The sequence below is a fragment of the Phaenicophaeus curvirostris genome, chromosome 7 (assembly GCF_032191515.1).
Source record: "Phaenicophaeus curvirostris isolate KB17595 chromosome 7, BPBGC_Pcur_1.0, whole genome shotgun sequence".
Taxonomy (NCBI): Eukaryota; Metazoa; Chordata; class Aves; order Cuculiformes; family Cuculidae; genus Phaenicophaeus; species Phaenicophaeus curvirostris.
The window spans coordinates 14,062,851-14,128,951 of NC_091398.1; the positions used below are offsets into that span (position 1 = coordinate 14,062,851).

Here is a 66,101-nt window from a genome sequence, read left to right on the forward strand (position 1 = left end):
GGGTGCATTGTACCCATGCAGAAGGCAGAGAGAGGAACAAAGAGAAGAGCCAACCTACAAGCAAGAAGAGAAGAGAAGACTCCATTGTACAAATGCAGAATAAGCATTTTTAAGACAAAGATTCAACAATGTCCCTTAACACTGCAGAATATACAGCTGTCTTGTAGGCAAAAATATCAGGACTGCACACATACCATTATCCCATTCCTCCTCCAGATTTAAGTAATTTAGACCTTCTCTTATACAAGCTTGACACAAGTACCAAATTTCTACAGCAGAATTAAGTCCTTTAGAACTCCATTCTCCCGCAATGAGAACAAAATACATCATGCAAAATTGTACATTACTGTGACAGCTTCTGCATTTCCTTTGATCCTTTGCTAACGCCCAGAATCAGTTACTTCCTGTCATAAAAACCTACTTGGAAGGGTAAGGAAAGCTGAACGCCTTGGAAGCCTGACAGTGAGTTTCTGCTACACGGTTCCCTAGCTCTCCTTCTCCCAAAAAGCAGTTACACAGAAGTAATTTTTTTAAACAAGATTAATTTAATCACCTGAAGTGTGGATATGATGATCCTTTTTATTCAGTTTATCTTTCAGCAGCTGAATTAACTGCCATAACATACTATTGAGATGCACACTTTAAAGACTTAAGAGCACAACTGAACGTTTAATCGGATGCACCAATAGTTGGAATTTTAAAACCATAATGTAGCAATTTTTGGAAGGGATTTCAGTCATACTTCAAAATCCGTCTCCGATACAAGTATCGAAGGTAGGTAGCAGGATGAGTCTGCTCTAAACTGGCACAGCAATTTTAGTCTATTTCAGTGAGCACAGATAACAAGTTAGTTATCTACATAGCTTCTGGACGGAATACATATAAATAGAACTAGCCTTATAGAAAAAATACACAGTCAAAAAAGGCACCTTTGAATATTTGAGCCAGCATGAACATCTGTTGCTGTTATTGGGAGCACTTCCTTTCTGTCTGAATCCATTCTGATTTCAAAATCTGAAAACAAAACATTTAACACAGCAAGAGGTTACAATTAATGTTCTCATTTGAACATTAATTGTTCAAATTGTTTTCAAATGAACAACTCATTTGAAACAGCTAATACACACCGTCACTGCTGTTTCTAATTGCTGTTCTCTAATAATTTAAATATAGTTATGGCTTTTCCCTCTCTGCAACCAACATATACAGCAGTAGTTTGCACACCTACAAAAAACTCATTTGCTTACAGAAGCTGTAGATGTAACTTTAGGGGAGTGAAACCATAGTTTAAAGAAACTATTCTTGACCACAGTTTGTCATAACTATTCAGATTTTCCAGTAATCTGATTCCCCATTAAAAATATTTCCAACAAAAATTATTACAAATACGGAAAAATTGGTAAACTGGGTGGTTGGCAAAGAAATAAGTAATACCAAAATGTAAAAGACACCAAACATTATGAAGCGATCACCTGTCAAAGGTCATATGCCACTTCATAAACCAAAGTAGAACGCAAACCTTAGCCAGAGCTTCCAAGGAGAAACAGGCTGGAGAACAAAAGGCAGCTGCTGTTCAGCTTTGTTTCTCATGTGATTTAGTAGTAACATGTCAACTCTCTAAAACAGTTGGTCATACTGGATATATGCACAACTAACATCTGCTCACTGATGCTTAACAAGAAGTCCAAAGCAGTTTTGTACAGGAGAGCAATCATAAAATTTTAGTAAATTGACTTAAAATACTTCAACAGAAGTATCCTAGAAAGTAGATTCACCAATCAAGAACATAATTTGTTAAAAGATGTGTCTTCAAAGTGTTACACTTTTAATGACTTGCACCTTATGCAAATTTGTTACCACTTTATTATTTGGGAGATTATAAATCTACATTAAAAAGAATATGACAGTAATTTGGATTCATACCAATATGATATTTATATGGCAGCTGTACATTTTGCAGAAACATGTTCTCATGTCCCAGAAGTTCTATCAGTGCCTCCTGAGCCTTTCTGAGATTCAGAGATACTAATGAGGAGAAATTCTCAGTCAGCACAAATGCGGGCTTCGTGAAGGAAGGGCTATCAAGTTCCATACATGTTTTCACACGGTGAAGCATCATTCCCTTCTTTTCTTTGTAAAGATCACCTGAAAAAGGATAAAAAAAAATATTACATCCCACGTAGCATGTGACAGAATTTTTCATTTTATTATCATTTATAGTCTGTTCCCGCAGGGCAAATGGATTTCAATACAGGAATTAAAACCCAACTGTTTTTTTCACTGAATATTATTGAGTGTCTTCAATATACTGTTAAATATCACTAATTACAATATTAAAGGCTATGCCTGGGACCTGCCAATTTGTCCGATCTTTCCCCTCAACAGTACACAGCTCTGTGCACACTTTCAGTTATGACAGGAGATTTAAGGAGAACACAGAATGAGAGAGTATACATAAAAAACATTCCCAAAATCCAGACAACTAGAAGGCTATTTATAAAACAAAGCAGGGATATCAGACTTAGCCATAAAGTTGAAACTGTATGTTGCAGTCTGAGGTAAATTAGAGTCAATTTTGTGACTAAGTCACTTGCTGTAAGTAACTTCATTCTCTGCAAGCTGACTGCATGGTTTTTGAGACAGTGTTCTTCACTAGTGATAACACAGCACATTGGTATGCAAAAAGGCCAAAAAGGCCTTATACTTAACCAAGGCCATCCTCAAGTTGGCAGAAAAGGAGCTGCATCTGTGAGGAGGGGGGAATAGGGCAGGTGACCCTAAACTGATCAGCAGAGTACTCCATTCCATATACATCACACGGTATAATTATTATATTTCCGTGTTATCATTATTGTTAGCATTGCATTAAAGCTGTAGTTCTAGTTTCCAACCTCTACGTCTTTTCCCTCTCATTTCCCTCTCTCCTTTTGCTACAGGGAGGGGTTTTGGAGGCTTTAGCTGCTGAATTTGACTGGGTGGGGCTAAACAGTTACACTGTACTTTAAGAGTACTAAGCTGCATAAACTTAAGAGAAGCTACAGCTTAAGAGCTTTCACATTCAGTCACAGCAGGCTCAGCAGTAAGACACTATTTTACTCTACCTGAATTTCTACTCTGCTGAACTACTCTACTGTCTGTAGAGAATTGTAACGTGGAAATTCTACTACAAACCATTCCAAGTTCCTCATTTTAACTCGGAGCACTGAAAAAAAATGTATGCATGATTCCAGGTGCTAAAGCTGGTTTACAAAAGTTAGGAATTCCTGTGTTTTTCAAAATGCCTGAACATCTGTCAAAGATAGAACCCCTGGCTCTTACACTTTTCTACAAAATCTCTTCCACATTTCTTACACAAATCTCATATTCACCTCCTTCCATGGGCACACCTGCTATTAAACTGCTGCCACCATAAGGCCTATCTCTTTTAAAACAAGAGCATGACAAAGTAAGGGCTGACCTGACAGTAGAAGTTCATCCCTGCTGTCCTTTTCCAGCAGCTCATCAAGTGCACGATGAGGAAGATATCCTAAGATGCAAAGTGAATACACTGCCTTCAGCAGTTCTGTGTTGGAAATCTGAGGGAGGTGCTTATTCAAGCAGCTTTGCAGAGTCTCAAAAAACCTTTTCCAAAAGCAGAAGAAAAAGTATCTAAATACACAAATAAGGCTATATAAAATAGAGATTTCAAACAAAAATACAAGTTAGAAATCTTTATTTATAATCATATGTTGTGTAATCCACCATTAGCTTTTAAGTCCTCTTTGAGGATACAGCTACCTATCAATGGATTTAGTAGCCTGGTCAGACTAGAAACAAGGTCGTCTTCTCAATTACAGAGAAAATTTCCTATGTAGAAAAAATGCGAAAAGACACAGCAAATTTACCTTACAGACTAATAAAATAGGACTACTGACTCTTTCACAACTGAAATAAAACACTAGTGTCATACTTTATAATGACCACATAACATATTATTAGGCATGCTAAATGACAACCTACAGATGCTTTTGGTCTCTGGGAACGTAGTTGAGACGTGAATACACTCGGAGAACAATCAAAAGCTCTTTCAAGTTGAGGAATTCAGGGTCTTTTGTCACCTTCTCAGCAAAAATATCCATCAGCTCACTAGGCTGAAAACCAAGCATCTCGAAGGCAGAAAGAAAATGAATAATCTAAAAGAAAAGAGAGTTTTATAAGGACAGGAAAACCAGCAAAGTGGATCCTACCTATTGATTTCACAACAGGCATTTTTAATGAAAGACATTTTTCAAACCATAACACCCTTTTTATTTCTTATTTCTTTATTCATCAACAAATAGAAGAGCATTTTAAAAATTTAAATGTGTCAACTTCATCAGATTGGTATTTCTAAAAAATCTGTTCTCCAAAGATCAAACACAAACATCAAGGAAGGTAAAATGGAAAGCACCAGAAGCTGCTTATTCTACTAGTACCACTATTAATTACTTGGTCTCAAACCTACCTGTTTTTTGTCCCAAAGGTAGACAGTAGAATGTACATAGTCTGCTAACACTGAAAATAGTTTTACATTACGGTATTGGAGACTGTTACAAGCTTCCAGAATGAGAATTAACTGCCGAAATGGAAGATCATGGACATTTTCTGTAGCAGAAGAGCAAAAAAGGACAAATGATACAAAGCAATGGAAGCTGTAGGCTAGAGATGTGGGAACAGTTTGGCTAAGTGCAGCACATAAATCCTGAGAACACGGACTAAAAAGATGCAGCAAGAAGTACCAAGCAGCTGCTCGCTGTGTCTCAAACACTCCTGGCTCAATCATGAACGCTATTTCACTTTCTTAATGGGTTTTTTAAGACATAAATGCATAAGTATTATAAGTGTGAATCAATACATACTAACCACATACACTTAAGAACTGTATTGTAAATATATGGAGGAGGTGAAAGCATTACTTTTCATTTTATTTTTTTTTCTGGGCTGAAGCATGGGGTCAATTATTAAGCAGCATTTGATAATTAAATTCAGTTAATCAGGGAAACAGTATGTTCCCTTTAGTTTATCAACTAATCACACTAAGCCACCAATCCATCCTGCAAGATGTCCACTTTCATAGAATCATAGAATCATAGAATAACCAGGTTGGAAGAGACCCACCGGATCATCGAGTCCAACCATTTCAATTCAGATTTGGTTAAAAGTTTATCTGAAATCTGTTTTTTCTTGTTAGAATTCAATTATTTTTCCTAAGTTGCAGAAAAATGCAAAGAAAAACATGTAATTCAGGTAAATGTTAAGAAGGGCACAGACGACAAGAACTATTTGCTTTCCTTATCAGTGGGTAATTTTCTGTCTTGCCACTTGTCAAATGGCTCCATATTACTATAATATCCTATAAACCAAAGATGTTTCCTGAGTTTCAAAGGAAATCAGAAAAGAGAGATGAGACAACAATTAGGAAGAATTTTGTATGAGGAAGGGAAATTTAATAAACATATTTTTTTTCTTACCCTGGATCTTTTTACTGCAGGCATTCAGGATTGGAACGGAACAATAATTCATTGCAACAAGAGCCAAAAACACACGTACAGCATTCAGGAAAGTCAGATGGTCTATCTCTTTCAAAACCGCCATCTAAAGTGAATTAGACTTGATTAAATCCTTTGTTCTTCGCATGTATTATCACTGCTTTCTGGTGAATACATTTCACCAAAACCTTCCCAAATGCCTTAGCCTGTTCAAATTTATACAAAAGAAAAAGAAGCGACAAACAGCAAAAGCATAAAGCAAGTACTCTTAGTTTCTTAACACAATTATCGCAGATGAAGTGTTCAAGAGCTGTGTCACTACGCAAGTTCCCAGCAATCTGTCTTTATATAGATTTTTTTTACAAGAAAGAAGTCTCAGTAAAGCTTATTTCCGGATATCATGAATATGTATCCTCTACCACCTCTTAAAAAAGTGGCAGAAACATAATTGGCATAGTTGACTTATTCAACAGTCCTCCAAATTACTGTTCTCCAACTAGTGCTAGTGCTCCAATTACGCGTGCAAACGCTGATCCAATAGAACACTGAGTGGTGTATCTTTAACACAAACACCCAGCTACAAATGTGGACTAAGGCACAGAAGGTCAGCTCTGATGCCACAAAAGAGATTTAATTTATCAAAGCAGTAACTAGATTGATATAAATGACAGTAAAATTGACACTACAAAGTATATCGACTATTTAAATACTGGTATCTTCCCTCACTTCCTCAAGAAAGCTATTACAATCTCTGACTTCAGAGCCCTTCAGCTCTGTGATGAAAACACTAGCAGGCCCTGTCTGACAGAAGGTATCAAAAAGCATTCTTAAATTTGGGCATGAAACCCAATACTCCCTACCATAAAACCTACAGGTTGCTCCCAACCACTGTATTTCCAGGGGTCTTTTCTGTATCTTTCAGAGAAAGTCAAGGCCATGAGCTAGATGGGTTCTCCTGGCATCTCACTCCCATCCATCCTTTAACCTGGTACCATTATTTGACAAAGCCCCATCACAGGCTAGTTTTCTGTCTTCTGGTCTTCCAGCAAAAAGATGGGCAAGGGAATCAGGGAACAGCCTGTAAGTGCTTCTGTGAAACACCACGTGGCCAATACAAACAAGAGGCAAGGGCACTGCTATTTTACTGCCTCAATTTCTTTTGCACTATCTCCATTGCTTTCTGCCTCCTTTTATGGTGGGATATTCCCAGCCTGCAAATCTAAGTTCCTCCTGCAGATATAGCTGGACTATGACTCATTTAGCAAATGCTGTTAACCTTTCTGCTATATTTTCTCTTTGAGTGCCTGGAAAGACATACACAATTTATATGCAAGAACACAGGATTTTTGGAAGCAGAAATGAAACTCCAAATAACTATACCTCTAATTTCTTTTTCAGAAAGACTGGAGCATCGTTTCCCATGCATTTCATCAGGTTTTGCAGTATAAAGATGTCTTTGATACTTGGAACGCGCTGCTCCACTAGTAACCTGATGAAGAAACACAGAAAAGTTCTTCAGCTAGAGTGGGTAAATGTTTAACAGAGCTTTCGTAATTTCAGCAGAAACAGGTAGGTACCCCATTCTCCCTGATGTACTCCTAAGTTAAAGCTGTGATTCCCTGCTCCTCTCCCCGTTGGCATAACTCAAATGATGTAGCTGCAGCACAGATATTTTCCCACATGGAAACAATGATATGTGCTCTCTCAGTGTTATCCCGATAGATGAGTGTTGTTGCTGGTACATTAACAGCAGAGGCACCTGCCCAGACTGCACACGTGACTATGCAGACACAAATGTTGTTAAGCCTCAAGGCATTCACACTCTTCTGCAGAAATATATATAAAAAAATAATAAAAATATCACATTTTTATCACAGAATCATCTATGCGCAGGCAGGTTCTGAAACAGCCATGAAATTCGGGGACAGACACTGACAACAACTTGGCGCAAGTAAGAAAAAAAACCCAAGAAGCAGTGCTGTGGGCTGCAGGAACAGGAGATATTGTAACAGAGGGATCACAAGCACAGGATGAAGGACCTCTGCTTTCCCAGTGCTTCCTTTTCTGGCTCAGAGGGAGGTATTGCAATTGCTATGTCTGAATCGCCCTTAGATATACCTGCACAAATATAAAAATATCAAGCGTCACTTTCCAAGGCAATGCACTGCTCTGAAATTCATGCCTGCAGATATGACTCCCTGCAAATGAGCATGAGCTCCAGGCATCAAGACGGAGGAAAAGCTGTAGGTGGATCTCCTGCTTTCCACCAGCTTACAAGAACTGTGTGCCTGAGATTCCAGGAGAACATGGGTTTTGCCTATCACTGACAAATCCACCTTCTCAAAACAGGATGTGACACAGGACCCAAAGTACTAATTCATGGCAAGTTCTGTGACAGTCTCAGTAAAAACAACCTCATGGGAGTAAGCAGATCAGTTACCCACAGGCATCCCATTGGCCCAGAAAAAAAATCACTACAGCAAAAGACATTACTCTGACAAAGCACTACACAGAAGGCTTTGCTGGATGCACAGATGAAGTCTTCTAAATTAAAAAAAAAAATAAGAATGCCCTGGCTGTTAAAAAGCATTTTTCATCATGACAGACCAAAATACTTCACAAAGTAGGCTAGTCTCATTACCTCCTTTCTACACATGGGTAAAACTGAGGCATAGATATGCGTAGTGACTTGATCAACATCACAAAAAACCCACAGTGGTGGAGCTGCAGTCAGAATATGAATCCCGTGCAGAGCAGTCTAGCACCCTATGCCACCGGAAGCCTTTCTGCTTGGAACTGCAAAGACAATGCCAAAAATCACTGTCTTGTACAGCTGTTATCTCATGCCATCATCCAAGTCCTAAAACCACAGTTAAGTCTTTTATGCCCAGATACACTCTCAGTGATTTCTAAAAGACTTAATTTCAAACATTTAAATAACAAAACCATAATTTTCTCACTGTAATCCAGCTTGAAGAGCGCTCACATTCTTGTCTTTGTCCAGCCCTGCTAAAGTAGTTGCCAAAACTGAGATGCATCGGTTATCAAGTTGATTGAGCTTCTCCTGTTGGAAGAGTTCACAATGCTGGATTACTTCAGACCAGCAAAAATTTCAGAGACCAGTCTTAATCTCTATCTGCCCTTCTCTCCTTCCCCCACAAAAGTCAAGTCACAAGCTTTAATTTTGCAGTGACCTACAAGGTCACTTGAAAAAGGTAATGATTTTTGTGACTTCTCCTGTCTGTTAAATCTGTCTGACACCAGGCAGTCATTTCCAAAACGAAGGACATTATAAGTACACACAAATTAAACTATGGGAGCCCTGTTTCCATGGACCATCAGACTAAAGCAGGGACGTAACCCAGCTCTCTCTGATGTTGCACTGCCTCCTCAGAATTAGCACAGAAGTTTCAACCCAAACTTAAGAGGGATTCTGATACTTACTTGGCACACCCTCACCAAAGTCTGGACCAGGAGAGTGTTCTGAGGAACGCCGAGGCTCACTACAGCATGCAGGCTGAACACCAGGTCACCCCGCGTCATCCTGCGGCAGTCTCGCAGCAGGTGCTGACAAAGCTTGACAAAAGCTGGATGCTCAAAGATCAGCTGCTTCTCGTAACGCTGCTGGTCTTCGGAGAGGTTTTTGAAAAGCCTCCATACCATAGTTAAACAGTTTGTGAAGTGCTTAATGGAAACGGCAGACTCTGAAGCCAAGTCCAGTACATCAGAAGGGCAGCTACATTTCTGGAGACTATTAAAAAATGGTTCACTACGATCCCCCACATGCCTCTCTCTTGAGCTCCCAGAATCGTCCCACTTTTCAAGTTCCAAGGAGCTTTGGGGATCATGCTCACTCAACAAAGTCTCTGTACTCTTCTCTGGTTGTATTTCAGCACTTGTGCTAGAAACATCTGTCCTTTGCGATAGAAACCGAACAGACGATCCATACAGAGATGGCAAAATATTTAAAAATGATTTCCTGAGGTTCACATTTTTATGGATGGGTAGGGATCCCCTTGAAAAGTGTTTTCTTGTTACAGTTGAAGATTGGGAAATGAACACAGAACTGCACCTATGCACACACCTGACAGTACTTAACAAATAATTCATTTTGTTATTCATTTTGGCTAATGTCTCACACATAGATTTGAAATGCCAACTCAACGGAAGCAGTCTGATGAAATCTTACTGGTGGAAACAGTCCTGGAGACACTGTGCAAGACTGCTTACCTGTAAAGACAATAGAAAATCACAGATTAGTTACTACACTTCAAGCTGCTAAAACAAAATGTCGAATCTATGCACACCGTTTATACGAAAAAAGATGCCTGCAAAGCAGTTTGCAGAAGGACTTTTATTTGGTTTCCTACACTTTATTCAACTGCCTCAACATAAGGCTGACCCATCCTGGGTGCCCACACTTTCCCCCTCAGCTGTTTGCGCCAGGCCCCTCACCAGACAGAGGGCCCTTTCCACGTGCTGCCTCTCCCGAGCAGACCCCTCTCCTGGCACAGCTCAGAGGTCAGTGCTTACCTCCAGCCCTGGGCACAGCAGCACATCCTCACTGCTGCCACCCTAGGGCCAGGGGCACCAGGCTGGGCAAAGCTTCCCAGTTTCAGGATTGTTTCCTGCAGGCACTGGGGACGCTGCCCAGGGTGGTACTGATACCGAAACTGCCAACAAATAAAATCTCCAAGGCTTGGAGTTTTAGAAAGCAAGCATCCTTTATCGGGCATGATCAACGTGAGGGAGTGATCAACATAAATTGGGTGCAACAAGACAAGAGCTGGGGAGAGACTGTATTTACCACTCATAGTTATGTGGATAAATTTTCCCAGTAATCTTATGCATGTTCTATTACTTTCCAAGGACTCATTTTAGTGTTATCATGAACCCCACGACAGTCAAAACTCTTGTTAATTTGGAGCTTTGGAGCCAGCTCTGACTTTGCATTTGAAACAGAGAGAGACTGCAAACAGAGATGATCACAGAAGAAGACACATCTGTTCAGCACAGACCATACTGAACACAAGATGTTACCACCTCCAAAAGAACAGAGTGCAAGTGTCTGGAAAAACACTATGTGAAAACAACATGCTGTAAACTAACATGCTGTCAGAGGAACATAAAATCATAGAATGTTTTGGGTTGGAAGGGACCTTAAAGTCCATCTAGCTCAAATCCCCTGCCGTGGGCAGGGACACCTCCCACCAGCCCAGGCTGCCCAAGGCTCCACCCAACCCGGCCTTAAACACCTTCAGGGGTGGGGCAGCCACAGCTTCCCTGGGCAACCTGGGACAGTGCCTCACCACCTGCACCGTGAAGAATTTCTTCCTAACATCCAGTCTAAATCTTCCGCCTTCCAACTTAAAGCCATTCCCCCTTGTCCTATCACGACAAACTCTTCTATAAAGTCCCTCTTCAGCTTTCTTGTAGCCCCTTCATGTACTGGAGGCTGCTCTACGGTCTCTGCAGAGCCTTCTCTTCTCCAGGCTGAAGGAGCCCAACTCCCTCAGCCCGTCCTCACAGCAGAGGCTCTCCAGCCCTCGTATTATCCCCGTGGCGTCCTCTGGACCCGTTCCCGCAGCTCCATATCCTCGTGCTGGGGCTTCCAGCACTGGACACGGCGCTGCCGGTGGGGTCTCAGGGCAGAGGGGCGGGATCCCCTCCCTCGCCGCAGGACACGGTCGGGCCTCGGTGCTGCGAGCGCACCCCGCCCAACTTTCAGCCACCGCCGCTGCTTGGACAAGCCTCACCCCGCCTGAGCTCACATGGCAGCGCTGCCCTCGCCGGGGCCGCTCCGGGGGCACCGAGCCCTCTCGGAGGGGGAGCTCGGCCCGGGCCCCGCCGCCCGCTACCTCGCACGAGCCGCCGCCATGACCCCCGGCGCCGACTTCCGGCTGGCCCCGCGCGCTCCCGTCGCGCCTCGCGAGGGGGACGGCGCGGGCCGAGGGACAAACCTCCCCGCGTTGCTGCGCGACGGCTCCGCGGCTGCCCGGGGCGCGATGGCGCGGGTGGTGGTGGCGGGTGAGAGCGGGGGCTGCGGCTCCTCACGAGGAAAAAATTCTTCACAGAAAGGGTCATTGGGCACTGGAACAGGCTGCCCAGGGAGGTGGTTGAGTCACCTTCCCTGGAGGTGTTTAAGGCACGGGTGGACGAGGTGCTGAGGGGCATGGTTTAGTGTTTGATAGAAATGGTTGGACTCGATGATCTGGTGGGTCTCTTCCAACCTGGTAATTCTATGATTCTATGATTCTACGAGGGAGGAGAGGAGGTGTAGGAGGAGCAAGGGGTGCAGGTGGAGCAGGGGGTACAGGTGCTGAACTCTTCTCTCTGGGGACCAGGGATGGGACCCAAAGGAATGGCAGGAAGATGTGCCAGGGGAGGGTTAGGTTGGATCAGGTAAAGGTTCTTTACACAGAAGGTGGTGGAGCACTGGGACAGGGAGCCTAGGGAAGCAGACCTGGTGCCAAGCTTGACAATATTTCAGAAGCGTTTGGACAATGTCCTCAAACACATGGTGGGAGTGTTGGTGTTGTCCTGTGCAGGGACAGGAACATAGGAGGGACATGGACCTGTTGGAACTGGTCCAGAGGATGCCAGGGAGGTGATCCGAGGGCTGGAGCGTATGTGCCATGAGGACAGGCTGAGAGAGTTGGGCTTGTTCAGCCTGGAGAAGAGAAAGCTCTGGGAAGATCTCATAGCAGCCTTCCAGTACCTGAAGGGGCTCCAAGAAAGCTGCAGAGGGACTGTTTACAAAGGCTCGTAGTGTTAGGATGAGGGGGAATGGCTTTAAATTGGAGAGGGGAATGAATATTTAGACTAGACATTAAGAAGAAATTCTTCACAATGAAGGTGGTGAGGCACTGGCCCAGGTTGCCCAGGGAAGCTGTGGCTGACCATGTGGCAATGAAGGAGACACAGACCTTGTAAACTTCTCTAAGCATATTCTTTTAATCAGTATGATGTACAGGAGTCAAATTAAGAAAGTACTGCTGGCTTTTCTCTTTCAGGCAGATCTTTATACAGCTCTTCAGTTTTCCAAACTTCAGACAAACAGGATGTTTTTTGTTTTGTCTATTCTAAACCCACGTGACTGTTTTCAGTCGTATCTCCAATTCACTTATTCACAGGCAGTTTTTTTCTAGCCTGGCCTTCTCACACATTTATGATTCGTTATGTGTGTCTAGTTCACACACCTGGTCTTCTTTAATAATGTTTATTCTAATATGCTTGGTACCAGTTTCATGCTTTATCTTAGTCCCAATTAATCTTCAATATACTTGATGTTGCTCCCACATGCCCCATCCCTGGAGGTGTTCAAGGCCAGGTTGGATGGGGCTTTGAGCAGCCTGATCTGGTGGGAGGTGTCCCTGCCCATGGCAAGGGAGTGTGGAGCTGGATAATCTTTAAGGTCTCTTCCAACCGAAACCATTCTATGGTTCGATGATCCTTGTGGGTCCCTTCCAACTCAGGACATTCTATGATTCTATTCTATGCTTCTATGATTCAGTCCATGTCACAAAACCTTCCCTCTGTGGTGGTGTCACTGTGTTCACAGGTAGGGCAGACTGCCCTTGCTATGCCAAAGCTGAGCTCCTGGCTGACTATCTCCAGGCTAACTTGCCACACTTCAGGGTTCACAAGATCACTCAGCACCCTGACAAATGGGAGGTAAGGGATTGCAAGTCAGAGCATTGGTAGATGCCCCAGTGCTCAACAAACCAAGGAATGTGCTTATCTGTAGGATGTCTTTTCTTGTCCTGTATTAGCATTTTGATATGTGGGTAGAGAGGTGCTGCAGGAGCAGCTTTGTGAGAGCCAGCCAAAGTAAAGGTTTGAATGTTGTGAAATACTAGCATTCATGCAAATCTTGCCATGGAAGATGAGCAGAAAACGAGAGGTAGCCAAAAGCTGTGATTTGTCAGTAAGAAGTTTAAGTTTATTGGGTTTTTTTACTGTGTGTAAGTGGCTGCTGAGCCTGTAACTCTTTTGCACGTTGTGATTGCGTATCGCTTCAGAGTCGTTCCTTGTCAAGAACACTGCTGGCAATTAACTTCTACAGCTTACTTACCTTCTGCAGCTAAATAGAATGCAGATTCCTCACTGCTTCACAGCATTGCTGTCTTTAATATTGCTGAGACAACTGAGGAAAATTACAGCAGTAAAATCAGGCAGTAGGAAGACCTTTTGCTCTATTGCTGAGGTATCACAATGTGTCACTGTGCCTTGCTTTGTGTTTTTCCCTCCTCTTGCGCACACTGGAACTTGAGTAAACTGTGAAGCACCTTGTAATTTTGTATTGAGAGGAAATAATAAGAACGTTTATAGCTGTAACGTTTAGGTGTTATCAAATCTGAAAAAAAAGTAGTAAATCTTTTGGTGGGATGTTTACATTAGCAGTGGCTTCATGATACTTGTGAAAAGAATGGATGGGAACACACAGAGTCTCCTATCATTTGGAGAGAATTGTTGGACCGTGGAGGGAAAGGCCTGCTTCTGGGAGGAGTTGATGATTTTCTGGAATATGCTCAGGTAATGAGCTGCCTGTAATACTGTCAATTCATATTTTACGTTTTCTCATAAAGCTATTCTTTATTCTTCCTTCACAAAAAATAAAGCCATCCTTTCTAACGTGACCTTGCTGCGTTTGAGTTATCATTTGATTAGAGAACATCTTTTTTGTTCTTAGCGGTATTATGGCATCATCCCAATGATGTTGAGTGAGGAAATGTTAGACATTGCTGAGGAAAACCTGCAGGCACATATTGAAATTGAAAAAGAGGAGGAGGAGACTAAAAGTCTTATCAAGCCTTTGCAAGTCTGGATCACCAGGTGAGAGTAAAACCAATATCTATGAAGTCTCAGCTTCAGAAGAATGCATTTTTTCCTGTCACGTGTAACCATCTGGAGTTATACAGGAATCCCTGTAATTTGCTGAGTTGAATGACATTCTGCATCCCTCACTATGGGCATCAGCATATAACTTAGAAATTGTTTCTATTTTTGTTACATTTAAGAGAGATATGTGAACAGGCAACATTGAGACCTCAGGTCACTCTAGGGAAAAGCAAGTATTTACAAAATAAGCTAGAAATGTTGTAGTGCAACTATCTTGCATTAAGTGTTTTCAGAAATATTTAAGTAAAGAGTCTCTTGCAGTTCTAGCTTTAGAAATTTCTGTATTTCTGGTAGTCCTAACAGAACATCTTATTTAAAGAACCGCAATTTTTTTTAAGGTGGTCTGTTGGTTCTTATAAGACACTGACTTTTAAGTGACACTGTTGACTGAAAGATGTAGGATAGAAAAAACTTCAAACGAAAGGAGAACCCAAATGTTCTAATTCTTCATCCATTAAAATGACAGAAAGAGCAATAAAGGATCCAAGCTAACAGTCTGTTTAAACGTAATCAAATGCAAAGAAAGATCTTTGGGTTTATTTACATAACATTTCCAAACAAGCAGTAGTTAGTTATTAACTATAATTTTTCTATATCCTTCTCTTACCAGTGCATCAGCTCCAGCTTGTTACCAGCTGATCCCTCTGTTGGCAAATGGAGAAGTCTTTGGGATGACCACAGAAATCAGTATCCATTTGCTTGACACAGAGCAGTGTAAGGAAGTCCTTTGTGGTATTGTAATGGAAGCTGAAGACATGGCATTCCCACTCCTCCGCAGTATTTCAGAGCACATTGAAAGAGATGAGGCTTTTATTCAAGCTGATATTATCATTGTTCTTGATGATGTCCTCTTAAATTGTGAAGCCCAGTCTTTGGAGAACTACATCAGAGAAGTGAGCGAGATCTGTGAAGCGTATGCTTCCCTGATTGAGAAGAATGCCAAGAGTGGAGTCAGAGTAATTTCATCAGGACAAACCTTTGTAAACCTTAAGGCGATGATGATTATGACATACAGCCCATCCATTAAGCCTGAAAATGTCATTGCCGTTGCAACATCCTGGGAGACTGCAGCGAAAGCCACGCTGTCCAGGAAGCTCCATATGAATGCAGGAGGTATATATTGGTGTGTTATGGTAGCGTTTGGGGAATTAAGTGGATGGACGCCTTGTGCATAAGTTGCTGCAGAACTTGATTTGTGTTCAGTAACATGAGTGCTGCAGTGCACGCACTGAATTGCATGGCTGTACAGAATGCCAAGGTGTGACTAGTAGGTGCTACCATTCTCTGTGCTCACTGTAATCTGGGTCTGTGCCTGATCCCATGAATGTCAATTCTTTTGCTAACTCTTGGATGCAGTCCTGCCATCCTGCTATGTATTTCATGCTGGAAGAAGACTAGGAAGGCCTGAGCTGTGTTGCAGAGCAGGAACCAGGACTTCAAGATTGCATTTGCACTCTGCAGGGCATTGGTATTTTGGAAACATGCAAACAGGCTGTGAATAAGCATCACGCTGTACTGCTGTGCAGATAATGAGAGTATAGTAGAACTGTGTGGTAATATTATTTCTGTGTTAATTAGCTTTCTTTCTCAGGTCGGTTTTTACAGCTTATGTTCTGCGTTGCATAGCAAAGGTGTGCTCTAACACCCTGCTCAGCACTAGGATTCTTTCAATGTTGCAGGGCCAGGAACTGGTCGTCAATGACGAGTCTAGGTATTTTGGAACCTAATAAAATAGAAAAGTAAGTTAATAACCTGCTGACAGGTTATTCAGCCTATTTGAGAAATTCCTTTTGCGCCGAAGGAGATAGATGAATTTTTTTAAATGATTTTTTTACTTCTAGGCATTCCATATTTGTGTGTACAGGATTTTAAAGGGAGCATTGTTGTTTGTTTGCAGTATGATTTATTTTGGTTCTTAACAGCTAAGCATTGCCTAGATTTTGTCTATTATGTAAAATCACATCATATACATTACAGTTCGTTTTTCAGCTTGCGATGAGGCCTCATAAGTTATGGAGAACTTTGTTGCAATTTTCCAATCAAATAATTTCTGCTGTCAAGGCAGGACACCGAATTGAAGAATAATTCATCTTGAAATGGACTTCTGAAGGTCATCTAGTCCTGCCTGCATTGTGAAAGTATTTGTCTGTCTCTTCATTAATCTGTGTATTTTCCTCTGTCGCAGGAGTTAAAGACGTGATTGTTTGGGGCAATATTACTGGCTCTAACTACATTGATTTGTCCCATGCAAAACTTTATGGATATGATGGTGCTCTTTGGGGTCCACCTAATTTTCCACGTCCTTTGTTGAATATGATTTATGATAGGTACAGTACAGATTTCTTTTTTAGAGTGAAACTAAATAACTGCTTTTAATCCATATTATCTGAACTGTGTAATAGACATCAAAAAGGGGGTTTGTTTTCAAGATCTGTGTTAACTGAGTAGCACTGCACATAAAGGAAGATTAAGTACTTGGTCTGCAAAAGAACCTGAGTAGTTCCTAGTGCTGTATGTAGTTCTGACTCTCCTGCCAACCTTGTTTTTTCTTACATATTAAGTGTGTTTCTTTTCTATAGTATCATGAGCAGCCCATAAGAAGTAATGAAAGTCCAGATAGTGACTTAGGTGTCTGATATGCATGAAGGAACTTTGAAATAATAATAAACTTGCATCTGCATCTTGAAGTACCTGAATTCCCTTGAACATACCACCTGATTGCAGTAAAGTTGCCAGTTTCCCAAAAAAGACAATTTACTTGTTAACATATGTGAAAAGACTGGCAACTAGGTAGCTTCCTGTGGAAAGGCAGGTATCAAAGAAAGGGTGGGTGGAATGAGAGAGCCACATGCCCAGGCCTGGCAATAAGGAGCTGCCGTTCTGGTCTAAATCTGGTATTTACTGAGCAGCAGACACTCCTTGCGCTATGTGTTCATGTGCTGGTACTGTGCTCAGCACAAAGTAGTTGTGGTTCACGGCTGCATTCTTACATAATATGGTAATTATTTTAACAACAACAACAATAATAAAAATATAAGTTATGGCTTGAGTAAATTATCTAACGTTCATGGATAAGTAGTGCTTGTTGTTACCTCTCGAACCATTTGCCATTTTTTGTTAGGCTCTTTTTTTCCCCCTGTCTTTAAGTGCTGTGATTTCAGCAGTGAACTTTAAGTGAGTTTCAACTTACTCAGTTTTCTTCCCACAGTTTTAGGTTTTTTGTTCTGTAGAAAACTACTCTTCCTGCAGTCATCTTAGTTTTTTCTTCTTCTTCCCCTCCCCACACTCTTTTTTTGTTGGTAGCGAATGGATCCATTCAGAATTTCAATCTGCACAAAGTTCACTGAGTTCCCGGGGCCGTCACTGGGTAGGACTGTTACCTGCTCATGCCGTAGCCACTGTACTGAGATACTGGTATCATGGCTCTCCTCCCGGGGAGATCATTTCTGTGGGTGTGCTTAGTAAAGGTAAATCTACTTTTGCTTCACATATTCTCTTGTAGCTTTCCCTTAGTAGGTATAATGTTATTTTTTAGTAAAGATTTTAAATTTAATAAAAGCTCATAAAACAATTCATGATATAATGGGAGGCTCAAAGGTTTTTTTCAGCGTAAGAACCTCCAGATCTAAGAGATTTTGCTCTCCGAGCTTGTGATTTGATACTCGGTTCTTACAAAACTCTCTTAAGTTAATATTATCTTGTTACAGATTGTCTTTTGGTCTTTCAGTTTAAATGCTTTTCTGGTGTATCTGTTTTGTGCAAGAACTCTTTATAGTTGTGCGGACCAATAAATGGAACATTTTACAACAACCATTTAACCATTAGGGGAATATTTTTTAAAAATTTCGTATGTTTAAGATGTAAAATTGTTACATGTACATCTAAGTACAATACAGAATTACAGTAAAATCTTTGAACTGTACACTGAAAAAGTCAGTCTATTTTTTTACTAAAATCTTACAGTTGCAGACTTTACAAGTCTGTAGAACTTAATCTTGACACTGGTGACGATAGGTTTTTTTAAACAGAAATAATATCTTGGGTCATTTTTTCCCCTCTTCTTCAGGTCAGTTTTGTATTCCTGAAGGGATTGTCTTCTCTATGCCAGTGAGGTTCCAGAATGGTAACTGGAAAGTCATGACAGAATTACAAATTAATGAAACAATCCAAGAAGTTCTGGGACGCTTAGCCCATGAGCTGCTTCAGGTGGTGATTTCTTATATCTAATAGCATGCCCTTTCTGCCACCTATGGGTATGTAGTGATATAACTTTGAATACTGATACCTTTACTCCAAATGTTTGATGTACAAACTACACGCATGCACTCATGTGCGATAAATAGCAGGTATTTATAAGTGTAAGGTAGTATTTATGTATTGAAATAAACATACGACTGTTCTATTGCCCCAAAAAGGAGCCAATAAAATAATTTTACCTATGAAAGTGTAGAATTTGCATCCGCAGTTCTGCAGGTTGTGTGCAAACCAGAAGTTTTAGCTTTTAATTCCATGTTTCTACATTCTGTGCTGCTGATGGTGATTTTGCTTGTGTGGTATGCAGAGTACTTCTGTGCCAGGAGGCATAACCTTTTGGGATCCTTATGGCTGTGACTCTGCATGAATAAAGGCTGGATTTTACTAGAATTCAGGATTTTTCAGAGAATACAAGATCAGTGAGCAGTAATTGCATCATGAACTACTTGTCACTTTAGTGAGACAAAAATAATTTAATTTGACTACATATTAAAATGCTACAAAGACTGGTCCCAAACTCTGCATTCTGGCTTCAATCAGATTTTGTGGTCTTCAGTCATACTAGTGATATGCAAGGATTATTATTTTCATTTAACATATTTTAGGGTTTTAGGTTTATGCTAGAAATTACAGTGGATGAAAAGACTGGGTGATATTAAAACTGCTTTTTTTCTTTTTTTCTCCCCCCATTCAGGAAAAGCTTGTTGCACTAAAGGAAATAAAAGAAATGCAACCATATGGAGCTGATAAAATCACTAGCGAAGAACATTTGCCTCAAGGTATGTTTTTCTCCCCATAAAAGACGAGATCAAGTTTTAGGTGAGAGTTTGAGTAATGGATTCTTATTTTATATCTTTTCTATTTAAAATGGATATAAAATCCTTCAGGAAGAAACATAAATAGCAAGAGCTTATCTGATGTACCCGGACCACACTTGGGGCATAGTGGCAGGAAGGGCAAGCTTGAATGATAGCAACCTTGTGTTGATGAGCGTCTGTTGTGTCATTCACAGATCATGAATATAAAAGTCGAGCATAAATAATACATTTAGTGTGACACATCTTATCTTAGGTTATTACTAAATATAAAATCTTATTGACCTTACTATTATGACAAAAGCACTTTCACCATATGTCCTACTATGTGTTTTTAGATCTATTCTTTGCTATACTTTACTATTCTTTACTATCTGGAACTAATTATTTTAATTTCTAACAAAGAAAAGAATAGTGTAACTTGGAACTCAAACCTCTCATTTTTCTGTTTGTTATGGTACCAAATAGTTCATTCAGTATCTTTAGTGTATAAGCCAGTCAGAAGAAGAAAAGGTTGAGACACCCAAAGATAGGCTAAAAAAAGAGATATTCCTACTTAATATACACAAGGTAATCTTGGTAAGTGGCAGGCACATCTGATACTTCTTCCATTTACGGTAAATGAAAGACCTTCTGGAGATCCCTCCACCATAAATTATTAAGCCATTTCACTTAGTTTGTTAATGACAAGCCAAGTTTATCATGACTGAATTTTTTTCAATGCACAATATCCCTCTACTCCACTCTGATGAGATCCCACCTTGAGTACTGTGACCAGCTCTGGAGCCCTCAGCACAGGCAAGACTGCTCCTGTGGGAGTAGGTCCAGAGGAGGCCACAAAAAATGATCAGATGGGTGGAACACCTCTCCTATAAAGACAGGCTGAGAGAGTTGGAGTTGTTCAGCCTGGCGAAGAGAAGGCTCGGAGACCTTATTGTGGCCTTTCAGTATTTAAAAGGGGCTTATAAGAGAGACGGGGAAAAACTTTTTAGAAGGGCCTGTAGCAATAAGAAAAGGGGTAATGGTTTTAAACTAAATGAGGAGAGGTTTAGACTAGATATTAGGGAGATTTTTTTCATGCTGAAGGTAGTGAAAGACTGGAATAGGTTGCCCAAAGAAGTGGCAGGTGGCCCATCCCTGGAACCATTCAGCATCAGGTTGGACGGGGCTCTAAGCAGCCTGATCTGGGTGAAGATGTCCCTGTTCACTACAGGGGTTTGAACTAGATGGTCTTCAGTGGTCCTTTCAAAGACGGACCATTCTATGATTCTATGAAACCTTATAGGAGCCTTCAAGTACCTAAAAGGGGCCTGTGAGAGCAATGGGGACAAACTTTTTAGACAGGACAAAGGATAATGTTTTTAAACTAAGACAGGGTAGATAAGGAAGACATTTTAGACAACGGGGGTGGTAAAACACTGAACAGGTTGCCCAGAGAGGTGCCTCATCCCTGGAAACATTCAAGGCCAGGCTGGATGGGGCTCTGAGCAACCCGATGTGGTTGAAGATGCCCCTGCTTACTGCAGGGGGAGTGGACTAGATGGCCTTCAGTGGTCTCTTCCAACTCAAACCATTCTATGATTCTATGAAATTTTGACTAAAAATCTATAGAACAACTCCAGTATCTCTTCCTAATATTTAGGAGCACGTGGGAATGCTGTCAGCTACATGATAATGACATGACAAAACTTATCTGAATCCACAATCTATTTTTCCCATGCAGAATAAAAACCCCACATCTTCTACCAAGTCTTTCTGTGCTGCTTTTCCTCCTTGTGCTGTCTTTAAAGTTCTCTGTCCTCCTAAGAGTAAAGAAGAAGGAAGAATCATTCATCAAAATAAGAACAGATGAACTTCAAAGGGTGTTTAATGTTGTTTTCTCACTTTTTCCCTTTTCTCAGGTTGCCAAATCCCTGCACTTACCTGATACTCTAGCTATTTCTTTCTACTCTTAGGTCCTATGGTCTTTTTCCCTAGTTAGTTTTCTTTCTCCCTTCCTTCAGATTCTTTCCAGTACTTTTATATCAGCCCTTACTATACAATAGTGTTAAAAGGGAAGGCTGAAGAATGGGAAACTGTTTGGAGCTTGATGCCCAGGGCCTTTAAGTGAGCACGTAAGCCTTTTGGTTATCCATGCTTGTTTCTCAGGAACGGTCTATCGGCACAATAAGATTTTCTTGATAAATGTAGAATTTGATTATTCCACTAATCATGACCTTGATTAACCCAGGCAGGAGACTCTAATTAGACCGGAGTGTCCTTCCCTGTTTGTTCTCTGCTTTTCTGTAGACCTATCTCCTTCTTCTTGTGGCTGCTTTAATCACCAAGCAGAGGGCCTTTTCACTGCTACGAGCTAACTGCTTAGTATGGCTTACTCTTCTGATGTTAGTATCAAGTGCTGTGCTATTCAAGGATTACCTGAGCGCCCTGCTTATCTCCTTGCACATATAAATATCTTAGCAGGTTGGCAAAAATGTGTACTCTTTTTGGTTTTTTACAGAGACGGAAACCTTGCCTACCAGCTCAATTTAGCCAGTGTCGTCTGGAGGAGAAAATGCTGAAAATTTCCATACTAAAACAATATTTCCCTTGCTCAAAAGATAAAATGACAAAGAAAGGCTAAATATTGTCATAGCTTTTACAGGATCTTCCTCATCAAAACCCTGGAAATCTGTAAGCAGAAAAATGTTTCAAAACAGCATGAATATATCATTCCTAATCTGGAGACCAAAGAAAAATTCCTAATGGTTTTAATGACTCTAAGATTTCATTTACATCCTATGACTTATTTCTTCAGACCAATAAACTGTTTCAAAAACATCTTTAAATGTCTAAATCTTTCATATTGCGATGATTTAGAGCAAGAATGTCACACGTAGGGTAACAGTTTTATAACTCCATATTCTTGTTTCAGATGCAATGAAATACAGCAGTTCTCTAAAAATGTACATTCTCAGGCAAAATTGGTTTCTTTAAACACAAAAATTGGACTGCGTGAGTCTTTTTACTGACAAGACCATTTTGTCTCCATGCTTTTTATTTATTTCGTTAATTTCATAGGGACTACTCATATGTTTTAAGTCAAACAATTAATTTTGTCTTTGAACAGAGTTGTTGAGGAACACTTTCGCGTTCAAGTCTTTAGTGTCTTAATAAGATAGAGACTGTGTTAAATGAAGTATTATTGTACTTGTCAATTTTGTCAGATTTGTTTAAAACAAAATAAAAAGTTTCTTGATCTATGATTTAAATACATACTGTTGGAATAAATTCATTATTTCTGTTCAAGTGGATGCTCAAACTCTGAACGTGAGTAGACTTCTTACAAGTGGAGTTTATGTGCTGTTAATCAGCTGATGCAGACAGAATGAGGAGGCAGGTATTAGAGGAGCTCAGGAAGCTGGGGTATCAGGGGAGTTAGAAGAATGTGGTTTCTTCTGCGAAATGTATATGGGAGAAATGTTTACAGGAACTGAGATATCACCATTACAAGTATCTTCATGGAGGAGTTCATGTGGAAGTTGTAGACGTAGGTGTTGTAAAAAATCATGAAGAAAGTGGTTAGTAGTTGTTCATTTCATGAGTCAATGGCCTCCAGGGAATTAGTTTCTAGAAGTGTATGCACAGAAAATTGGCTGAGTCTTGAAGGAGCGCCAGGAGACAGGTGCCTCAGGAGAGCATAGCGGGGAAGGATGCTACCAGCAGTCTTTACAAACCACCTGGTTTGTAACATACCTCTTCCAACACAGGAGGGGAAAAGTTCACTTCTCTAATATGTGTTTACATTTGTTTTTTCTATATGGAATATGATTTGGCAGTGTTTTACTCTTTGAATTTTTTTTATTTTGTCACTGAAAATTGTGGTTCCAGCAGCCTGCAATTCAAGCACCAGCACTGCACAGATTTTGATGAGAAGGAAATTAACTGTTTCTGCAGGCTGACCAGGCTTCTGAGTCACTACCTGAAAACAACAGGCAATTAATTTCTTCTCAGAGGCTGGGAGGAGAAAGACAAAACAAATGTCTTGGATGTCTCTTGTATCCTAAATTATTCTAATTAGATTTGCTTAGTGGCCTGCAGGGAAATTCATGTCTTTCCTCAAGGCAGCATAATAGAATGTGGGCTGCAGGTTCTTTGCCTAGATTTGCTTAGGAGAGAAAGAAAGAATAAAAATTGTAGGAAAGCTAAAATGTAATGTATTCAATGCTGGTTACAGCCGTAACATGGTGATAGACTTAGTCCTCACTAAGTTTGGGTTTTCTATAAGTAATAAGTAATTCCTAGTACACATTTTCTCACAAGTTACCGAATAATGCCATGTACGTGGGATATTCATAGCACTGAGGAATCCTACTGCCTGCATATTATAGTAACTGTGGAAAACATATGAAAAAGTTCTTTAAGATAAATGCACGTGTCTTACAAATGTTGTATATATTCTGTATACACCCTAGTATTTTGGTGTACTGAAGCGCATGCAAGCTTTCTGGTGCATCTGAACAAGTCTTGTTCTAGGACGTTACCACTAGGGCTTACTATTTTTCCTCTGTGTAGTTGCACCAACTGTTCATTACAACACGCTGTGCCTTCTTCATGATTGTGTCAGCTTCCACCTCATTTTCAGTCTCTATAGCAACACTGTTTCTCAGCAGCTGGGAGATGCTTACTAAAGGCCCCTCAATTTAGAAATACTGCACTCCAACCATAAGAAAAAAATTGCTTTGAAACAAAGATCAAAGAAGTTTTATCTTTAATAATTCAGTATATTTATTACTAATTAATTAGTGTTCTCTGTTTTGACTGCTTAGACAATTACCTGATACTTTGATCTGGGCCTTTGCCAGGCATTTGTTGTGAACTGCATTCATTTAAAAGCCAGACCTTTAGAACTGTGTCTTGAAGTCAACTATTAAGTGCTATAAAACTACTGCACTTCTCTGGTGATGTCTGACTTCTGGGCCTTAAGTAAGTAGGGGAGAGAAAGGTAAGCACCATTATTGTCTTTAAGAGGAGAAAATAGTTTTGGTCTTTGAACACAACATAGGATGTTTTCACCCTTCTTGAGAAATGAAAATGGTAGTAGTTTATTTTATGTATATTTAAAATGTTGATCGTATGTTGTCTGATTTCAAAAGAAAGAAGTCACCTGTGATCAAGTCAATTGATCTGTCAAGAAATTTCTGCCTCACTTGGTCTGGTTTGCCTCTCTCTCTACTTTAGCTTAATTGGGTGTAACATGTCTAAAAATGCATTTTATTTGCTGAAGTACATATTCTGGGAACCTAGAAAGGCAAACAAATGTAATCAAACGTCTTACTTGTCTCGCACATTCCAACAGGATTCAAGAATGAGATTGGAGTTTATAAAAATTTCTTTTACATTTGTAATTAATTTTAGAGTTCTTTTTGTTTTGTGGAAGTGTTTTTAATTATTAAAAAAGGGGCACATGTAGCTGAAATACAACACACTGATGTAGTTTATCGATGGCAAAGTTTGTTCAGATTTGATATTTTGGCAGGCAAATGCTGCTTCTACTTTCATGTGATTTATAAAGTAGATGTGCTAACACTGAAGTGTATGCTCTTCATTTCACGCAAGCACTCCTACTGCCTTCAAGATCTGGACTCTCTAGAGTTTTGGATGTAAAAATGTAGACTGTACATATAAGAATAATGCCTTTCATAACTTTTTGGTGGGGGGTTCATGGGTATGGTGTTAGGATGTTGCACAATGACAGCCAGTTTGGTAAAACATGTAAATACATACTTAAATTTGGGACCACGAATACCCTAGTACAAGAGTATAGTGTGCTTATCCCTATGGGTAATTTAAAGGTTAGACATTACACTGTACTGGATAGCCTGTCATCTCATGGTAAGTATCAGGTGCTAATAGATTATGCATGCTGGATCTTTCTTATTTGAGTGAGCAAATTCTAACAAGTGAGTTATAGTTTCAGTGAGTTTAGCCTGTGTATTTTCACATTCATCCGCTTGCTTTATTTTATGTACCTGTGGTGGAGAGAAAAAAACGGGGAAGACATGAGACAAGCCATGTATTTGTATATCTGTCTTTTAGATTGCTACACGTAGCTTTCACTAAGCACATATCTTTAATTCATTTTCTTAGAATCTTATGATTTCATTGATTTCCCTACATGGACTTTTCTGTCAAGCTATGCAGAGGTATATATATATATACTGCTGCATCCATCTCAGGAGTAACTGTGTAAGCAAATTCACATGCCTCTGTGAATGTTCAGCTGAACTGCTGTCTTGCAGAACCCAAGGTTGAGTCCAAGCTCTAAACCTTAGTAAGGAAGAAAATAGAACAGTGAAAAAGAAACAGTATTTTTTTTTTCAAGGACTTCAATAAAAGCTGTGGCATTGTAGTCTTTGATGAAGGAGTTGTTAAAGCAAACCTATATCCCATCATTTCAAATATTTCTAGGTTATTTAGACACTGAAACATGAAGTTAGAGCTTTCACCAGTCAAAATGATGAGCAGCGCATTTACAGTAGACTCAATAACTATAGATCATTGAATATTTATGCTTCAGAATTTGCCAGTATTCTGTCATGTTTATGACCAACAATGACTTTCACTGGAAAAATGTAATAAAGTGAAAGTTTGGGTTAGCTTAGATTTAATAATTAATTTATTGTTTAAGTTTTAGATTTCCAATAGATTTTCCAACAGTTTCCAACTATTTAATTTTTATTTCTTCTAGCAAATTTCCTTTTTTTTCCCCACTAAAACCTATATGTGTAGCCTTTGGAGTCTTGTGTCACTTAGATCTGTTATACCTAGTGTTTCTTGACTGTAATATTAACTGAAAAGTATTTACTATACTGAATTAATAATTATACATTTATGTTTAAAAATATAATGTAGTATAGAGTGTTAATGAAATAAATCCTGAGGGGGACATTCAGTTTCTATTGTTATCAGGCACATGATTACTTTTGCTTTCAGGACTGTATAAAGAAGCAGATTCATGATTATGCTTCCTTTTTTTCTTCCTTCTGAGTTCAAAAAGAAATAATGTCAGCTCAGCTGAAAACTTTAGTTCAGTTCGAAGATTTTAGAAAATACACTTGTGAGCAATTGCAATCAATGAATCTTGGGAAGAGTTTAGTGTAAACATCTGCTCTCTCTGACCCGAGGTTAGGCACTATGGAATGTGTAGTAATCCTGTCTGTAAACACTGGACTCTTCAGCAGCGAAGGATCCCGTACTTAAAATGGCAATAGGGGCTGTTTACACCCTGTTACAATTTTGCATTTACTGGAGTTACTCCTGCTTTATCTTGAGCAGAGAGCTTGCTGTTTTCTGGAGTTTCTCTGTACTTGGCACCAAAGCTGTTATGTTGTTTTATGCAATTCTGTTTAGTTTCACCTCTGAAATGCACCCAGTAGTTTGTTCCAGTTAAAAGGCTTAATTTGAATGGTTCGATAAGCCTTTGTCTAGAAATTGTGGGTTTACACTTTGGTTTGTTTCATTATAGGATGCCAAATGCCATCTGTTCAGTTCAAATGGATCCAGACTGGCAGGGTAAGGATTTTTCTAGTTTTTCTCTAGCTTTTCTCAGGAGACATTTCTGTGTATTTGGACAGAAACTAACAAACTGCAGTGAAGTCGTACCATTTTCTGAATCTCTCTGCTGCTACACCTAAGTGACAAATTACACACTTGTGCTACCCTATCTTTAATTTTTTTTATCTGTTCTGGCACCTTCCCTGCCATTACCACCTTGGCTTATGGAATGACCAGGTGAAGAGGTGCATGTTCCCTAATTTATAACATAGGATAAGGTTTTTTTCACATATTCTAGAGCAGGCATGAAGGATGGTCATACACTTCTTTTTGAGTGCAAAATAGCAGATGCTTCATCTGCTGCATAACAAGTAGTGCAAAATTCAACCAAGCAAGTAACCAGCTGGAGATGTCAGGAAACAATTCATTCTTTCCTGTATGTGTAGGAATTGCTTTGTCAGCTTCTTAACAAAGGGTGTTTATGAGCCTGGAGGTGAAATTTAACCCACTGCAGAATGACTACATGCTGATTTTCTGCCCAAAGGAGAAGCTCCATTCCTATGAGAAATGACACAATTTGGCGCCCCTAAGTAGCCTCTCATAAATAATAATCTTAAATTATTTTTTTATTTTATTTGGACTTTTTTTCTTTGTCTGCTGTTTTACTTGTGTATTGCTTGGTAGACGCTGAGTGCCCTGCTTTGTGGCCACATTTTGTCTGTAAGGATGGGCTGAATGGCAGCTGGCTACTAAAACACATTCCCTCCACTTAGAAAGTCATCTTGCACAGGGAAGGTATTTGAGTTGGATTGTGTGCATGTTTCTAGCATTTCTATTTGGAAACAAGCATTTGGAAGTTTACCCATAGCCTACTGAAAGCTGTAGTAATCTTTCTGTTACTTTCAAAAGAGCTTTGGATCCATTTACTGAAGAAAGAGTACTGCTGATGCCTAGAAGTCAAAACTAATTTTTTACATTGTATGACGTGCTACAGTACATCTCCAAATAATATCTCAAAACATAATATGACAAGAGCAGGACTAAACAGATGGTGTAGCAGATACTGGCTTATTTCTATATCTTAGGCAGCATCTGGCAACCAGCAGAGCATGTAATTTGCTGACTATTACCATTAGTCTGGTACATTTGTTGGAAACCATTGCACACAGATTGGCGTATTTCCAGATTAAACAGGTAGAGAGTTTTGTGAGTTATTTCTACTCAATTATGCATATTTGTTGCTTATCTTTGACCTTAATCAACTGTGAGTAACTCTTCCTCTCTGAAATACAGGGAGAAAGAGTCTCTGAGGACAGGAGAAAAACTAATAAATCCCTTTCTAGATTCTAAAGCTATCGCAAACAAGCTTTTTTTGTCTTGAAGTTCAGGTATGTGTGTAAAGCACTGGATGTAGGTCATGTTCGGAAGCCCTTACTTCTCACTCAGGAAAATGAATTTTAGTGATGTGAAAGGAATCAGCTGAAACCATGTAACGGTACGGGATCTAGTCAAGCAGCTTGTGTGGGATTAATAAACAGAGATGTCAAAAGCCAGTTGCTCTGGTAAATTGCTTGTCTTCTTCTGAGAGAGTCCCAGATGTTATCTTGACAGAAATTTTGTTTAATGCTTGAAACAATGTGCATCCAAAACAATAACCCTACTGTGCAGACTGACAAACTATTCCTCTAGAAGAACATCTCTGATCAGGAAACTGTTTTACTTGAAGAAATATTATTTATTATGACCTTGGCTAAAAGTATGCACAGTGCATATCCTTTTTTCCTGGTCTATGAATAGGCTTGATTCCCAAAGGAGCAGATGAGTTCTCTATATTAAATACTGTTTATACAATTTGTTGTATCATTGGTCATAATACAGCTATTTTCCTCATAAAGTTTTGGAAAAAAAAGAAAATATTTTTTCAGTTTTTCAAAAATTTCCTTCAAAGTATGTGGGTTTTGTTCAAGTCCAAATTTGTTTGGTTTTCTTTCCTTTTTAAAAAAAAACAAACATGAACAACTCTATTGTAATTTGTGTTTATTTTCTTTCACAGAGGCTTTCAATGATGTTCAGAGCTCCGTCTACAGAACAGCCCTAAAACTACGCTCAATACAAAGTCTGTGCCAGTGTTAGTAGATTAAGAGAATCCTGTGCTTTGGCAGGGAGAATGTAAAAACTTTGTGTTGCTGTCATCATGAGTTATTATGCTACTTTGGTCTCTTATTTTCCACCTGAGAATCTCAAAATCCATCATGAATAGTAAGAGCTACACAGTAGTTCATATATAGATTGATTTCTTTCCCCCTTTTGAATGTCAGTGGAAACGCATTAGTAAAATTCTAAAGGCATCAGAGAGTCAAATTATTATTACAATCTGCAACAGTGCTATGTAGGCATCACTGGCAATTATGAATCCTTATCTATATAGATATTAAATGTCATATAATGATATTAATGATATTAAATGTCAAATTCTCTAGTATTTCTTAGGATATTATTTATTTGGAATAATCAGGGACCATAAAAAAGGTATTGGTAGGCATTATTATTAATACTATAAGTATTTATAGGAACAAAATAAAATACAGTGGGCCAGAACCCTTGTGGTTAACACTCATTCTCCCTGTCTTTGAAGTGAGTGCAAGCAAAGAATTACAGAACAAAGCTCTGGTCACCTAGCTCTCTTTGTAATTACTGGATGTAAATTCTTGATTTTTTCAAGTGAGACAGTCTGTTGCTGAGCACACACAACATAACAAGTGAAGTTTTCTGAGCACCACAGAAAAGATGATTAGTTTATTGGCCTTGGCTATATTTTTCCACTTGGGCTTGCTCTTCTATGAGGGTATGTAGTCTGATCACTGCCCTGATATGGAAAATCTGCCTGGTGCCATGTGTTACAGCATAGAAGTACCAGCTCACACAGGTACTGGTTTTCATTAGCTCTGTTGCCTAGTCCTCCATGTCTCCTCTAGGCACTCATAGCATCTATCCCAGTTCTCTACTCCTCCTTGGACACTGGTGACCAGAATTTCACGTGGGTTTCCAGACTGAGATTCACCAGTGTCTCGCAATTGCTATTTTCCCTTCTGCTCTGGGAAGGTTCTCTGCTTCTTTAGCAATGTACAGGCTTTCAGACTGTTACAATCTTTCTCTTCTGATGCTAATTCTAATAGATCATGCCTTTGAGGTACTGAATGTGACTTTTAAGAAGGCACAGCTCTCTCTTCCCACTGGATTTTAGTTACTCCGTAGAACATGTATAACAGCCTGTGTGTCCCTTTCTTGGCCACAGCACACATTCCCCTTCTCTTTGTATTTGTGCATGAGCAGAAAGCCTACATGAAAGCAGAAATTGTTTCCACAGTCCCAGGTGAGCTTTATTTTGAAGAACTGAACGGTGCATAGTTTTACACTATCTATACATAGAATGAAAATTATGCCTATAATTTGGGTTTCCTGCTCTTCCTTCCAACTGTCATGGTCCACTCATAAGTGGATGAGTGATGGCTCCTTTCATTTATGATTTCAGAGTGCAAATAATTCAAAGCGAGTCAAGGGAGTCAAATTTCGATCTAAACTGGCACTTTATTAATTATGCCCATAAAGCGACTTAGGATAGAAAGAGACAGGGAACAAGGAAAGAGAAGGGGAGAAGAGGGAAGGAAAAGGGGTTCATAGCTACCACCATGGGTCCACAGATGTCCGGTGTCTCTGAGAGTCCTGGTCCAGAAGGCATTCCGTTGTTTCGGTCTTTCATGGAGGTGATCCCACAGTGGAGGGGTCTTCTTCTGTCTTGGTCTTCTGTTATCCCCTCTTAATTCAGCTGCTCCGGAGCTGTCTTTTATGCTAGTCAATACACCTGTGACCCGCCTTTGCCTGTGGAGATGTGCCAGTCTCCACCTAACAGGCCACACATGCCAAGAGAGGAGTGTCTGCAGGTCTCCTCCCCTTGCGCATGTGCTCCTTCTGGCGGCGGTGGCCGACCTGGGGTCTCCCGATGAAGGCCAGTAGTCATCATCACCTTGTGTGCATGCTCTGTTGGCTATGGGTCTGTGGTAAGTCCCGTCATTAATCTTCCTGTCTTTTCCTCCTTGCTTCATGGATCTTTCACAATGGTGGGGAGCAAAGAGGCTTGAAGACACGTACAAAACATTTTTGAGATAAGGAGGCAGGTACAGGTAGTTAGGTCCAAAGCATTCATTCCGTACCAGCTCTGGCCATTTTTCTGAGTTCTGCATTTGTGATTTATACAGTCAAGTTCTGAGGCTAAAAATGAGAAAATGTTGAGACAGAAATCAATCCTTTGACTGACTCTTACACTAATCTAAAATCACATCCAAGTAGTTTTAGTTAAGATGTTCTATATTTGTAGTTGCACAAGTGTTTGCTATGTCCATAGAACCAGCAAGATCTTTCCCAGATTATTTCCTTTATATGTTGTGTAATGTCTGAGACTTCATTTTACAGACTTGGCTTAGGTAGGCACTTCTAATAAGCAAATGTTTGGCTTCCGTTCATGAAAAGGCAGGGATCTTCATTCATTTCTCCCTTAATTTTCCCACAGTAGATTTGATTGATGTTTCTCTGATTCGGCATGTCCTATCAAGTGAACAGATCCAGAGGGGAAAGCAGATTTCTCTCAAAGTGCAGCAGATCTCCAGAATGCTAATTGAACTGTTCCAGAGAGTCAGATCAGAAAAACCAGGCCAGGTAGATCCAAGAGCTGCTGAATTCACATTGAGCCTGCTAGCTGCCATGTATGACAGGTGAGAGGAAGCACAATTCTAAATCCAGTACTGCTAGACCAAGTCTATTTCTACCACTCATGATTTCTGTATGAAACTCCTAATTTTGAGACATTTTGCTTGGTATACACAAAGACAGTGATTCAGCTACAGGAATATGAGGCACACAGCTTCATCAGAGAAACAATGGACAGGTGTTTCCAAAATTATCTGGAAGTCCAGATGTCTGCCAGTCCATGCTATCTTTTTCTGTGAACAGCTTTACCTAGAGTAACTCTTATTTTGACTGCCAAGACATTTTGATACACTCCTGAAAAAGAATCTGTATTTGTCTTTGAATCACAGTATCCATGGATAGGTCAAGAATTTGCCAGTCACTTCTCCTTATTCATTTTTCTCCAGCTTAAAATGTTCATCAACCGACTGTGAAAAAACCTACCATCTCACAAGTAACCTGATCCTCTAGCTCCTATGAACAGCAAATGGTTTCTGGGAATAATAAGAAAGCAGCTTGCAGAGTGTACTTTTCTCATGTATTGTTTGTGAATAATGAATTAATTCACTAAAGGCAGGATTGGTTTGTGATTGTACCAGATTTAAAAGACAAAGGCTAAATTCATTGTAGAATTTATTCACCACAGATAAAATGTATTCCCTTCTACCTCACAGCAAAGGTTTTACTGAAACTGAGTGAGATGTAAGTGTTCTGCAGGACTTTTTCTTGAATCACTGTGAATTAGTAATATGATCACTACCACTTAAGGTCCCAAGTTATGAAGTTTTTTGTACTTAAATCAATTAATGCTAAGAATAAACTGCTGCATTACAAAATAAAGCTAGAAACGTATTTTGTAATTGGCGTGTCCTGTAGGGAGATTATTTAGAAGAATCTTCTTAACAGGAGTGTCTTGGTCTGTTTTTCTATTTTGTTTTAGTGTTGTTTTCTTTTTGCTGTAATTTCTTTTTTAAAAACAAATTTCATAGGATTCTTGCCATGTATATAGGATAGAAAAAGGTTTCCATAATTTTCTTCTAGTTGTGTTTTCTCTGTAGAGTGCTGTTCTCCACTGTCAGCACTAGGAAGTATTTCATGGCAGGAGCATATAAGAGCTGTTCCATGTTTATGTGATAGCTTAATTAATAAGCTTAAATAAACCATCATAAGGGGTTGTGATTGTATACTTTAGCTTCAATCTTGGACTTTTTTCTATGAAAGTTCTTGAAAAACTAAATTTATAAATTAAAAATCTGGACACTTGTAACAAACAATTTTCCATGCAGCTCACCCTTTAAAGATTGTATTGCAGCTTTATGCAGTATGCTCTGTAAAAATGCAATTTATCTAAGGATTCTTGAAAGCAATTTTATGTAATGATAGTTTGAAGTGCAATACTGCTTTACAAAATAGATATCTTAAATATAGAACTCCAGGATTTCCGGATTTGTGGTTTCCAGTTCATGTCTGCTTTGTCTTCACATCAAGAAATGTTTTTTCTTTAGGTGCCTAATTCATAAACTTGAGTTGTAAGTTAAACTGCATTCTTTATCATCTAATGGTCAAAACTAAGGTTCTATTCCTACATATATCCTTTTGGTTAAAATGAGTTGCAGTGAAATTAAAGAGAATCAGCCTAAGAGGAGCTCAGTACAGATCTGGAGCCCCAGTGAAGTTGCCTGATGATATAATACAAAAAAACAGATTGTAAACCTGCTTTCCCTTCCATATTTGTGAAGTCTTTACACAAATCAATGGTAGATTTTTTTCAGGGCATGTATTGTAAATGTAAAAACATATTTTACTTAGAAAAATGAGGTCTTTGAAGGAGATGCTGTCTTTTTGGTTTATGATTGCACTCTGTCTTTATTGTTGAGTCTGTAGTTATATTCAGTGACAAAGATTCCTAGACATAAAATATCACTAAAGTGCAATATCTGTTTTATAGATATAAAAAGTTATGAGTTTTGAGGTTGTCTTCCAACATGGCAATTTTTTTTTTCTTCAGCTGATTCAGGTTTTACACTCTTGGTGAATCTAGTGTAACTTATTTTGTTTTCCTAGGTCTGGAACAGGCTATATCAAGACTAGATCTGCTGCAGCTGCCCTAATTGCCCTTTCAGGAGACACTCTACTGGCTAAATACAAAGGTGGGAAATGTATGATTTTATCCACTGTCTAAAACACTGAACATTGAGAAAAATCTCCGTTGTTGTTTTTTTGGGGTTTTTTTTACTTTAGAAGAGAATACAGTTCTGCTATGCAAAAAGTAAATTAAGTTGACTGCTTAGTTGTAGAGCAAAGCTGATGCAGAAGAGTACTTCTCCATCATTGTCCACAGCCATTGTTGCACAGGAGTCTCAGAACAAGTCATAGTATAGATTAAGATAAGTAGAACTTAGAAATGAAGGCCAAGTTCTGTTTGCCTAGCTGAAAAGAACAGAAAACTCCTAATTTTAAGTTTCATTGGATTAGAAACAATTTTACAGATTTGATCCTGGAAGCTTTTAGATCTCTTTCAATATTAGAAAATAAATGCTAAAAGAATTTTGCATAACAGATAAAAGTAGCCCAGCACAATGTGCAGCACAAAGATTTCTGCCTGAATTAAATGCTTAAAATGGAGAACAAATGGACCAGAAGTGGCATATTGACTTCATATTCTCCTGTTATATATTACGTATTTCCTTCCAAAACACAGTTTGGAATTAACAATTCACAATTTAAATAGGGCATATCTTGTATAATCGTATTTAAATACTTTTCTTACCACCATGAAAATGAACTCATTGTTTTCTTTATCCTTAACTATCTTAACTGCCAGGAGTAAGGAATTGCCATAATTTCCTTGCTGTCCTTCTCTTTCCTCTGCTTTCAGGAAGAAAGTATTATTACAGCAATCACTGAATGCCTGTAAGATAGCAAATAAAGAGGAACTTACTTTCCTGAGGGATTTATTTGGTAGGCTGTGATCATCATGTAGATACTTTGTGAATAAGTAGGTAGAAGACACTTCAGGCTTTGCCAGTATTCAAATTTCTTTCCTCTGGTTGTTTTCAGCTTTCTTCCAGTTTTATGCTGTCTCTGATGGGAAGGTGGCTTTGATTACACGTCGTGCCTTGAGAAGCCTACTAACAGACTTAAATCAGGTAATGTCGCCGAAGTGCTGTTACACAACAGATCTTGTAGGAGTTTCCTAATCTAGAAGAAAAAATACATGGTTGATACATTTTATGTTTATATTATGGGACTGAAGTCAGTAGGGTACTCTGTGGATACAGGGAGATACCCTGAAAAGTGGGTAAAAGAATCAAGTTCTGTGTCTTTTCTCAGCCAGGGTAGCCACTCCTGTAAGTGCCTCTGTGCATTCATTTTACCTGAGCTTACAGGTCCAGGGAACAGTTGCATACAGCTGTTGCTAAAGCAACTCCAAATTTCATGTATCTGTAGTCACTAGAACAGCAAAAACATGCCTCAGCATATGAGTATTTCCAGCATAACTGGTGTTGAAAATGGAATCTGAAAATGACCCCTGGGATTCAAACCTGGCGTCCTTCAGTATTCTAATATAGCAACATAATATATTGATCCCTTTCATTAAGTGAGCTGGAAGCAAATCATCCTGACACATACTGAACTATGAAATTGCATACTGATGGTTCGAATTCGAACAGCTTTTCTTCAAAGCAGCATGTAAATTGGGATTTCTGTACGTTCTTCACTATCTGTGTGCTGTCACCATCACAGCAGAGCAGGATGGGAGCATCTGGGGTTTTTTTTAATTGAGATGTGTCTGAGCCTTTCTTCTTGCTGCAGATCCCAGCCTTTGTGGGAGAAAGCTGCACTCTGTCTTGTGTGGAAACCGCGACTCACAGCTGTTTCCATGGGGTGAGTGAAATTCTGGTGTTCTGAGAAATTATTTTGAATGTTGCTGGTTGATTAAAATTGCAAGTGTATCACCTTCTCCAGAGGAGGGCCACAAAAATGATCAGGGGGCTGAAACACCTCTACTACAAAGAACAGCTGAGAAAGTTGGGAGTGTTCAGCCTGGAGTAGAGAAGGCTCTGGGGAGACCTTATTGTGGTCTTTCAATACTTAAAGGGGGCTTCTAAGAAAGACGGGGACAAGCTTTTTAGCAGAACCTGTTGTGATAGGACAAGGGGTGATGGCTTTGAACTAAAAGAAAGTAGATTTATACTAGAGGTAAGGAAGACATTTTTTACAATAAGGGTGGTAAAATGCTGAACAGGTTGCTCAGAGAGTCGGTGGATTTCCCATCCCTGGAAACAGTCGGGGTCAGATTGGATGGGGCTCTGAGAAACTTGATCTGTTTGGTGTCCCTGCTCACTGCACGGGGGGAAGACTACATGGCCTTTAATGGTCCCTTCCAACCCAAACCATTCTATGATCTATGATATATCATCCACCAGTGTCTACTTCTAAGGGGCAGGGCTGTTTGTCCGTCTCACAGTACAGGAGAATTTATACTTTTAGACAAGATGCTCAGTAAGATACTACTGAAGACTCTTGCATTTATTCCAAATCCTTTGCAACCCAGTAACATGTTACATGAATGGAAAATCTGTGCTAGCAGAGTCCAATATCAATGCTTTTATTAGGAATTGTAGATGAGACACCAATTCTTTTGAAGTGAATGGCTGAACTTGAGATATTTATTTTTTCCAGGTTCTGAAGTCAGCAATTGTAGAAGAAAAATTCCTGTCTTGGCTGCGATCAGAGCCTGCTGTTCTCCTGTGGCTCCCTACGTGTTACAGATTATCAGCCACAGGAATGGTTTCTCACCGAGCTAGATGTAGAGTCTGCAAAATTTCCCCTATTACAGGCCTCAGGTGGGTCAGTAATTACTGCAGTCTATAGCGTCCACATAAATAGTTCTTACCATTATTTGCCTACCCTACAGGCTCTAACTGCTCTATTAAGCAACAAACTTCAGGCATAATATAATTTAACAAGTAAGATACGGAAAGAGAGAACCATCACAGGCTAGTGCTCAAGCCTGCATCCTGTTTCACTTCAGTTCACTAGCACAGACATGACTAGGAGACTGGAAGTAAATTGGCAGTTCAGTGATAAACCTGTGTATCTCATTTCTTAGCTCCTTGTCCCATAAGCAGGTGTATTAATGGGCTCATTAAGTTAACCATCTTAGCATCTTATTCATGTAAGTAATGGTGTAAAATGGCCTAATGGTATAAGAACACAATCCATTAAATACCGACCAGGATGCTCAGAAAAGTGTTTTAGTGTTACTCTTTTCTCACTAAAAGTAAGTTTGCAGGTTTAGAGTTTTGCATTTTAGTTTTCTGCAAAGTGGCAAATCCTACATCACGTGATATTACAGTTTCATGACAGCAGCAAATATCCATAAGCAGGTGTGTAAGAAGCATGTGAAGATGTAACTGCACTCTCAAAAATGGCACCAGAACAACTCTTTCTTCCTTGGACTGAATATCGATGTAGCAAATATATAATATCAAAATTATGTGTAGGTTCTGGAGAACAGTCCACTGTCATTTGAACAAAATAACTCTTGCATTCAGAGAATGCTGAGGACAGTCATTATTCTAACAAAGATGCTTCTAAAAGAGGTGCTTCTCTGCATATCAGAACCCAGAGATGTGGATTTCTCAGTAATCAAGCTCACTTACACCAAGTTCTTACTTGTGGGGAAGTAGCTTAATCCTTCTCTTTTCCCTCACAGGTATCGCTGTCTGAAGTGCCTCAATTTTGACCTTTGCCAAGTCTGCTTTTTCACTGGCCGACTCAGCAAACCACATAAGAGGTCACATCCTGTTGTGGAACACTGTGTGCAGGTAGAGACCTATTGTACTGATTCATTCACTGTTCAGGTTCTTCTTGTAGGCAAGTAGGCAGTAGACTCTTGAATGATGAAATTGTGTATTAGCCATAATGGCCATGACATATTAGTGTTATTAATCTGGGAACAATGAGTCAGGGAATAGAAAAAAGGGGGCTTCTAACTTTAGAAGGACTGTTCTGTTCTGAAATAACTGAATAGAGCCATGAAATGTCATAGTGCAAGTCCTCTTTCCAAGGAGTTTTATGGCAAGTTTGCCATTTGCACATCACCTTTAAACCAGTAGAAAGGGTGTGTCGCAGTGCTCCTTCCTCCCAATTCCAATGAAAACTTATTCAGAAATTAATTCAGCCTAGAGCTGTACCTGCACCAAATTTCCTCTGTTCCAGAGATTTTCCATTTTGCTGTAAAACTTTTGTATTCATTTGCCTCTTGTCATTTAGGGGCACAGAGCAAAGAGGCAGCATGGGCCCAAGGAAGCTCACCTACTTGGGCTCCGTTACAGGGGCCACTTATACTTTTATCACACTAGTGGTGAAATTCGACACTGAATTTGTGTTTGGAAGATCATCTTCTCCTTTGCACAGGAGATTCCAGATCTTGCACACAGCACCAGAAAGGGTTTTTTTGTGGACCTATATAATAGTATCATCATCTCTTCCAGTAAATGAACTGAAAAGTACCCACGAAATTTTCCCTAGTAAGCTGTACTTCATTATCTCCTTCCTGAAACCCTGCGCTTGACACGAAAGATATCTACATAGCTATTGTCTGCACCAAAACTAAAGAATGTTAGATTGCTATTGCAGTCACCCTTTGTGTGGGGGAACGTTAAACTATAGCCACTTCATTGCTCTCTTTCTGAAAACCAAACCCCATTGCTAACACTGCGAGGAGCCGTATCTGGATGTTCAATATCTGCATTAAAAATATCAGATCGATGTTCATTCCTCCAAATATTTTTCCTCATGCTCCATTAGTGAAAAAGTAGGAGAATGAAATGGCAGCTGATTTCGTGCAGAGATTTCTTACAGAAATTAAAATCAGTGTAAGTGGAAAGTGAATGGGAGCGTGTGGTTGTGGAAGCACCAGAACGTAGGGCAGGAGGGATATAACAAGGTAGGAGATGATGCAACCTAGATTAGCTGATCAGCAAGATCCCAGCACTTCCATACACACCTTTTCAGCACAACCAAATCAGGAAAACAAGAGGTAGCCTGAAATGAAGGACAAACTGCCATTTGAAAATCCCATCACAGGAGATGATGACGTGAAAGTAAACAACATAAGATGCTCAAACGAGGAGACAAAAGATCACAATCACTGCCAGCTTCTACAGGAGCTAAAGGCACATCCAAAAAACAGCACATGGTCATTCTGAGAGGAACCCAGGAGGCTTAAGGAGAACTGGCATCTCTTGTCCTCCATGTCATCATGTCCATACCATGAGTACACATACACCTTGGCATGTGGATGTTGGAAAGATGAGTTGGACAGCTATATTTTAGTGCTTGTAAGTGAGTGAGAGAATATGAGTAAGTGAAATCAGTTTTGTTTTAAAATGAAGTCCCCTTTCTCTCCTATGCTGTCTGACTTTGAGCTTTCCCACATTGTTTCCATAATATTGCAACTTGATCCCTGAACTTAAGTTTCCATTATGAAGCCCTAGTCTAACACTAGACCTGTAAATATTCATGGCCAAAATCTGTACCTAAATTAAAAAGGTAAGCTACTTACTATGACGGATACAATTTTTATACCCTTTGTGTGGGACAGAAAAGAATCAGTAGGTAAGCTACTTTTCCCATCCTCTCCACTCTTAGCAGATGCTGTCCTTGACTTCACATTGTCTTTATCAAGGAGTGGGCTGCTGAGTGGGGATTTGAAATATCAACACTATTATTCCTTACGGTGCTGACACCTTGTGGTAATGCTTTAACCATTTTGAGAAATGACTAAGAGGCACCCTGTATATATTTTCCTGTTCAGGGCTTACCCCATGATCTGCAGCACTCACGTCCTGGGGCAGAATTGGTTTGTATCCTGCTATAAAACAGCTACTGAGCTTAATTGTTGCACCTTACCCTAATGCTACTGTGACAAATGGAAGTGTGGTTTTTACTGTATTGCATGAGAGATGCACATGAAGCACAAAAGGCTGCATCTATTAGTACTTCATAAAAAGTGTTATAAAAGTACTTCTTCTCGTTGATCAAGAGGGAACTTAAGATACTAGGCATGCAGAATTATTGCTGTAACTGTGAGCTTAATCATCGTAACTGCCAAAATCCTGCATAAGGCATTTTCTAGACTGCCTGAGTTTGGCCCAGGCAGAGTATTTTGCCTGCCTAACAGAACTGGAGCCACTCTTGCCCATGTTACTTCATCATCATCCACCTCGGCCCCATTTCTAGGATTCAGACAGCAGATGTGAGCCTCTTCAGTTGCTGAACAGGTAGACCTTTGCTTTCTCCTGTCTTGCCTTTGCCTTGGATTGTGTCTACTTCCGGGCAGCATCTGTTTGAAAATTCATACCCTTCTTTTTGATCCCTCATTCCCACAGATGTCAGCAAAAGCGAATGCAAAGCACTTTCTCCGCACCATCAGGAACAACCTATTTCCAGAGCGCTGCAGAAGAAAGGAGGCTCAGAGAAGGAGGGCTCTGGAGATAGTGGAGGAGAGGCACTCCCCTATTCACAAAAAGATTTTGTGAGTTTCTGTTTCTGATGAGTTTATAATCTCTGAATATTGCTTGATCATGTCCTTTGAGTAGGTGACTTTTGTTGTGATAGACACTATGTCACGATTTTTCCATTAAAAGGGGAAAGCATAAATGGGAATTTGCTGCACATTGTTCTGTAGCTTAACCCTGATTACTGTGCTGACAACCCAATGACTGGTTGTCTTATAAAATACAACATGCTTGTGTCCTCCTTCCCTCCTTCCTTATGTCACATCTTTCTCTCCATGCCATTTTTTTATGCTCAGTCTAAGGTCAAGCATTGCAAATATTTTGTACTTGTCACAACTGCATAACTTTTTCAACACACCCTCTGTGACAAATTCATTGGAAATTAGCTGCAAATACTTTCCATGTGTGATCCACATGTGTTCACTGGCATTCTAGTCAATTTCCACTGAACTGCAATTCTGTAGGATTATTCACAATAATGAGTAGCTGATCTCACTAATCCATTTCTTTCAGATCGGTTCCTGTTTGTGTGCTTTTAGTTAATGTGTAAATTCATTATTGTTTTTCCACTGATCACAGTGGTAAATAATAAGCATTGGAGGTGATGTTGTGATTTCCACTATAGTTCTTCCTTCCTTGCTCTGAGATTTTGGTCGATATTTATGTGTAGAAACTGAAGGAGATTATTATACAAGCACTACAAGCATAGGAAAGGTGAGATTCCTTCCTAGTTGTATAAAGACCTAGTAATTCTCTTGCATCTCACATGTGTTCTCCAAATGAAGCTTCGGTGAGAGTGAAATAGGGGAAAAAATGGTCACTCATCTCTAAAAGAATTAAGTTCATCCTTGCATGAAGGAGGAGAAAAATCTGTTTATAGAACTTGATTGTACTACACTGTTAGGTAAGTACATTGTTAACAGAAACTATTTTTTTTCTATACAGTAAGGCCAATGGATGATGGTTACTCTGATACTCACGGAGAATATTATTTCCGTGGGTTTTTTTAAGGATGTTGTGAAATGCAAAACATTTTCCATTGCTAATACTTGCCCACTTGTATTCAGCAACAAAAAATGTTTCTTCATTTTGAAGGTCATTTAATCCTTCTGTGAACAATCAATATTTCTCTGTGATTTTGTGGAATTTTGCTTACCTAATGCGTGTGTAGCAGTAAGAGAAAGAAGTATTTGGGGTTGCTGTTAAAGGTGTCACTGTGGGGCTGATAGATATCTGGGCTTTTCCTAGCATAGAATGGGTTGAACACCAGGATATCTGGCCCTTTGCTGTATTTTTGTTGTTGAATTTCTGAATATATTTAGCTCTTGGCTAAAGGAAGGAAAAAAGAGAAACAGCAAATTGCACTGATAATGGCTGGAAAGAAGAACCTGTTGATGAGATTCTGTTAAAAGAGTGGAATTTGTTTTCAGGAATTTCATTCTTTCAGCCAAAATCTACCAACAGGCATAGCTAAACCATAATTCTTGCTTAGTCACATCCGTCTATCTACTTAGAGTGCATTGGTTTTATTGATCTTTCCAAGTACCAAAACCGTATAAATCTCTGTTATATTTCTCTGTTGGTATACAGTCCCCCTGTAGAACTCAGTGCTTCACCTCTACCTGGCCCCGAAAACTTGTCTTTCCCAGTGGACAGACCTGTCCTGGAGTCATCCCTGTTCATACCTGAAAACAGAGCTGTGATGCAGAAGAGAGAGAATAATAGCAAGTCACCAGAGCAAGGCAAGACTAAAGCTCAGGTGAGCAAAACACAAATCTACAATAGTGATTAAGCTATGAAGAAGGCCTGCCAAGTTAACTACCTAATTGCCTTTTAGTAACCAATGAAAAAGAAATGCAATGAGCAGCTTTGCCTTTCTGTTAATTTTTCATTTATGGAAAAAAAAGTGGAATCTAAAAAGTTAGTGAAGCTTGAATTTGATACCCTCCCAAGATTCGTGACTAAGTCCTTGATTTCCATGACCTTCAGAAGCATTTGTAAGAATACATGCTTTGTTACTTTCCCCCTGACTCCCCCAAGTTGTCTTAGAGCAGCACATTAAAGACTAGCTAAGACTGGAGTCCTCCCTATTCTAACAGTAAAAAATGCCATCATGTCCTCCTACTGCAAGCAAATGTCAAGAAAGGACGTCTTGATTCTTAATAGGCTCAGGCCACTTTTGTCACCATGGCAATAGAGAGAGGACAGAATGGGATAAACCCAGAGTAGTGTTCGCTCCAACTAAAATAGCTCATGCATAAAAGCTCTCCAGTAATCCATTTCCAGGTTTCCTGCATAGAAACAGTGCTAGAGGAGTGGGCAGGACAGTGTAGATTAAAAAAAGTACATAGCGGTTTTTTCTTTCTATATTTATTTGAGAGATTGGTATCTCTGCACATACTCAGAATACAGGGAGCACTGGATTGTGTTCAAACCAGTCTGTGTCATCCACTCATCTTGTTCTTTCCAGAAGCCAAGGGTGCAGTAACTGTGAACTAGCCTGTGCATGTCAGGTCACTCCTTTGGCTGCTACTTCTGTGCTGCCCTTTGGAAGACCTGCCAGTTAGGACTCTGCTCAAGGTATAGTGCCAGCCAGCACATATCCATAGGAGAAGTTATGGACAGACATTGCTTAAGCAGATAATTTTGATGGCTGGTATTTGTCATTTTAGAAGAAGGTGAGACAGGACTCGCATCCCTGTAGTGGGGTCACTGTAGTCACATGCATTGCTCTCTTGTTCATTTTCTCTCTGGGCTGAGAATTCATTTTGAGCAGTTTTATACTGATTTCCAACATCTTATTGTGCAGATTATTTCAATGTTGCTTAAAAAGATGCAGACTGTGAGTCCCATGATAGCTTTGAGTGGAATCCATGAACTTGGAGGTCTCGGAGACCCAGATTATAATTTCCTGGCAGTCCTGATTTCAGTCTGGCTCATACCGTGCCTCTAAAGAAGCTACCTGGAAACTGTCTCCCTGACTTCTGGGCTACTGTCCCCTGCATGGCCCAGGGACTGCTATCCATCCAAAGACCAGGAGTTTCTCTTCTCTCTTCCACACCCAGTCTGTCTCCCTCCACCTCCTTGTCCCAGAGCAGTTGTGTGATTTGGGAGAAACTGTTAGTAAATCAGAATTTTCCATTTTGCAGAAATTCTAGGGAATGAGGTTTTTGATCTAATTTAATACGACACAAATTCTCATATACTTAGAATTTGTCATAGGACAAAGAATTTGTTCTAAAGAGCAAATTATCCAGTGCATTCTAATAGCCATTAGAATTACTTTAATCCATCGGTTAATTGCAATCAGTTAAATAAAAAATTTAGTAAATCTGTAAAACAGACCAAATACCAAATATGCCATACCCTCTTACAGCAAAATCTGCGTAGAATATGAAATGCTATTGCTGATAAAGTTACGAACAGATACTTTTTTTTTATTATTACTATAGGCAAAAGCCTGTTTTGAAGCAGATGTGTTAAAAATGCATGAATCCATCAAAAGCATTCACAATGAGAGCAGGTAAGTAAATGCAGTAGTACAACTGAAGACTGCTGAGCAATGCTGCTCCAGTGAAGACCTAGAAGACACCTGATTTTTCCATGCTTTAGAGATTCTGAGATTTAAAAAGACATCATATCAAATGGGGATGAATGATAAAAATTCAGCAACAAAAATGCAAATGGAAATCACTGGAAAAACAATTTCCGGCAAAGCAAAACAGTTTGGTTTGCTTTCATCAGCATTTCTGCAATTTTCAGTTTACATTTCTAAAAGTCATTTTAAGGGAAAAAATGTCCATTCACATAAAATTATCAGAATAGCATACTTTTTCAAATTTTTCTTTTAATAGGGCTTTATCAAAACAAATGTCATAATTCTTTCTTAAAAAAAGTGCTCAAAGTCAAATAAAGACTGCAGGTTTCACAGAGTACCTATTGGTAAAAATTCTATGACTTGGATTATCACAGAAGTCCCTTCTGGTATCCAAACCTTTGACACAATAAAAAAATTAATTCCTAAACTACAAATTTATTGGATGAATTGTTTTTTGGGGGTTGGTGGTGTATGGGCAACCATGCTTACCTTTTTCTCTCACTTTTGCTTTCCCTTTCTTCCTTTTTGTAGTTATATATTGATGTGCTGTAGATACAATCATGTTTGTGACCACTGAGATCAATGGAATTACAGCAAAGTGTAGAATTTGATCCCGAATCTACTCTCTTTATTTCCTTCGGTATATTCAGTTCCCTCTGTTCCTGTATTGTTTCATTCTAATAAGCCAATGTACAATTGCTACTCCAAATTCACACAAGGACACTCCAAGACTAGAGCAAAGCAATTGCAGTTTCATTGTCTGTGTCCTTATCTCACTCTCTGTTCTCACAGGGGAAAATAAAGAGATAGGGCAAAGATCTTCAGCTTTCATTTAGTTTAGCAATAGTTGAGAGATATCTGGGAAGCCTGGTCCTGAAGTAATGCACCACCTTCTGACCCAGAGCTTATCGTATAACTGGGTGAATGAATCGTATTACTCATGGGAAGCCCTTCATTCTTATTTGTGGACCAACTTCCAGCGTTGATGTGCCTGTTCACAGAACCAGGCTCTGAGTTAGTTGAAGGGTGTCAGCATTTTACAGTAAGGGCTGATTAAATGCTCTTATAAGGGAGCTCTGTGATATTAATTTTAATTTTAAATTACCTGACTCACTGTCCCATTCAAACAAAACTCGCACAACTCAAGTGAAACTGATGGAGGTCTTGTCTGGGAGCCAATGTATACCCAAAGGAAAGTCAATCAGATAAACTTCTGGATTTAACTAGGCGAGGGAGATAACTATTTCAGCTGTGTGAAATGAAGTAGTTGGTTCATTACTGTAGTGTTTACACCTTTTCTGTCTGTCTCCACCTCAGCCATAGTGAAGACAAATCTGTATTTCTACCCTGACTTCTTAGAGAAATACCAACTCTAGAACACAGATACGGGAGGTTGTTTTGTCATGCTGTGCTCTGAGTAGGTAATTCTTTATCTCTGGTGTGTGGAGGAGGGTGGCATCTCTCTCTGCAAAAATCATAAAATCTTTTCAAGGATAAGTGGCCTGTGCAGAAACTATTGATACCAAACAAGCTGCCTAATATACCAGGAGTGAGAAGTTCAAAGGTTGGAGGCTGCTTTTACTCCTTTGTTGCCCAGGAGGAAATGATGGGAACCTTTTGCTGGTCAGCGAGTTGCCATAAATACTTTGCTTCTAGACAGAGGAACTGCTGCAACAGTTGCAGTCACCTTTGTGGGAAAGGTAAAACCCCAAGATGCAAGACTCGGCCCTGGCCACAGTTCCACTCAGCTCACGTCTTTCCTCATCTCGAATGCTCTGGTTCTTGCTAATTCCATGGATACAGACCAGTTCCTGAAATACTGGCCTCTAACCCCAAAGCTGACAAAATATTCCTTAACTAACGAAGAGGATAAAGTTTGTGCCTCGGTGTTTGCTCTTTTCCATGACTGCATATATTTGTGTGTATGTGATCTAGCAAAATTCCCACCCTTCTATATCCCTGGCAGGTACATGAAGAAGCAGTTCAGCAAATGGAAGAACAAAATGCAATTTCTTCATGACTGCCAGGAAGACAAGAACTGCAAAATAGAGGCAAAGCTCCAAAGCCTAAGAACACACCATGAAAACCTGCAAATGAAGCTGCAGCAAATGCAACAAGAAATAAAGGTACAGTGATAAATATATACCAAGAATCTTCACAGCTATGGGAAATTACTGAACGCTAACTATACTTGCCCAGAAGACCGGCACTCTTGATGCTGGTTCATGTGCATTGCAATTGTCTGCTCAGTCATCTTTGGTTTTTGTCTTCAGAGAAACAGATAGGCTCTTTGCATTTTCTTGTCATTCTGTATATATTTAGCATCTAACGCAGATACCCACATCTGGGATGTTTAGATACTACTGCAATGAAGATAATGAGAGGCTATTCCAATAAGACTGAGAAAATGGTCTCCAAAAGAAGTGTGAGATACTTGATTGTTGTCTTTTCTTTAGGGAAGAATCCTGTGTTGGCATTGAATAAATAGAATACTCTTTTGTAATTCCTAATTGCTGTCTTGTACTCAAATGCAATACAGACCTCTTACAGAAAATATTTTGTTTCTTTTCAACTGTATTGACTATTGTTCATTTTGAGAATCTCTGAGGTTCTAAAGAGGTCTTTATTTCACAGGAATGCATACATATTTGCCATCTACTGCATTTTTGTAGCATTTTCTGCAGTGCTGTTTTTACAGTGTTCTTCAGGGATCTGCAGTGCACAATTGATCAACTTTATATCCCTTGTACACAGAGTCCAGTGTGACCTGGTATGTCACACCTGTGTGTACGCTGCGACACTGGCCTGTCGCACTGTGCAGGACTGGCTGTAAACCCAGCGTCCAGTGCATGCACAGCCAGCTCAGTGCACCCCAGTTACATCAGACTCAGCACGCATGCAGTGGGTGGTATTTGCCGTCATAGTTCTGCTAGAATGTTTCAAGCACAATTGTGGCACTGACAACTGACCTAGTTTTGGAATTTCAAATGTTAACAGGTTTGAGTTGTTTAGTATCACATATATTTTTCCCGTAGTTTAATGCTTCTAGAAGAAATATGCATATTTACTCTTGGAACATTATTATTCCCACTTTTCAATGGCATGAGAACATGTAATGTCTTCAGACTGGAATTGTGAAAAGAACGGCCAGATGGATTTGTCCAAATTTAAACAAAGTTTTTTATTTTATTGCAGCAAAGTATTTTCTTTATGATAAGGATTGGTTTAGTTCACTAGAAATTTATTTATTTTATTTTAGTACTACCCAAAATATCAATTCTTTTTACAATATAGTTTCTATCTTTTGTCTGTTGTAGACAGTGTCACAGTCACCAGAACATCCTTTTGCACAGTGTCAGAACATGAGGCCAAGAAATCCACATGCGCCACCAGAAAGGAAAATGCAGAGCGGATTAAATCCTGCCCACATAAGGCCTGCTTCCAGAACATGTGAGAACTGGAAATCTTTGAATCCCTCCAACTCGGCAACTAGAATGCAGTTGCTACAGACACGCAAGGTTCCCATTGAAGCGGACTTCATGTTTGCAGGAGACCCATTGGAGTCAGTGTCCCTGCAGACTGACAGGCCTTTTATGGAACAGGATAAAAAAGCAAAAGAGAATCAAACGTATCTGCCTGAATTGACAGAAAACTTCCCCGGGGGCATCACAGAGAATACTGTTCTTGCTCCCACTGCAGTGCAGATGCCCCTTGATGAGAAGGGACTCAGTGAGGAAGTGGAACTGCAGCACTTAGTTATGAAACTGAAGGATGCGTTGTCTTTCCAAGCCCAGCCAGGTACAAATTCTCCCTGTTATCTTGACACTGTCTTCTCACCTTCATCCAGTTTACTCTAATAATACTGTTCATAATCATTTAGCCCTCAGAGGAAGCTCAGAGTCTTGCCTTTGCCATTGTAGAAGTATTGCAGCTCTATACTGTAAGGTAGAATGTATTCCTGTGGTGGAAGGTGGAAGGTAGCCCCTAAAGCTGAACTAATTTGAAACAGTATGAATCTAAGCACATAAGAGGAAATCAGTCTCAGGAGTCAATTAAGGAGCAAACTTATACTGGTGAGGGCACTGGAGGTCTTCTCTGTTGCCAGTGGCAGTGTAACTATGTCTCTAGTCCCTTGCAGACTTCCAGCAGTGCAAAATCTCTTTGTAATCAGCGGTCTTGCACAGCAGAGTTCTGTTCAACACTTAGGATGCCTCACTTTTGATAATGAGGATGTAATAAGAATAACAGAAGAAGCTGCTGTTTCTACGGAGTTATATTAAATTAGAGATTTATAAAGAATTTTTCAGGGCTCTGGCAGTATCTAGATCCTCTGAAAGACTTAAAATCTGTTCTACTTTTCAGCTCTACAGTCTGCTTTGCAGCAGCAGTTCTTCTCTACAGCTGACCATGTTTGCAGATCTTTTTCTGACCTCATCAACCAAGTAACTTCACCAGCTTGCAGATGATGGAAACTACTATTCACCTTACAGCTTCAGAACTGTTGAAGGTAGTTGATGCCATGTCAGACTTTTTTAAAATGTCTCTGAAGTTACATAACAACAACCTAGCATAACAGATTTCTCCATTTACTGCCTTTACCAGGAACCATAAATAGTGTTAGAGAACAATGTTCCTTTTCTTCTGGTGGTTTCCAGCTCCTGTGCAGTAGATGTTGGCCCACCTGACAAGAATGAGCACATCTTTATTAACGTTACACTGGCCTTCACAACTGTCCTGCCCTCTCCTCTCTTCTTGCTGCTATATAATCAGTGATGGCTTGTGTTTCAGGAACATTTATTTTTTTCTATGAGAGTTGGCTTGAGTCAACTGGTTTCAGTGATGTATTTTCTGTCACATCATTGTTTCTTAGACCGAGGGAAGGAGTCTGTTCTTAACTGTCAGACTGCTCGTTACTTTATATTTACATATGCACGTTTTTCTAAACTACTGAATTCATATTTAAAGGAAAAAATGCTTTAAACATTTGAAGGAATTTGATTGCTTTAGAAGAGCCTTTCCATTATTGATTAACTTTTCTATTAATATAGAATAGTTAATAAGAATGTAATGTTTAGTATAGAATTATTAATAAGAATGTAATTTTACCTGCAGCATCTAAAATGTGATAGAAGTAATTTCTTCCTTGGTTACTAGTCCTTCGTATTTGATGGAACATATCTAAAACTTCCAGAATATTAAAAACACTTATCAAGCCTGTACAGACACATATAGACGTACATATGCATGTAAGTAAACATATAAGCTGCATGTAAACTTGATGGCTGTAGGTGATTGGCTGTAGGTAGCAGGCTGTACTCGCTGAAGGTGATTACAAAGCATCAATTAGGCATCACTGGGGACACAGGCTGGGATTTGAAAAGAGAGGAAGATAGCACACAAAAGAAATATTGTACACTGCTTTGATCCATTCATTCTACAGTCTAGCTTCATTTCTTATAACCATGGGTGAGTGAAGGCCTCAGAAAGAGTTCAGATTGTTCTTAAGAGGAAAACAACAGATGCTCACAGCTTTCCTTTCATTTCTTGTTTGCTAGTGTTTCTTAAAGCAGTGCAACTCTGTGACATTGGGATAATCTGTAACGGTAGTATCATCAAATGCATATTGTTTTAGCGACAGCAGTTCTGAAGGTTGAGATAATGGGTTAAAATTCAGCAAGTAAATGATTTGCATGATATTATTAAATGTTGTACTTCTTTGGATTGTTAACTATTCAATAAGTGAAATATGAACTAATGGCAAATGTACCAAGTGTGAGTTGTCAGCAGTGCAAATGATTGCCTGTTTCTCTCTCTTTAGCTATTGATATGCCACAGTCAAGCTACTTCCCTGGAATTGCGCTTGTATTGCTTGTTGATAACAGCAAAAGGAATTTTTTTTTTAATTTGTAAAGCACAGAAGTATTTTTAAGATCTAAGAAATGGAAATGATTCAGTACCACTTCAGAGAGAAAAATTATAGATTCAGCAACTTACTATCACTGTCCTGCAAGAGGTGCATAAAAAAATAGGGAATGAATATGTGCATTTGGGCTCAAAATGGTTCAAGAAAATTTGCATACTTTTAAGGATTTTAGTTGAAACACTGAATCTATACCAGCTTTCCAACAGAGAAAATACTCCTAGATTTTACAGGTGGTTTCTTTTTTTGGTTGGTTTTTTTGGTGAATAATAAGAAAAGTTTGGTTTGGATGAAAGCGAAATATTTTTAGAAGTTTTGTGAGAAAGTCAGGTGTGTTACATACTCTGAAGCTTTGTTTCACGTATAATCAAACAGGGTTTAGGCTGATGTCATTGAAAAGGCCAGTGAAAAGTATAGGACTAAAGAATAGCTGCTCAGCAGAACACTTAGTTTCCACATACATTTTCTTGTATTTTTCAGAATGAATTAAAATTATCAACATAAAAGGACTGTCTGTCTCATTAAAATGGCTAGAAATTTTGTTTTCTGTGGGTAGCACCTCACCCACCTTCCTGAAAGACCTTACGCTCTGGTAGTGATAGTAATGAACCTTCCTGGATCTTTATGCTGTGTTTATTCACAGCAGCCCTTAATTATACATACTGCAAACACACAAGAATTACAGCAAATAGTAATGGTATGCAACTGGAAGCTAACAAGCAGTTTGTTTGTAGCAAAGGAAGGGTGAAGAAAGTGAAAAGCAAGGAAACTAACTGAGGGAGGAGGACCCCAGAAAGCAAATAGTGATGAGGTCACTAGAAAGTGGATACACATATATTATCACACCAACAGAATATAGTTGGAGACAGAAGCTTAGTATTGCTTTTGCAATATGCCAAGAGATACAAACAACAATCCAAGGCTGAGGGGAGATCTCATTGCTCTCTACAACTACCTGAAAGGAGGTTGTAGACGGGAGGGTGCTGGCCTCTTCTCCCAAGTGATGGGGGACAGGACAAGAGGGAATGGCCTCAAGCTCCGCCAGGGGAGGTTTAGGCTGGACATTAGGAAAAAATTCTTCACAGAAAGGGTCATTGGGCACTGGAACAGGCTGCCCAGGGAGGTGGTTGAGTCACCTTCCCTGGAGGTGTTTAAGGGGTGGGTGGATGAGGTGCTGAGGGGCATGGTTTAGTGTTTGATAGGAATGGTTGGACTCGATGATCTGGTGGGTCTCTTCCAACCTGGTTATTCTATGATTCTATGAATGTAACTATTGATTATGGGAAAATAGCCATCAGCTCCTGATGAAGCTTTAAATCTCCTTCAGAGTCAGCGCATCTTAATTAAAATTGGTTTGAAGCAGTGACAGCCAACCGATGCTGCTTTGGTCCGATGTAACACAGAACAAGTCTGGAGCACGAATTTTGCCAATAGATATTCGTGAACTCTTAGTTTATGGCAGTGTGTAAAGACCAGAGGAAGTGTTTTCCCCTGCTAATAAGCAGTTCTTTAGCTGCCAGGTCCCTATAAGATGAAATAAAATCCTAAGGCATTTATTTTATTGTTAATCGGTTCAGCTGATAGTTAAGCAACCTCAGTCAGATGTGTTCATCTCATCCTTCTTCTGACATGTTCAAACTGAGAAACAGTAAACCAGAAACAGTATTCGCAAAAACAATCTTATCTCACCCCAAAATCTGCCTTGAAGTTTACAGGACAGAGTGGTAAGAGGTGATATACTGTCTTCAATGTCAGGAATTCTATTTGGAATTGTTCCCGTACAGCAGATCTGCTTGCATCTCATACTCACAGCACTTGTTTTTTGTTAATGCAGCCACCCTAGAAGATCCTGATGTATGGTTCAACAAATCAATAGCAAATATCGGCATTATCTGATTGTGTTTTCATGTGAAATTGTTCAGACCTGGGTAAAAGTAAGCAAGACCCAAGTTACAAAGTAGAACTGAGCTCTGAGACCTTCAGAGTGAAGAAATTGCCTGAGTTAGCATTTCCTTTAGAAACTTTATCACTTGTAGGTTTACCTGTAATAATTGCACCTCCTTTTTTATTTCAGCACAATTAATAACACAGATTGTCTCCATCACATCAGTAATTTCCAAATGTTCTCTGAAGTGTCACCTATGCTAGAAGTTTCTGTTTGCTCAATCTTTCCTCCACACTCCAGTCCTTTCCTGCTCATTTCCTCAAAGGCCAGATAATGCTCCAGCCTGCTAATTAAGAAGCTTGCTGAAGCAGAGAAGTATTGCAAATTTGTTTAAGCTAAACATCAGCTTGGCCTGTAGTGGTATTTCAGCATTCCTGTCACTGTCTGAAGAGAGGAAAAAAGCTGCTATAAGCCTTTTCCTAGGGGATTCCATTATTACGGGTAGGATGTATCCAAAATTGAAACACTTGCATCTTCCCAAAGTTCCCTGTGGAAGAGCGTCTAAGATAAAGAGTACCTGTTCAGATATTCTGTCTCATTTTACATTTTGTAGAGTTTGAGGGCATTTAGGGACAGGTGACAGCTGGTCTACAACACCAGTCCTATTTAGTGATGCATCCAGCCTTTAACACAGTCTTTGTCGGTTGGTCTTGATGGCAGTAGGGACCGTGGTTGAAAGTCTGTCTCTCTTGTGTCTATATAAAGCAGCACTCAAAGGGGCTTTTAGATATATTAATGTAATTTAGATAATTAACAACAGTAGTACAGGACTGATCAGATCTGTTGTACTGGTGCTCTTGTTTCCCTCCCACATGGTAGCAGAGCACTCCCACAGGCTGTGGCGGCAGCCGGAGGCATCTGGGGGGGTGTTTCTGAGTACACTGCACTGTGTGTTCCTGACTCATCCCACTTTAGTATTCCCTCCTGTCTTGAACATTTAAATGGTTTGTTGGATACTTAACTTTAAGCAGGGCCATTGAATCTCATAGCTCTCTTACAGTTTTATGTCTTCTTTCATAAGATCAGGATTTCACCCAACGGGACTGTATTTAAGCTTTATTTTGTTCAGGCCCAGTAACCATTTTAAGATTTCATTTACACATTTTGCTACTTGAACCTATTTCTGCAAGTTGAATACCCAGCAAATGAGTTTTTCTTTTGGCATTTGGGAGAAAAAAAAATAAAGCAACCAAATATTGCCACATGCTCAAGGGAAGAAAATTTCAGTAAGCAACTAAACGTAGTTGCCCTGGAAAGACTAATTTTGTAGTTGCTTTCAGCCAGCCAGGCAAGGGAAATATTTAATTTCATCGAAGTGTCAAGTGTTACTTGCCCAAAGTTATGTTACCTTACTTTAATATCAAATTGCCTTTTGCAGTTATCAATAACAGTCAGAGGAAAAGGATTTGTCCACAAAGAACTTGCAAAATAAAAAAAGAAACAAAGTCAAGTTATGTATGAGAATTCTTTTGATTAAACACTTTGAAAACATGTAACATTTTAAGTGGCATTTTTTAAACTAAAAATTATGAAGATACTGTAAAAACACGTGGAAGCAAACAGAGGAGCTGGTAAAACCTGTTAACTCTTTTACTTTTGCTGGAAAACAGAGGATGTTTTTTGATGATATTTTTAATATAAAATTATGTACTAGTTTCCTTTAGTGGGATGATGTCTTTCAGCAGTGGTTGCTTTGTACGAGAGTACAGCTCTGCATAAAATAAAACATCACCATCTCCACTCTAATACCGTGTTGGAGCCAGCAGAGGTTCTTGGCAACTTCCTGCTCTGTTTTTCTAGTTCTTACTGGAAGATCAGTTATTTCTTGTTCTGGCACCCAAAAGACAATAGTCTAAATATGTCACGTGCAGTATAAAAAGCCTGACATACACACAGATAGGCAACTGCTTATAAATCATGCAGTTTATTAAGGAGATTGAATTAATGGGTAATTAAAAAAGCCCACAAGTCCAGGTTAATCAGAGATACAGTGCATGTAATTACAGGCCTTCCTCATCCATATAGATCAATGAGGATTAAAATGCAAGAATTAAAAGAGAAGTAGTTAAAAATAACTACAAATTAAGATCTTGGACTAAATGTGTCATTTTCTCTTTTTCCCTAGGTCTCCAAAGATTCTTCCAAGTAATGTAGATCTACTCTTATTCATGTGCATCCTTGTTAAATCCTCAAACGAGTCTTTCTTCTTCAGAACTGGCAACTTCTGAATGTGAGAAAATATCCCTGAAAAGTGACATGAAAATACATATAAGTAATCAGTTTCCAAGGAGCAAAGAGCAGCTGAACACTCAAGTTTCCCCCATCCATGCTTCCTCCATCTTTAGCTGCTACTGGTCCCCGTTTTAACAGCATTGCCCCCAAAGCTCTTGTTTTGGCAACAGCCACATCCCTCCTTTTGCAAGCTGCCTCTCAGTGACAAGTTATTTTGATCTTTCCCCCCAGCAGAGACTTTTTACTTCAGTTTTCCTATAAAACTCTTGCACTTGTAGTTAGCAGGCAAAGCGATCACATCTGCTCACAGTCCTACAGACTCATCAGCTTGTCCTCAACCTTCTTGCACAGAGGATGAGATCTCGCACCCTGTTTAGTAGCCTGAGGAACTATGGGACAATATCTTTGCAGTCATCTCCAAAAGCGAGCACATCGGCTTTAATTTTTTGAGACACATTTGTCTTCTGAAAAAGTAACTGGTTAACACAGTATCTGTTTATTTGCCAGACCCCAAATGCATAATACAGCAGCCTTTGTCCCACTGCCATCCCTGGCACCCTGCAGCCCAGCAGAGTAGGGACAGCAAGTTTTTTTCTGTACCTGGCAGTTAGGCTGGGTGCAAGGGCTGATCTCAGCCCAACTGCCTTCCCCTGTGAGGGAGGTGGCCACAGCTGTGGCCACTCGGAGCGGTGAGGTAGCTGGGGGAGCTGCTGGGTGAGGAGAAAAGGGGCAGAGAGGGTTTTGTGTTTGCGTTCTTCAAGTGGTTATACTGGGGCTGTGTTGTGTGGCTTCTTGTACTGCTGCCCTTTGGGAAGATTTGCTGTGAGTACAAAAGCTATGTTTTCTTTGAGGTTCTTAAGTGTTATTTTGGCTCATTAAGAGTTGTTGCAGCTATAATGTGTCCAGTGTTACTCCAGTGTTGTAATATATTGAAAATGTTATTATGAAATCTGCTTTTTCATAGCATTTGGGCTTTGTAAGGGGAAAGGAATGAGTTACTAAAGATACTTTGGTCGGGTAATGCTAAAGACTCTCCCTACCTGTCTCAGTTTAAAACTAATGCTTCTCTTTAGGATAGGAGACTGTTGAAATGCTGCTGGGTTAAGTAGGATGTTAGCTGGATAGAGGTAGTTTGTCAGAAAACTCGTATACAGCTGTTCTGATTTTGTTATGTTTTTCATGGGTTGTGTAGAGTTTGAAGAGTCTCTTCAGACATGTTAGTAACTACAAACCTGGCAGGACTAGACTGGTTCAGAAAAGGGTGTTCAAACCTGTAAATCTGGACCTGAATTACTTCTACGACTGTTTTGCATACTCAGACAGACTTATTTTGGAGGAAAGTATAAGAAAATGTAGAAGTGTTTCTTAGGTGTGATGGTGTAGTTCTGTTCAGTACTACTGAGAAGATTTACCAAGGACTTTACGAGGCCTTTTTGGTTCAGAGGGCTTTTCTGTTTGGTTGGTTTGGTTTGGTTTTCCGTTCTCAGAAAAGCTCAGGTCCTGATACTCCATATTACCAATGATCTCATGCGACTCATCCTTTCATTCTGAAACCTGACACTAGAATAATAACACCTTAACATCAGCACCTCTGTGCCAAGTTCATATCTTTGTCTTACTTTTAGAATTCAGTTATATGTTTAAGGCACTATAGTGAATGCAGCTTACAGATTGCTCCTGATCTATGTTTCTGTTTCTAATTGAAAAGAAAATTTAAATTGTGACTATTTAAGAGGAATAAGATGAGAAGGTTCAGCGTGGCGCAATAAAGATATTATCATCAGTTGCAGAAGTAACAGTATAAAGCAAAAAATCTTGTTCTATTGTTTGACTTCTAAAACAAGCCTACTGAAAGCTGTTCATATCCATATAGATACGAAGACAATTCGTATGCCGTTAGTGCTGCTCTTTGGGCTAAAAAAACAGGCTTGTACGCATAAGTTCACATATAAGACACAGTAATTCTATTCCTCATCATTTGCTAGGATGCGATTTCTATCTACCATCGTTAACAACTGATTTCTGCTTTTACTCACTAGGTAAGGCGGTGGTGTCAAGGGTTACAAAGATTAAAGCAGCTGGCTTTGTTAAGAAACTGGGAGACGTGGATGAGAGGTTCGATAGCTCCTCACAAAATACAGCAGTGATAGCCTAAGTTTTAAGCTGCTTGCTACTCGCTGATGTTAATCAATTGTACAGGGAAACCAGATTAACTGATTACAATTCACAAAACAAAGAGATAAAAGAAGAGAGAAGGGGAGGAATCCTTGTTTGTCTTACAGCGTGACTACTTAGCAGTATTATCTTAAAATCTCTCTATATGGGAGTAGATAGAAGTCAGTATTAATCACAAAACCCATAATTTGGTTCCTCAAAATGCATCAGACAGTTATGCTTAATCTTGACTGGAACAAAAGCTCTTTGTTTAGGAAAATCATAGGGTGATATAGACAAGAAGAGCTGGATGTAAATAAAAGATTAAAGGAGAATTTAGACAGTGGCATTCAAAGCTGCAATCCAGAAAACAAAAATTCATCTGGTGCTTTAGCCTGGTGGGCACGTCAGTTTTTCGTGTCTAAAGCTGCGTTCCATTTGAAACCAAAAGTGCATCAGTCTGGTCAGGACTGAGCAACTTGTTGCCTTTGTCTAAGGCCACTTGGGAACCAGCAGGGCGTTCTGTGCTGCATGCCACCAGCGTATCTCAACACAACAATGATCATCTGAGAGCTGTGTGATAGCTCAGATTCACTGTGGAGCAGGACAGGATACACCCCTTGCTTTTAAAATGCAGATGGTGGTTTTTGGTTCAGAGTTTAGAAACCAGATCTGTGTTTGTGAGTCTCAGAGATGTTCTTCACTATTCCACTGACATTCTCCCCAAACATCTGAATGACTAAGATGCTGATCTAGGAAGTGGAGGTCAGAGTCTGAATCCATTCAAGTGGAATGGTAGTTCTGCGTTCTCCTTGTAGGCCCCATGTGATGTGTTGTTGGTGATGGCAGCAGCACTTCTACTTTTCCATCAAATTATAGCACCTTCACCTTTCTAAAAGTGGACGTTCTCAAGGGAAGGATTCATCTGTTGGTAGCAGGATCACAGCTGAAAGCTTGAAAGAGACTGAGATTTGGGAAAATCTACCCTGTATACTCCCACTGGGAATGAGGGGGCTAAAAGACACGCTATCTTTTGCAAATCCTGCTCTCGCCTTACTGCATATGGAAACACATTAAGGGGATCCTGCTCTGGGGCTGGGAACCTGAAGATCAGGAATTGCAGCATTTAGTGTCCTCCTGAAGCTGTAGCTGTGTCTGAAAGCCTACATGCATCTCTGACCTAGATCTGTTTCCCCTGTGTGTTGGGAAAATTTACCAGTATGAAATGGGAAGTATCTAGTAGTTGACTCCTTACCCTACTGCTGACAGACTGCTGCTCTCCCCAGCAGCACCAGTGGGACACAATCATGGGCTGGCGTGCCTCTCGGAGTGAGGAATTCAGAACTAGCCTGTCCCTGGCACAAGAAGGGTGAAATACCTGGTGTGGAAGAGTGTCTTTGTATGCTTGGTTGCTGAGCTGCTTGCTTTGTTTGACTCTTCCTATGTCCCACTTTCTGTTGCCTCTCCTCCCCCACATAAAGCTGTCATTAGAGTTCAGGTTATTTGGAGGTCAAATTTTAACTGAGATCACTTTGAACATAAACATAACTCTGTACTGGATTGGGAGGAGTGGGGCATGGTTGTTCAGCACCATCCTCTGTTTCTGTACTACTACCACATAACTCGGTAAGCCTGTCCTACTAGACTCTAGTTATTGCCCATGAGACATTTATTAGTATTAAAGGAAGAGTAACCTTGGTTTCTCCCTGTGAACTGAGGATGTAGAATTGCGATCTTCTGTTCAGCTTCTGCTAGCTGCCTTCTCCCTAGGCCGTGGGTTCTGGAGAGCACGCAGTCCACATAAATATCCCAGAAGAGCTGAGCCAGGTCCCAGAACAGAGCTCCATGTTTCAAGTTCTCTGATGATTTCAGGAAGATCATGAAGTCCCAAAAGCCACTGACTGAGTCAGAAATGCGAGGCTTCCTCATCTCCAGTAAGACAGCTGAGGAGGATTCCCAACACTGGGGGTCTGCTCGCCCAAGAGCTAGTGGATCAATCTGGTTATGGCAGACAAAAGGTGTGACGCAGAACACTCCCATGATAAGGAGAGAGCAGGTGAGTCTCATGTTGCAGTGGATTCTTCCTCTGCTCCCAAGGTCCATTGTGTCACTGCAAAGTAACAAAACAAAAAGAAGCTGAAATACTTCTCACTGTTAGATGCAGGAACGAAGCCCTGGGGCCTTAGATGATATAGAAGGCACTTAAGATGTTGGTAATTGTTTCTCTGCTCTTTAAAAACCTGTGTACACCTTTTTCATGTATGAACATAAATACTAGTGGAGTTGCGTTACTCTGTGCAGCAGAAGCGTGTATTAAAATTTGTCAGTCATCCTCAGATCCTTGTGATGAACTTTAAGTGTGAAGAAGTGCCAGATAAGAAAGATTTTGGCCTTTCTTGATTTACAGTTCCTTAACCTTTTCCAGTAAAAGTCCATTCATTTTTACAGAGAATTTAAGCCGTTAGCTTTCCTCAACATTTAAAAATAGTCTATAGACTCACAGGGATCAATAGTGGGAAACTATTTGTTGGAAATGTGTTCTAATGAATCAGTGATAGGTTGCAAAATCATCCATTGAACAGGAGTGATTTACCTGCTAGAATGCAGAACAGTTCTGAAAAGAGAGTACAGCAATACTGTTTAAAAAGTCAGGTTTGTTACCCAGCATGCAAATACTCAATCTCACTCCCCAAGTCAAGACATTGATCTTATTATAGAGCTGTGCAAGTCTGGGTGCTCAGTGGCTTTTCCACGAATCAAGCACACCTGACAGGAGCCCCTGCACTCAATTTAGTCTGCAATCACTTGTATTTTGTAATATCTACTACGCACTCTCAGTGAGTAGGGGGCCCTGCTTCTGGAGGCAAGTTTCTTCTGTTTCTCTGCCAAACCAGCAATCTTGATGACAAGGCCTGGTTTAATAAGTCCTCCTTCAGCAGATTACGAGTGCTTTGATCTTTTGCTTAGTAAAAGTTCTGCTATTTTATTTAATATTAACAAATGTTAGTCTGTTCTGCTGATTGCTTATCAAGATGTCTAGAACAGTACCTTCCTGAAACAGCAAAGCCACAGCATAGCAGCTGTATTGCACCGCATTTATATGCACATGTAGAATCATAAAACAGTTTGGGTTGGAAGGGACCATTGAAGGCCATCTAGTCCAAACCCCCTGCAGTGAGCAGGGACACCTTCAACCCCATCAGGATGCTCAGAGCCCCATCCAACCTGACCTTGAACGTTTCCAGGGATGGGGCATCCACCAGCTCTCCAGGCAACCTCTGGAAGGGTAGGCTGCTTGGTGGAATGTATTTCATCATAAAGCTAAAGGAATCTTCAGAGATTTCATTCCTGGCAGTAACATTTTTACCTAGCCCCCTATCTGGCTACCTGCTGAGGTTTTGGGAACATTTCGGAACTGTGCAGACCTTACTCTCCAACTGCTTACAGTCACTATTTAATCTGATTTAGGATCTCATGAGGACAATTGGCTCAAGAGCCTTGGATCCAAACCTTGCATTTAACGAATAGAAGAGGAACAGCACACCTCTTTCCACACTGCTCTGCCTTGTGGTGTGTCACTTAGGACAGTGGCAGTAGTAGTGGGGTTGTCTTCGTGCTGCTCCCAAGATCTCCAGAAGCATCATTCTTCTGCATCCTAGTGCAGGTTTTGATTGCTCTCTCGGAAGCAAACCCAAAGACGTCCTGTGAGTCACTATTCCATCCTTGCTTGTGCATCAGAGCCTTTCCACTGGGCAGCAGACACCTGTGCACATACGCCACGCAATACGCACATAACTATCTGTTTACTGAGACTTTTTCAAGGGACGTAATTAACTGAGCTTATCCAGCTTCTGGTTTTGAAAACAACTTGGCAATCTCAGACGTGACCGTAGGGAGGGGGGCTGGTAAAAACCAACAAACAAAAAAGCAATACTAAAACTTGCTTTTAAGGATGTGTCTGTCATTGAGACAGGGGCCACCATCTGGTTTGAAGTGATTAGCCACTGAACTGGCTGCTTTGCTTTCTCTGCCCTCCCCCCCAAGCCCCTTTGGAAACTTTCTAAGTTGCAGAACCGGGTAAAACAAGGACAGGGGGGTTGGATTTGTCAGAGGTGTGAGCAAAGGATCCGCCCTGTGCAGGGAGCTGGCAGGTGCCATGCAGGTGGCACTGGTCAGGGTCAGTAGCAAAGATCACCAAGTCCTTATTCTCTGCTCCAACTTGAACATCACTTTACTGTTAGTCAACTACAAGGTTCATTATTATTTTTTTCTGCTGGCCTAGAGCTGAGGGGATGCTCAGGAAATGCCAGTTTTCACTAACGTCCTGCCAGCGCTTGTGGGAACGCCTGCTTCTCATCCCCTCCTCGCCCCACTCCCCCGGGTCTTTAGGTCTTTCTGTCCATAAAAGCGAAGCTCGCTTGTGCTTTACACCTCGGGGCTCTGACATTTCCCCCTCCCACCTAGCAATTCCACTCCCCGTGGAGTAAGACCAGCGCCTTAACAGTAACGCTAATAAAAAGTTAATTTTGTTCTCAGGGTTTGAGAACTGCCTCCAGCTGGGCTGGAGCTGTCGGTTACGTCTCTTCGCTCCATCCTAGACCTGACAGGCGCCCCAGCCGCTCCCGGAGCCGCCGCAGCGCCCGGTGTGCGGGGGGAGCCTGGCCCGCCGCTCAGCTGCCTGCTCACCTGGCCGCTCACCTGGGCGATCTTCTCCGCGCTGCAGCGCTCCCCTGCGCGCTCCTGCCTGCCCCGCTGCGCTCACCTGGGCGCTAACCTGAGCGCTCTGCTCCGCGCTGTAGCGCTCCCCTATGCGCCCTGCCCGCCCCGCTACGCTCACCTGGGCTCTCCTGCCCCGTTGCGCGCACCTGGGCGCCTCACCTGGGCGCTCGGCCCCGCGCTGCAGCGCTCCCCTGAGCGCCCCGCCCGCCGCGCCGCGCTCCCTGCCCGCCCCGCTCCGCTCACCTGCGCGCTCACCTGGGCGCTCGGCCGGGCGGCGCTCGGCTCTGAGCGCTCGGCTCTCGGCGCCCGCCGCCCTCCTTAAGAAGCCGGAGCGGGCAGCCCCGCTCGGCCTTTACGTCAGGGCTCGGGGAGAAGCGCCCCCGGTCACCCGGCGCTCGCTCCCGCCCCCGGCACGCCGACCCCCGCGGGCTGGGCCCAGCGCGGCTCCCCCCGCCGCCCCGCTCTCCCTTTGGCCCCTCTCTCGCTCCCTTTCTCCCCTATTTCCCACTCTCCCCCGATGGCCCCACTCTTGCTCCCCCTCTCTCCCCCTTGGCCTCTCACTCCTTCTCTCCCCTTTCCCCCTCTTCCCCCTCTCTCCCCTCGAGGCCCCGCTCTCTCTCCCTTTTCCCCCCCCACCTCCACCCTCACTCCGCCCCACTCTTGCTCTCTCTCTCCCCTTCCCCCCCACCCCCTTTCTTCCCCCTTGGCCCTGCTCTTGCTCCTGCTCTCCTGCCGTGGCCCTGCTGTCACTCCCTCTCTCCCCTTTCCCCCCATCTCCACTCTCACTCCTCTGCCCCCACTCTCGCTCCCTTTCTCCGCCCTTGGCCCTGCTCTCATTCCCCCCTTCCCCCCATCTCCACTTTCACTCCCTTGGCCCCACTCTTGCTCCCCCCTCCCCTTTTTCCCCCTCTTCCCTCTCTCCCCTCTTGGCCCTTCTCTCGCTCCCTCTCTCTTCCCCTTGGCCCCGCTCTTGCTCCCTCTTTCCCCTTTTTCCTCCTCTCTCCCCCTTGGCCCTGCTCTCACTCCTCCTACCCCATTCTCCTCCTCTCTCCACCTTGGCCCCGTTCTCACTCCCTCTCTCCCCTTTTTCCTCCTTTCTCCCCCCTTGGCCCCACTCTCGCTCCCTCTATCCCCATTCTCCTCCTCTCTCCCCCTTGGCCCCTCTCACCCTCTTCCCTCAGCCCTTCTCCCAGTGCTGCAGTCGGGCCGGCCAGGGACACAAAGCGATTCCGCACCTGGGGGATGAAGCTGAGCTCAGCCCCCGGGGCCTCCAGCTCCCACAGCAGCCTGTGTGGCACTGCTGGAGCGATGCGCCAGGCAGGGCTCGGCACGTACAGCTGCAGGTCTGGCTCTCCTGGGAGCCAAAGCGGAGACCCAAAGAGCGGCGGTCCCAGCAGAAAGCCAGTGAAGGCATTAACGGCAGCGATGGGGCTGAGCTGCTCGCTGCAGCTCGATTCACACAACTTCAGGTATAGGAGGGCTGCCTTGGGGGGCCACGCACCCTCTGAAAGGAGAGGACCCTGGCTACATTTTTCCTCAGGAAAAAAATGTTATTATGCAGTCTATTATTGTTGTGTTTCCTCCCTGTGAGGTTGTTGGCTGCGCTCTCCACTGCACACGCTTGGAACAGCCGCAAAACCTCTGTACCATCAGGGAAAACGGGGCAAGTTAGTGGAGAAGTGGAAGAAAGGCGCTGGTGAAAGGGCCGATTCCTGCAGAGAGGGAAGCCTGAGCTCAGTTCTGCAAGTGCCACCTCTGCCTGTGTTCCCTGTGCCTGCTGTAGCCACCCCCTTGCGTGTGTAAAACAGCCCCAAGCGCAGCGGCTCCAGGAACAGGCTGCTAACCAGCGCAGGACAGAACTTTTTTAGTATGAGCTATTTGAAGTGATAAGGAGGGGCGAGATCATCCTTTTTTCCTAGCTCTGCGTGTTCTGTAGGCCAAATCATGTAACACTGCTGACTGTCTGAAGTCAGTGTAGCTGTACCAGTCCATTCCAACTGGGCAGAAGCCCATTTTTTGCAAGACTTCCACTGGCTGCTCCCTTCTGTCTTTGCACTTCGAACCATGATACTTACTCCATGAAACAGCTGTGCTTCAGAACAGGTTTATCTTTGTGGAAGTCAGTGGGGCCACACTGGTTTATACCAGCTTGAAACACTGATTTTTCTATTAGTCATCCATATTGCAGAATCATCAGGTTTGAAAAGACCTCTTGGATCATCGAGTCCAACCGTTCCTCTCTGCCATTAAACCATGCCTCTGAGCACCTTATCTACCCTTCTTTTAAATCCCTACAGGGGTGGTGACTCAATCACCTCCCTGGGCAGCCTCTGCCATCGTCCAATGACCCTTTCTGTGAAATTCTTTTTCTAATATCCTTATAATTTACATCCCTTGGTGCATCCAGTCCATGTAAGTGGAGAGGCAGCTCCCATTCCTAACCCATGGTTTTAAGATTTGTCTATAACAACAAACCTTGTTGTTTTCCCCCTGATGCTTCATTTCTTCTCAACGAGCAATCCATGTGAAAGTGTATTTTGTGTTAAGAAATGTCACTTTTTAGCAAAAATGAAAGGAACTTCCCAGGCATGAGAGAACATCTGACTACAACCAACAAAGATAATAGTTTTGTAGGACTTTGGTGAGTTTGCAAATGTTCTATTTATTTCTCCAGAAGTGTGGCGTTGGGAATGGGGGAGTGGTGAGCACCAAGTGCTGAAACAGACTTCAGGCAGGACTGAAGAGCGCAGCGCCTTGCAAAAAGCCCTTTTTGAAACACAGCAGGTGAAAGTCTCTAGTCACATTTGGATCTGCAATGGTTCTTCTCTGTGCTATCAAATACATACTATTCCAGTAGACTTTCTTCTCCCTGGTTTTAGCGTGAAAATGGTCCTTAAGGAGTTTTCTAGAAGTCTGCTCAGTAGAAGCTGATTCTGTGCTCGTGTACCATGTGCCTGGAAGACATGGGTGGATGTAGCCTAAAGGACAGCTCCTTGGTAGAAAAGGGTACAAGGCTGCTTATCTTCATGGTTGGTCTGGGTGCAGGAGGCCAGAGCAAAGCAGAACTGAGAAGCTGTGGGAGGGTTTTTTGCTTACATTGCTGAGTGCATTGATTTGAGGACTCTGCCCCATGCCGACAAGGGTAAAGCAGAAGGCTGCAACTGGGGAGGAAAAGGCAAAGTAGTTCTTGTGAGTTGATAGTTTTCTGCCAATCTGGAACCCTTCTGGATTCATTGTTAAGAAGTGAGTTTGTTTAATTGAGTCCCCTGCTTGGAAGAACTTTATCTGGTTTTGGATCAAGAATGTCAGTGGTTTTGTTCCTGTCAGAATCCTTCTGGTAGACCTAAAGGTGCTGAACCAAGGTCTCAGAGAAATGAGAGTCACTGCTCAAGGGAAATACTGCTACGGATAAAATACTTGGCTCCACAAATACTTCCTGAACCTACTTCACTCTCTTCCCTCTGAACCACAGCACTCATATTCTGTTTCTGGGAAAGAGGTTTTTGATAATTGGATTCCTCACCTCAGTCTCCTAGTGGAAAAGAAACAGAAGGATTGGCCAGCTCGGTTCCTCGTACTCTCCCTCAGCAAAGCTTTCTGTGCCCTTTTTGCATTTTCAATAATCTTTCTTTCATTGCACTGCATGATGTATTCCCCTGTCCACATCTTCAGTGGGTCACCACATCTTATGAATGAATTTAATTCACATGAGCCGTAGGTCATATCCAGAGACATTTGCAACAGGATATTTTTATCGAGAAAAATTGACTATTTTACTCATGGATGAGAGAGGTTTCATATCACATAACACTCCAGAAATGATGTTATTTCTACTGTGAAAGCATCAAAGTAAAACATAAGCAAGTTTTAAAATGAGCAGTCTATAGGAGTAGGGGATGGGAAGAGAGAAATGTAGGAGGCAATCTCATTGGAATTTGTATTTTGAATAGAGTAAAGGCATAAACTACTATGTGCAGGGTTGTTTCTTTCCTGCATTTGCTCCCCGCAAACCTTCTGATGTGGTTTAACTTTAGCAGTTAATAGGCAGTGGCTTATGGCTGCCTGAGCTAAGTGAGCATTTGCATTGAGAGGCAGCAATGTGTGAAGCTACACACAGCTTGCTTGTTCCTTCCATCAGCAGCCACACCTGGACCCAGCATTAAGCTTCATAAAATGATCTGTATAATGAGAGAGACCTGTTTAATCCAAAATTTATTTTAAATAAAATATTCTTCACTGAAAGTTTGCGTTTTGCTGATTTGGGTTCCAAATTATCCCAGCTTTGTGTGAAACTAAGCTAAGTAAGAGCAAAGGCAAAACAGGCAATTCTCAGAGGAGGGGAAACCCAAGGGTCTGTTAGTTTTTAAATTCATAGCATATAGCAGAGACTCGATTTTTCTTCAAAACCTACAAAAGCAAAGTGAGGAATCTAACTCTCATTGATAACTTTTCAAATTCTCTTTTAAGCAGAAGATTAAACTGTTCTGAAAATTGGCTCCCTGACAAATATAACTAAGAGCTTCTTGGAAATGAAATACTTATGCTTGAGCCAAATTCTGTTTGTAGATATTTTTTAGTATTTTTTAAAATGATATTTAGAAGGCTTTGAGACAGTGCTCTGAGTGGGCTCAGACTTATGCTACAGCCTAGTCCAAAACAAAGAACACCTTCGAATGCAGAACTTGTTTGAAAAGTAGAGCATCTGTTTCTGAAAAACTATTTTTAGCTAGAAAATCACGTAGGGTAGTAAGCAGTCTGTATCATGTTAGCTGGAGACTGATGTTTTGTAACTGGAAAGAGAGGCAAAATTGAAAGAATTCTTCACAAAATTATTTGGTCATGCTCATACCCCCATCTAGGGTGGCCTGTGTAACTCTTAATAAGTATTCTCTATCAAAGTATTGGTATCAAAACATGGACTTTCTTACCCTTTTGATGTCAAGTCTTCCAATTTATTTTTTCTGGTGGATTGAATTTGCAGTCACAACATGTTTGATGACCCCATGTGACTCTAAACGGTCCTCTGTATCTATTCTCTGTTGAAAAGTCAGTGGATGTGAAGTGACACTTCACTAATTTCAATGGGTGAGAGATGTAGTTACCTAAATATAGAAGTCTTCAGTGGTATACACCATTGGTGATCACCTGGAACATCTCCATGGATCTAGCAGACATGATGTGGGACAGGCAGGAGACCAGTCTGTTTCTGGACCAGGAGCTGGAGCCCTGTGAGATTCCCTAGGATG

The 66,101-nt window shown here is 40.9% G+C and overlaps 4 protein-coding genes across 5 annotated transcripts in view; 2 read left to right on the forward strand and 2 right to left on the reverse strand.

The window, feature by feature from the left end:
- Positions 1-11,352, reverse strand: part of FASTKD2 (FAST kinase domains 2) — a 12,032-nt gene extending 680 nt beyond the window's left edge. Inside the window, exons 1-11 of the mRNA XM_069860802.1 lie at positions 11,279-11,352; positions 8,952-9,737; positions 8,468-8,571; positions 6,888-6,996; positions 5,490-5,613; positions 4,484-4,623; positions 4,000-4,172; positions 3,458-3,621; positions 1,924-2,145; positions 930-1,014; positions 1-54 (exon numbers count right to left, since the gene is read on the reverse strand). The exon at positions 1-54 is cut by the window's left edge and continues 61 nt beyond it. Coding sequence (XP_069716903.1) covers positions 1-54; positions 930-1,014; positions 1,924-2,145; positions 3,458-3,621; positions 4,000-4,172; positions 4,484-4,623; positions 5,490-5,613; positions 6,888-6,996; positions 8,468-8,571; positions 8,952-9,650 — 1,874 coding nt within the window. The 5' untranslated portion in view covers positions 9,651-9,737; positions 11,279-11,352. The remainder of the gene's footprint in view (positions 55-929; positions 1,015-1,923; positions 2,146-3,457; positions 3,622-3,999; positions 4,173-4,483; positions 4,624-5,489; positions 5,614-6,887; positions 6,997-8,467; positions 8,572-8,951; positions 9,738-11,278) is intronic.
- Positions 11,353-11,456: 104 nt separating this feature from the next.
- Positions 11,457-24,377, forward strand: MDH1B (malate dehydrogenase 1B). Of its 2 annotated transcripts, none has more exons than XM_069860804.1 (10): positions 11,457-11,534; positions 13,069-13,181; positions 13,908-14,042; positions 14,200-14,342; positions 15,019-15,521; positions 16,594-16,735; positions 17,712-17,875; positions 18,475-18,614; positions 19,357-19,441; positions 24,322-24,377. In XM_069860804.1, exons 1-10 carry the CDS (start codon positions 11,513-11,515, stop codon positions 24,375-24,377), a joined length of 1,503 nt encoding a protein of 500 aa, XP_069716905.1. In that variant the 5' UTR covers positions 11,457-11,512. The 2 variants fall into 2 exon arrangements, with proteins under 2 accessions (XP_069716905.1, XP_069716904.1); XM_069860803.1 differs by lacking the exon at positions 24,322-24,377 and adding an exon at positions 21,978-22,672.
- Positions 24,378-26,913: 2,536 nt separating this feature from the next.
- DYTN (dystrotelin) lies at positions 26,914-48,577 on the forward strand. Its single transcript, XM_069861774.1, has 14 exons — positions 26,914-27,031; positions 29,067-29,141; positions 31,581-31,782; positions 33,821-33,906; positions 34,817-34,905; positions 35,573-35,644; positions 36,443-36,606; positions 37,479-37,590; positions 40,159-40,304; positions 41,878-42,046; positions 43,740-43,810; positions 45,852-46,011; positions 47,203-47,683; positions 48,248-48,577. Exons 1-14 carry the CDS (start codon positions 26,986-26,988, stop codon positions 48,349-48,351), a joined length of 1,977 nt encoding a protein of 658 aa, XP_069717875.1. The 5' UTR covers positions 26,914-26,985; the 3' UTR covers positions 48,352-48,577.
- A 3,805-nt stretch (positions 48,578-52,382) lies between these two features.
- Positions 52,383-58,292, reverse strand: FAM237A (family with sequence similarity 237 member A). The gene is made up of 2 exons (XM_069861775.1): positions 57,831-58,292; positions 52,383-53,994 (listed from the first exon to the last, which is right to left on the reverse strand). The coding sequence occupies exons 1-2, from the start codon at positions 58,237-58,239 to the stop codon at positions 53,855-53,857; spliced, it is 549 nt and encodes a 182-aa protein (XP_069717876.1). The 5' UTR covers positions 58,240-58,292; the 3' UTR covers positions 52,383-53,854.
- Positions 58,293-66,101: the final 7,809 nt, after the last annotated feature.

Coding starts and splice junctions, on each gene's coding strand:
- FAM237A (XM_069861775.1), bottom strand. CDS start 58,239: ATGGACCTTGGGAGCAGAGGAAGAATCCACTGCAACATGAGACTCACC. Junction 53,995..57,830: donor GTTCACAGGGAGAAACCAAG/GTTACTCTTCCT, acceptor GTCACTTTTCAG/GGATATTTTCTCACATTCAG.
- DYTN (XM_069861774.1), top strand. CDS start 26,986: ATGCCAAATGCCATCTGTTCAGTTCAAATGGATCCAGACTGGCAGG. Junction 35,645..36,442: donor CTCACAGCTGTTTCCATGGG/GTGAGTGAAATT, acceptor TATTTTTTCCAG/GTTCTGAAGTCAGCAATTGT. Junction 36,607..37,478: donor TCCCCTATTACAGGCCTCAG/GTGGGTCAGTAA, acceptor TTTCCCTCACAG/GTATCGCTGTCTGAAGTGCC.
- MDH1B (XM_069860804.1), top strand. CDS start 11,513: ATGGCGCGGGTGGTGGTGGCGG. Junction 11,535..13,068: donor GGCGCGGGTGGTGGTGGCGG/GTGAGAGCGGGG, acceptor CTGTGTTCACAG/GTAGGGCAGACTGCCCTTGC. Junction 19,442..24,321: donor CGAAGAACATTTGCCTCAAG/GTATGTTTTTCT, acceptor GGCCTTTGCCAG/GCATTTGTTGTGAACTGCAT.